Genomic DNA, 72089 nt, shown 5'->3' with positions numbered 1-72089 from the left:
TCGGTATCGAAGTCAAAATTCTGACAGCACTACTCTAACTCAGATTCAGTTCTCTGACCCCTCTCCTCTCCATAAATGCATCATCAGCCATTCTGAAGCGGAACGAGAGAAAAAGAGGGGGAAGATGGAAAAGGAGGAGTGAGAGGAAAGCGATGAAGCAGGCTGATGATTGACAGATGGTGTCACCAAGGTGTCACGATCAACATTTCACTTCCTGACTCTCCCGTCCCATAGCACTGCCCCCGATGTGACCCACCCACCCCCACACACATAGACGTGTACACACACACACACACACACACACACACACACACACACACACACACACACACACACACACACACACACACACACACACACACACACACACACACACACACACACACACACACTGTGAACCCAGTCACTCCTGTTCTTGTTCTATAACCCTGTCCCCCGTCACTTTCTATGTTCCTCTCTGTCTTTCTCATTCCCTCAGTTTTCTCTGTCTACGCTCATCAGTCCGTTGTTCTTCCTTTCCCCCACTCTCCTTCCCTCCATTCCTCCCTCTGTCTCTCCTTCCGTCCATTCCTCCCTCTGTCTCTCCTTCCTTCCCTCCATTCCTCCCTCTGTCTCACCTTCCCTCCATTCCTCCCTCTGTCTCTCCTTCCCTCCATTCCTCCCTCTGTCTCTCTCTCCCTCCATTCCTCCCTCTGTCTCTCCTTCCTCCATTCCTCCCTCTGTCTCTCCTTCCCTCCATTCCTCCCTTTGTCTCTCCTTCCTTCCCTCCATTCCTCCCTCTGTCTCTCCTTCCCTCCATTCCTCCCTCTGTCTCTCCTTCCTTCCCTCCATTCCTCCCTTTGTCTCTCCTTCCTTCCCTCCATTCCTCCCTCTGTCTCTCCTTCCCTCCATTCCTCCCTCTGTCTCTCTCTCCCTCCCTCCATTCCTCCCTCTGTCTGTCTCTCTCTCCCTCCATTCCTCCCTCTGTCTCTCCCTCCGTCCATTCCTCCCTGTCTCTCTCTTCCTCCATTCCTCACTCTGTCTCTCTCTCTCGCTAAATGCATTGTTTGAAGGCTTGATTGGCAAGTGTTAAGGAGAGGTGAAAATGGGAGCTGGTTAATTCTGAAAAAATGAAAGTACACCCCTGCCCCACTCCTCAGACCTGCTCCACTGACCCCGAGCCCCCCTAATGGGGAATGTCTCATTTCCACAGACTGACAGTTTCTCTATCTCTGTGTGTGTGTCACGTTAGACTGATTGGTTCTTTAATGGCAGTGTGGCTAATTTAAGAAGCCTTTAGACTCAAAACCCCCACTGTCCGCGCCTTCCCCTGTGTCTTTTTCCTTCCTCTCCCCATCCCTCTCTCTCTCTCCCTGTCTCTCTCTTTAAATAAAACCTGTCACACTCACCTATCAAATAAATGTACATTTTATTTGTGAACATGCAGCTGTTAAAGCAAGTGTAGCAAAATGCTTGTGCTTCTAGTTGCATTAATATCTAACAAGTAATCTAAAAAATCCACAACGACTACCTTATACACACAATGTAAGGAGATGGAATAAGAATATGGACCTATAAATATATGGATGCACGCTGGCCGTGCGGAATAGGAAAGATGCAATGGATAGTATAAAATATAGTATATACATATGAGATGAGTAATGTAGGATATGTCAACATTATTAAAGTGGAATTATTTAAAGTGACTAGTGACACCATTACTAAATCCATTTATTAAAGTGGCCAGTGATTTGAGTCTGTATGTTGGCGGCAGCCTCTCTATGTTAGTGATGGCTGTTTAAAAGTCTGATGGCCTTGAGATAGAAGCTGTTTTTCAGTCTCTCGGTTCCAGCTTTGATGCACCTGTACTGACCTCACCTTTTGGATGATAGCGGGGAAAACAGGCAGTGGCTCGGGTGGTTGTTGTCCTTGATGATCTTTTTGGCCTTCCTGTGACATTGGGTGCTGTAGGTGTACTGGAGGGCAGGTAGTTTGCCCCCAGTGATGCGTTTTGCAGACCGCACTACCCACTGGAGAGCCTTGTTGTTGAGGGTGGTGCAGTTGCTGTACCAGGTGGTGATACAGCCCGACAGGATGCTCTCGATTGTGCATCTGTAGAAGTCTTTGAGGGTTTTAGGTGACAAGCCAAATTTCTTCAGCCTCCCGAGGTTGAAGAGGCGCTGCTGCACCTTCTTCACCACGGTGTCTGTGTGGGTGGACCATTTCAGTGTATCCGTGATGTGTACGGCGAGGAACTTAAAACTTTCCACCTTCTCCACTACTCCGCCGTCGATGTAGATAGAGAGGTGCTCCCTCTGCTGTTTCCTGAAGTCCACGATCATCTCCTTTGTTTTGTTGGCGTTGAGGGAGAGGTTATTTTCCTGACACCACACTCCGAGGGCCTTCACCTCCTCCCTGTAGGCTGTCTCGTCGTTGTTGGAAATCAAGCCTACCACTGTAGTGTCGTCTACTATGGTGTTGAATGCTGAGCTGTAGTCAATGAACAGCCTTCTTACATAGATATTCCTCTTGCCCAGATGGGATAGGGCAGTGTGCAGAGTGATGGCGATTGCATCATCTGTGGACCTAATGGGGCGGTAAGCAAATTAAGGTATCAGATAGGGTGGAGGTGATATGATCGTTGACTAGTCTCTCAAAGCACTTCATGATGACAGAAGCTATGGGGCGATAGTCATTTAGTTCAGTTACCTTAGCTTTCTTGGGAACAGGAACAATGGTGGCCATCTTGAAGCATGTGGGGACAGCAGACTGGGATAGGGATTGATTGAATATATCCGTAAACACACCAGCCAGCTGGTCAGCAAATGCTCTGAGGACGCGGCTAGGGATGCCGTCTGGCCCGGCAGCCTTGCGAGGGTTAACACGTTTAAATGTTTTACTCACATTGGCCAAGTTAAAGGGGAGCCCACAGACTTTGGTAGCGGCACTGTATTGTCATCAAAGTGTGCAAATAAGTTGTTTAATTTGTCTGGGAGCAAGACGTCGATGTCCGTGACGGGGCTGGTTTTCTTTTTGTAATCTGTGATTGTCTGTAGACCCTGCCACATTTGTCTCGTATTTGAGCCGTTGAATTGCTACTCAACTTTGTCTCTATACTGATGCTTTGCTTGTTTGATTGCCTTGTGGAGGGAATAGCTACACTGTTTGTATTTGGTCATGTTTCCAGTCGCCTTGCCATGATTAAATGCGGTGGTTCACGCGTTTTGCACAAATGTAGCCATCAATCCAAAGTTTCTGGTTAGGGAAGGTTTTAAAAGACACAGTGGGTACAACATCTCAAATGCATTTCCTAATAAACTCACTCACCGAGTCAGCGTATACATCAATGTTATTGTCTGAGGCTACCCGGAACATATCCCAGTCCACGTGATCGAAGCCATCTTAAAACGTGGAATCCGATTTGTCAGACCAGCGTTGGATAAACCTAACCACGGGTGCGTCCTGTTTTTGTTTCTGTTTCTGCCTATAGGAGGGGAGCAACAAGATGGAGTCATGGTCAGATTTGCTGAAGGGAGGGCGGGGGAGGGCCTTGTATGTATCGCAGAAGTTAGAGTAGCAGTGGTCCAATGTTTTGCTCAAACGGGTACAACAATCAATGTGCTGGTAGAATTTATGCAGCCTTGTTTTCAAATTGGCGTAGTTAAAATACCCAGCTACAATAAAAGCAGCTTCAGGATATATGGTTTCCAGTTTACATAGAGTCCAGTGAAATTCTTTCAGGGCCATCGAGGTATCTGCTTGAGGGGGGACATATACACGGCTGTGACTATAATCAAAGAGAATTATCTTGGGAGACAATGCGGTCTGCATTTGATTGTAAGGAATTCTAGGTCAGGTGAACAAAAGGACTTGAGTTCTTGTATGTTGTTATGATTAAACCATGAGCCGTTAATCATGAGGCATACACCCCTGCCCTTCTTCTTACCAGAGTGATGTTTGTTTTTGTCGGTGCGACGCATGAAGAAACCCGGTGGCAATAATGCAATAAAATGCAAATTAATTACTTAAAAATCATACAATGTGATTTTCTGGATTTTTGTTTTAGATTCCGTCTCTCACGGTTGAAGTGTACCTATGATACAAATTACAGACCTCTACATGCTTTGTAAGTAGGAAAACCTGCAAAATCAGTAGTGTATCAAATACTTGTTCTCCCCACTGTATATCCAATAGTTCTTCATGGCTATATGTAATAACACTTAAGATTTTCTGAGCAAACAATGTAAGAAATAATATATTTTCAAAAACTATTACTGCATAGTTTCCTAAGGACATGAAGCGAGGCGACCATCTTTGTCGGCGCCATCTTGCATGTGACCCCATCTCCACCTCCGGCTCTGTCTGCTGTGTAAATTAAAGCAAATCATTCACTGTATCAAATCAAATCAAATGTTGCAGTTGAAGTTGGAGGTTTACATACACCTTAGCCAATTACAATTAAACTCAGTTTTCACAATTTCTGACATTTAATCCTAGTAAAAATGTTCTGTCTTAGGTCAGTTAGGATCACCACTTTATTTTAAGAATTTGAAATGCCCGAATAATAGTAGAGAGAATGATTTATTTCAGCTTTTATTTATTTCATCACATTCCCAGTGGATCAGAAGTTTACATACACTCGATTAGTATTTGTTAGCATTGCCTTTAAATTGTTTAACTAGGGTCAAACGTTTTGTGTAGCCTTCCACAGGCTTCCTACAATAAGTTGGGTGATTTTTGGCCCATTCCTCCTGACAGAGCTGGTGTAACTGAGTCAGGTTTGTAGGCCTCTTTGCTCGCACACACTTTTTCAGTTCTGCCCACAAGTTCTATAGGATTGAGGTCAGGGCTTTGTGATGGCCATTTCAATACCTTGACTTTGTTGTTCTTAAGCCATTTTGCCACAACTTTGGAAGCATGCTTGGGGTCATTGTCCATTTGAAAGACCCATTTGTGACCAAGCTTTAACTTCCTGACTGATGTCTTGAGATGTTGCTTCAATATATCAACATATTTTTTCTTTCCTCATGATGTCATCGATTTTGTGAAGTGCACCAGTCCCTCCTGCAGCAAAGCACCCCCACAACATGATGCTTCCCCCCCGTGATTCACGGTTGAGATGGTGTTCTTCAGCTTGCAAGCCTCCCCCTTCTTCCTCCAAACATAATTTGGTCATTATGGCCAAACAGTTCTATTTTTGTTTCATCAGACCAGAGGACATTTCTCCAAAAAGTATGATCTTTGTCCCCATGTGCAGTTGCAAACCGTAGTCTGGTTATTTTATGGCGGTTTTGGAGCAGAGGTTTCTTCCTTGATGAGCAGCCTTTCAGGTTCTGTCGAGATAGGACAAATTTTACTGTGGATATAGATATTTGTACCTGTTTCCTCAAGCATCTTCACAAGGTCCTTTGCTGTTGTTCTAGGATTGATTTGCACTTTTCGCACCAAAGTACGTTCATCTCTAGGAGACAGAACGCGTATCCTTCCTGAGCCCTATGACGGCTGCGTGGTCCCATGGTGTTTAAACTTGAGCGCAATTGTTTGTACAGATGAACGTGGTACCTTCAGGCGTTTATAAATTGCTCCCAAGGACGAACCAGGCTTGTGGAGGTCTACAATTTCCTTTCTGAGGTCTTGGCTGATTTCTTTTGATTTTCCCATGATGTCAAGCAAAGAGGCACTGAGTTTGAAGGTAGGCCTTAAAATACATCCATAGGTACACCGCCAATTGACTCAAATTATGTCAATTAGCTTATCAGAAGCTTCTAAAGACATGACATCATTATCTGGAGTTTTCCAAGCTGTTTAAAGGCACAGTCAACTTAGTGTATGTAAACTTCGGACCCACTGGCATTGTGATACAGTGAATTATAAATTAAATAATCTGTCTGTAAACAATTGTTTGAAAACGTACTTGTGTCATGCACAATGTAGATATCCTAACCGACTTGCCAAAACTATAGTTTGTTAACAAGACATTTGTGGAGTGGTTGAAAAACAAGTAATAATGACTCCAATTTAAGTGTATGTAAACATCCGACTTCAACTGTATGTGTGTGTGTTTGCATGTGGTAAAACTGTTGTGTCTTTAATCAAGTTGTCCATCACAGCACACAGACAAGCCAGCCCCAGTGCATGTTGGGTGCTGGTTGTAACAGTTAAAGCTAAGTGGACATGGGGGGGCCATCAACCAACGGCTCCCTAAAGCAGGCTGAGACACACCGAAAGGGCCGGTTTCACTGAAACAGATTAAGCCTAATCCGGGACTACAAAACTATTTCAATGAAGATGAAACATTGAGTATGCATTTTAGTGCAGGACTAGGCTTAATCTGTGTCCGGGAAACTGTCCCAAAGGTTACGAGTTAAATACATTTAAATGTAGATATTCTAGCTAAGTGTATTAGGGCTGACCCCAATTAGTCGACTGGTCGATTGTTTGGTCGTTGGGCTGTTGGTTGACCAAGATTGTAGCCAAGCAGCAGTGAACTAATCCATTGCTGAGGCCTAGACTAAAAGCCAATTCATGCTTGATCTAAAAATGTGGTCAGAGGTTCCATATGGAGGGTGTGAAGCAATTGCGGAGCCTCCAGAAGAACGCAGAGGCCAAATCCAGCTCTGTATCTCCATGCGCCTCCTAAATGTTGTAACAATGCAGAGGGCGCTGTATAGCTCTGCATTGACATGGTTGGTTGACAGTAGGTGGGGGCGGTACATCCTGTAGAAAACACAAACTCACTTCCTTGACAACAGCTCTGCACTGCTCCGTGATGTGCAAGAAGTATGAATGACCTGACTTCTGCTGAGACCTTATCACGTAAATGCTGCATGGCCGATGCAGATGTCGGATTGACCATGCACCCAGATGCACAATGCACTTCTCTCTCCAGAACACCCTCTCTCCTGCCAATTTGTGCACATTCATTGTTTCATAACTTCACAGTGTGAATAGTTGGCGCCTGATTGTTAGTGTCTATCAATTCCCCATTACATATATCACCAGTAGTACATCCAGTTAATTCCTATAATTTCTAATCTACAATGTTTTTTTTGTTACTGTAATGTGTGTTAATGCATTCAATATAATATAATTCCAGTATTTTACCTTTGTCATTGTCAGAGTGGACAGGTTGTTTGCAGAGCGCACAACCTATGCTACACTTGTGAGAAACCAGTTCTGGTTTATTTAATTATATTTACGAGTTTTGTCAATTTCGTCATTGTCTTTTGTTTGGAGCGCTCCTCCTCATCATTGCTTTGCACAAAAAGGGCTTCACAGGCAAGGATATTGCTGCCAGTAAGACCTAAATCAACCATTTATCGGATCATCAAGAACTTCAAGTAGAGCGGTTCAATTGTTGTGAAGAAGGCTTCAGGGCGCCCAAGAAAGTCCAGCAAGCACCGGGACCATCTCCTAAACTTGATTCAGCTGCAGGATCGGGGCACCACCAGTACAGAGCTTGTTCGGGAATGACGGCAGGCAGGTGTGAGTGCATCTGCACGCACAGTGAGGCAAAGACTTTTGGAGGATGGCCTGGTGTCAAGAAGGGCAGCAAAGAAGCCACTTCTCTCAAGGAAAAACATCAGGGACAGACTGATATTCTGAGAAAGGTACAGGGATTGGACTGCTGAGGACTGGGGTAAAGACATTTTCTCTGATGAATCCCCTTTTCTATTGTTTGGGGCATCCGGAAAAAAGCTTGTCAATGACAAGGTTAGCGCTACCATCAGTCCTGTGTCATGCCAACAGTAAAGCATCCTGAGAGCATTCATGTGTGGGGTTGCTTCTCAGCCAAGGGAGTGGGCTCACTCACAATTTGGCTCAAAAACAGAGCCATTAATAAAGAATGGTACCAACACATCCTCCGAGAGCAACTTCGCTCAACCATCCAGGAGCAGTTTGGCGACAAACAATGCCTTTTCCAGCATGATGGAGCACCTCACCATAAGGTAAAAGTGATAACTAAGTGGCTCAGGGAACAAAACATAGATATTTTGGGTCCATGGCCAGGAAACACCCCAGACCTTAATCCCATTGAGAACTTGTGGTCAATCCTCAAGAGGCGGGTGGACAAACAAAAACTCACAAATTCTGACAAACTCCAAGCATTGATTATTGCAGGAATGGGCTGCCATCAGTCAGAATGTGGCCCAGAAGTTAATTGACAGCATGCCAGGGAGAATCATTATAAGACTAAAACAATAGAATGGCATATTTTGAGTTTATGTTACTTCCAAAATTATTAAATCAATAGTTCATTATTATGTTTATTAAACAGGCAAGACACACCTACCACCGATCACAGTCAACACACATTAACATTTTTAGCCACTTGTCCTTTGGACAAGCAGTACTGATTGTTTTACGTGTCCGAAAGCGCAAGTCACCAAATAAATGCTCTGTAACACCATGGGCCAAAAGGGTGACTGAAAATGTTGTTGTATGATACAAGGAACCACCACAAAATAACCTTAATTATTATCACTGGTATTGACAATGGAAGGCTGTTGGTCTCTGATCCCATGTGTTATATTTCCAGCCGTTGTGGCAAGGCACTTAACCCCCCACAAAGTAAAATATTGCACTGACAGGCTACTGTATAATAATGGACTTATTTTATAAAGACATAAATAATATTTGGCTGTAATTGTAATGTTGCAGGGAGGCCAACACTCCTCCTGGAGAGTCGATGAGATTTACTGGGTGTGCAGGCTTTTTATCCAACCCTCCTTTATCCAAGCCTCTGTCTGGCTGTGATGCCATGGTACCAAAACCGGCTGATAGCCCAACGCGCACTGGAAGGGCGATAGGTTCGTAGAGGAGTGGCGGAGTGAGTTCTGGGCCATCTCTGCCCAGGGGATATACTTCGCCCACTCCCCTGGCCGGTCCTGGCAATACGACAGCAGAAACCTACCCACATCCTGGTTCACTCTCTCCACCTGCCCATTACTCTCGGGATGAAAACCTGAGGTAAGGCTGACCGAGACCCCCAAACGTTCCATGAACGCCTTCCACACCCTGGACGTGAACTGGGGACCCCGATCAGAAACAATGTCCTCAGGCACCCCGTAGTGCCGGAAGACGTGATTAACATGGCCTCCGCAGTCTGTAGGGCCGTAGAGAGACCAGGCAAAGGGAGGAGACGACAGGACTTAGAAAACCGATCCACAACGACCAGGATCGTGGTGTTGCCCTGTGACGGAGGCAGATCGGTCAGGAAGTCAACCGACAGGTGCGACCAAGGCCGCTGTGGAATGGGAAGGGGTTGTAACTTCCCTCTGGGCAGGTGCTTAGGAGCCTTGCACTGATCGCACACCAAGCAGGAGGACACATAAACCCTCACGTCCTTGGCTAAAGTGGACCACCAGTACCTCCCACTAAGAAATCGCACCGTCCTACCGATCCCCGGATGACCAGATCAGCCTGTCTCGAACCTCCAGCGGAACGTACACCCATCCAGCTGGACACTGTGGTGGAGTAGGCTCTACACGCGATGTAGTGTGCCCTCTACGACCACAGCTGGTACAGGAAAGGCCCCCTCCTCCGGTCGCCCTCGCTGCAGCACCTCCTAGCTCCATGGGCGTTGGAGTGGAGGAGCTGGGGGATGAAACTGACGGAACCCGATCTGGACGTCCGCGGGTCGCCAGCAAGTTGTCCAAATGAATGGACATGTCTATCAGCTGATCCAAGGAGAGGGTGGTGTCCCTACAGGCTAGCTCCCTACGGACGTCCTCGCGCAAACTGAACCTTTAGTAATCGATCAGGGCCCTGTTTTACCATCCCACGCCAGCGGCCAAGGTCCGGAACTCTAGGGCAAAGTCCTGAGCACTCCTCTTCTCCTGCCTCAGATGGAACAGCCGTTCACCTGCCGCTCGGCCCTCAGGTGGGTGATCGAACGCGGCCCAAAAGCGGCGGGTGAACTCTGGGTAGTGGTCCCTCGCCGAGTCAGGATCGTTCCATACCTTTCCATACCGCGTTGGCCCACTCCAGGGCTTTACGGTTGCCAGGTATAATAAAACCTATATAAAACACTCCTGAATCTGGAGAAGATCCCCTGGCACCCGGCCGCCGTCCCATCGTACTCCCTCGGGAGTACTGGTTGGTGTGTGGCTGATGGAGGTGTGGGAAGGCCACTTTTCTCCCATCTTTCCATCGTCGCCATCACTTGATCCATCACGGTCCCCAGCCGGTGTAACACTGCCGTGTGGTGTTGAACGCGCTCCTCCATAGACACTGGGAGCGCGTCCGCTCCTGCTGACTCCATTGAACTGGTGCGGGATTCTGTGATAAGGTATGTCTAGGTGGTAGGTGTGGGAGTCAGGCGCAGGAGAGCAGGGACGTCTGAGAAGAGTGTTTTAATAAGACAGTCCACCAACACAGGAATGGCACAATCGAAAAGTTACAACGCCCTCGACAACAGAGAACCCGTGCAAGTGTACGGAAGAACAAAGTTCCGACCCTCATACACTTACGTAACCGTGAAAATAAATAACGGTAATATCCAACCGAGCACATCACAATAAAAGACTAATCCCACACAAACTTAGGCAGGCAACAGGTTACAATTATACACACAGAAATTAACGCAAATGAAACCAGGTGTGAAAAAGAACCAAAGACAAAACAAACAGAAAAGAAAAAGGGTTCGGTGACGGCTAGTAGACCGGCGACGCCGACCGCTGAGCGCCGCCCGAACAGGGAGTGGAGCCACCTTCGATAGAAGTCGTGACAGCACGATAGAGCTTTCCCAACCCAAAAGGTGCTGAAATTATTATCTAGTGGAACACACGTGGGTAGGCTATTGCTTCAATTTTATTACAATGATTGTAAGACTTTGGGAGTTTCAGTAAGCAACAATTTTATACATGCCTTCAATTGCATGAGCCTACTTTATTCCAATATTTTCCTCACTCAGGTAAATTTATTCCCACAGTAATTCTTTATGAATCCACCCAGTTGTGCATGCTTAGTGGTGAGCTATGTGAAGAGACGGGAGAAGTGACATGCCTTGCAAAGTTTAGAACTGACAGGAGAATGGTTAACTCTCTCTCTTTCTCAAGACGGCAAGAGTGAGCTCAGGGGGAGGAAGACTGACGGAGACTGAGGGAAGGGAGGGAACAACAAAAAGAGAGCATGAGACAGAGAGAGATGAAATTAATCACAGAAGGTGGTGGAATCAGAGGGGGTCATATTAGCTTTCAGAAATCTGCATTTTCAGACCATTAAAAAAAACTGTGTTTCAAACCATTTCACCTGCATTTTTATTTTGAAAGTCAACAGTAAGGCTTTTGCTTCAAAAGAGTTATAAGGCAACTATAGTTCTCCTGGAATGTATAAGAGAATGTGGCTAGCTAGCTTCATTCCCAAATGAACTACCGGTAAACATCAGTCAGAGCACTGTCTTAAGCGCTGTTCGTGAATGCTAGAATCTTATTGCTCAAGACGACAGCAACGATTTCTCATTCGAGTGCATAAGTGCAATTACGTTCATGATCTGTAGCAAACCGTGAGTGAACCCAAGCAGCAAATAAAATAACAAGCATTTTAGATCTGCGTTTACGAAATGCAGTAAGATATTTTTTCTTTCCTTTAATGTGTGAAAAACAGAATTCTGTGTGATTGCAACCTCTTTAGTATTGATTCTAGTTTAGCTGAGAGAGCATTTTACATTCTAGAGCATGGGTGTCAAACTCTGGCCCGTGGGCCAAATTTGGCCCGCGGGGTAATTATATTTGGCCCGCAAGACAATACCAAATTACTACTAGAGCTGGCCCGCCGGTATTATACAGCGCATTCACCACTAATACTATGAATCCCATAATGCTCTGCTGTTTTCGCGCGCCAATCAGGACAGGACCCAGAAACGCTCTCTCCTCTGTGACAGTAGTCATAGCAACATAGACGCTACAACTGTCAGCGAGCTAACCCTTCCCAAAAATGGCGAAAAGAAAGGCAGAAAACAGGAGCTTTCTGGACAAGTGGGAGGCAGAATATCTGTTTACATATGTAAAAGACAAACCTGTTTGTCTTGTTTGTGGAGTCAACGTGGCTGTAAGTAAGGAGTACAACATTAGACGACACTATGAAACGAAACACCATGACAAATACAAGGACCTGGACATGACTCAAAGGAGCCAGAAAGTAGAGGAGATGAAAAGAAGTTTGGTTTCTCAACAGAATATGTTTAAAAAAGCGACATCACAAAGCGAGGCTGCTGTAAAGGCTAGTTATATAGTGGCAGCAGAGATCGCAAAATCAGCCCGGCCCTTTAATGAGGGAGAGTTCATGAAAAAGTGCATGATGAAGGTTTGTGACCTCGTATGCCCAGAGAAAAAACAAGCATTTTCAAACGTGAGCCTGAGCAGGAACACAGTAGCTGATCGCACATGTGATCTTGCCACCAATCTGTAAGACCAGCTGATGGAAAAGGGAAAAGATTTTGTTGCGTTCTCCCTCGCTGTGAATGAGAGCTGCGACGCATCTGATACTGCTCAGCTGTCAGTCTTCTTCCGTGGAGTGGACTCAAATCTGTGTGTTACGGAGGAGCTATTAGGATTCATATCAATGCATGGCACAACCACAGGAAAGGAAATCTTTGAGGAGGTTTCCAAATGTGTAACTGAAATAAAGCTGCCGTGGGATAAACTCGTTGGATTAACGACAGATGGTGCGCCAGCGATGTGCGGTAAAAAGAGTGGACTGGTGGGCATGGTTCGGGAGAAGATGCGGGAAGAGAACTGTGCAGGTGAGCTAACTGTTTACCACTGCATCATACATCAGGAAGCACTGTGTGCCAAAGCCCTAAAGATGGAACATGTTATGACCACAGTAACACAGGTAGTTAACTTTATAAGAGCCAAAGGTCTAAATCAGCCAGTTTAAATCTTTTCTGGAGGAGTGTGGTTCGGAATACGCAGACGTGCCGTATCACACAGAGGTGAGATGGCTAAGCGGAGGAAAAGTACTGAACAGATGTTTCTGAAATATGTCAATTCCTGGAAACCAAAGGGAAGGATACAGCAGAGCTCCGGGAGCAAAAGTTCCTGTGTGAGCTGGCCTTTCTCTGTGACATCTCGAGCCATCTCGATGCGCTGAACCTGCAGCTTCAGGGGCGGGGGCGCATCATCACAGACATGTACGCTGCAGTGAGGGCCTTCAAAACTAAACTGTGCCTGTGGGAGAATCAGATGCTGCAAGGAAACCCTTGCCATTTTCCCTGCTGCCAATCCATAAAAGCGCAGATCTCTACCGCCGTGTTCCCATGCGCACAGTTTGCTGAAAAACTCAGTGTTCTCGCCGCTGAGTTTAGCCGGCGATTTGCCGACTTCGATGCCCAGAAATGCAAGTTTGAACTGCTTAGTAATCCCTTCGCAGTTGATGTGGAAAATGCACCAACCAACATCCAAATGGAGCTGATTGAACTCCAGTGCAACGACACGCAAGTCAAAGTATGATGCTGTGGGCGCCGCACAGTTTCCACGGTTCATCCCTGACACAATGCCTCAGCTCCGCACCCAAGCTGCTCAGATGCTCTCCATGTTCGGCAGCACTTATCTATGCGAGCAACTTTTCTCCTCGATGAAGATGACCAAAACAACTCACAGGAGACGTCTGACTGATGAACATCTTCGCTCGATACTGAGGATTTCTTCAGCTCGGAGCTTGAGCCCAGACATTGATGAACTAGCATCCAAGAAGAGATGCCAGGTATCTGGCTTGGGCACATCAGATTAGACCAGTGTGCAATAATTAACGTTTTCTTTATGCACTTTTTCTTGCTACAAGGCATGGGCTTGAATGGTTGATTGATTTATTATCATTTTATTTGTAAAATTATTAGCCAGTGGAAAAAGTTGATTTTGGTATTTAAATCAGAAGGCTGCAAATAGAAAAGAGGCATATAATTTTTATTTAAATTTTATTTATTTAATAAATGAATGCCATTGATGTGTTTTTTCATTTGAAATTCGATTTTGCATGTCTCCACTATTAAATTATATATTGTATGGTAATAAGCGATGCTTGTTCCATATTCAATGTTAAAGCAAAACTTGTTTGGGTCCATATTAAAAGGTTAATTTGTTCAATGTTGGCCCGTGACTTTGTTCAGGCTTTACATTTTGGCCCACTGGGTATTTGAGTTTGACACCCCTGTTCTAGAGTAACTCCCTCTACTATCATGCAAAGTGGGAAGAATCTTCCTCATCTCAACATGCTGGGCTGCTGCAGAGACCAGAGAATGGGTCTATTATCCTTCTCCCTGTGGTCCCTTTAGTTTCTCTGTCTTTATGGGCCGTTCTGAAGCAGTGGGTGGAGTGGACACTCAGCGGCATCAGGCTGCCTCAATCACCATGCCAGAGCCATAGTAAATCATTCTGTAGTTGACTGGCTGCTCAAGAAGGGGCAGGAGTCGGAGAAGGAAGAGGGGCTGGTAGAAACTAGTCAGTGGATATATTTTCCCTCACACAGAAAACTACTGGTCGCTACTTACAAATTAAACCTGTATGAAATGACAGGCAAAAATGTTAACTTAACAAACATATTTTATATAAAATAGACTATTTTGGCCTTGGCCCTATGATCATGTATAGCCAACTGTATGGCAAAGTCAATATATAGGCCTAGATTGTACTAGTAAATAGACGGTACACCAATAAAACCTATATAAAACACTCCTGAAGTGCTCCAAATATAACGGATTTGTCCCCCTAATCCTCATCCATTTCAAAAGACACCAACCACAATGTGACAATGGCACACGCACAATGACACAGACCACAGAAACAGGACACAGAGAGAGCAGGAGGATAAAAACGGGGGTTGGGAGGAGGGAGAGAAGGAGTGAAGTTGGGAAAATGATAAACACAGGGATAAAAAAAAAAGAACAGACAAGGGAGAACAAGTAACAAAAAGAATTGAGGGAGATAAAGAGAGAGTGGGAGAGAGTGGAAACTAGAGGTCGACCGATTCATCGGAATGGCCAATTATTTAGGGCCGATTTCAAGTTTTCATAACAATCGGAAATCAGTATTTTTGGGCGCTGATTTTAAAATTTAAAAATTATACCTTTATTTAACTAGGCAAGTCAGTTTAAGAACACATTCTTCTTTTCAATGACAGCCTAGGAACGGTGGGTTAACTGACTTCTTCAGGGGCAGAATGACAGATTTTCACCTTTTCAGCTCGGGGGAACCAATCTTGCAACCTTACAGTTAACTAGTCCAATGCTCTAACCACCTGGACTCCACGAGGAGCCTGCCTGTTACGCGAATGCAGTAGAAGCCAAGGTAAGTGGATAGCTAGCATTAAACTTATCTTATAAAAAACAATCAATCATAATCACTAGTTATCTACACATGGTTGATATTTCTAGTTTATCTAGCGTGTCCTGTGTTGCATATAATGGATGCAACGCTGGGGGATGATAACAAAAGGGCATGTGAAAAAAAGCACAATCGTTGGACGACTGTCCCCAACCATAAACACCGACGCCTTTCTTAAGATCAATACACAGAAGTAGATATTTTTTAACCTGCATATTTAGCTAAAAGAAATCCAGGTTAGCAAGCAATATTAACCAGATGAAATTGTGTCATTTTTCTTGCGTTCATTGCACGCAGAGTCAGGGTATATGCAACAGTTTGGGCTGCCTGGCTCATTGCGAACTAATTTGCCAGAATTTTACATAATTATGACATAACATTGAAGGTTGTGCAATGTAACAGCAATATGTATTGTATATGTATGTATATGTATTCCGTATTTCACTGAAATAATAAACGTTTTGTTTTCGAAATGATAGTTTCCGGATTCGACCATATTAATGACCAAAGGATCATATTTCTGTGTGTTATTATGTTATAATTAAGTCTGATTTGATAGAGCAGTCTGACTGAGCGATGGTAGGCAGCAGCAGGCTTGTAAGCATTCATTCAAACAGCACTTTTGTGCGTTTTGCCAGCAGCTTTTGTGCGTTCTGCCAACAGCACAGCGCTGTTTATGACTTCAAGCCTATCAGCCTAATGGCTGGTGTAACCGATGTGAAATGGCTAGCTAGTTAGCGTGGTGCGCGCTAATAGCGTTTCAAACGTCACTCGCTCTGAGACTTGGAGTGGTTGTTCCCCTTGCTCTGCAAGGGCTGCGGCTTTTGTGGAGCAATGGGTAACGCTGCTTCGAATGTGGCTGTTGTCGATGTGTTCCTGGTTCGAGCCCAGGTAGGGGCGAGGAGAGGGACGGAAGCTATACTGTTACACTGGCAATACTATAGTGCCTATAAGAACATCCAATAGTCAAAGGTATATGAAATACAAATGGTATAGAGAGAAATAGTCCTATAAATACTGTATTAACTACAACCTAAAACCTCTTACCTTGGAATATTGAAGTCTCATGTTAAAAGTAACCACCAACTTTCATATGTTCTCATGTTCTGAGCAAGGACCTTAAACGTTAGCTTTTTTACATGGCACATATTGCACTTTTACTTCTCCAACACTTTTTTTTTGCATTATTTAAGCAAAAATGAACATGTTTCATTATTTAATTGAGGCTAAATAGATGTTTATTGATGTATTATATTAAGTTAAAATAAGTGTTCATTCTGTATTGTTGTAATTGTCATTATTACAAATACATTTTTAAAAATCGTCCGATTAATCGATATTGGCTTTTTTTGGTCCTCCAATTATCAGTATCAGTATCGGCATTGAAAAATCATTAATCGGTCGACCTCTAGTGGAAACTGAGCTGCACTTCCTAACCTCCTACCAAATGTATGACCATATTAGAGACACATATTTCCCTCAGAAAACAAATCCAACTATTGGGTGAAATACCACAGTGTGCAATCACAGCAGCAACATTTGTGACCTGTTGGCGCAAGAAAAGGTCAACCAGTGAAGAACAAACACCATTGTAAATACAACCCATATTTCTGTTTATTTTTCCCTTTTGTATTAGAACTATTTGCACATCATTACAACACTGTACATAGCCATAATATGACATTTGAAATGTCTTTATTCTTTTGGAACTTTTGTGAGTGTAACGTTTACTGTTAATTTTTGATTGTTTATTTCACTTTTGTTTATTATCCATTTCACTTGCTTTGGCAATGAAAATATATTTTATTTTATTTGAACATGTGTTTCCCATGCCAATAAAGCCCTTTGAATTGAATTGAGAGGGAGAAATTGAAGGAGAGATATTGAGGAGGCTGAAACGGGAGGAGCTGTTGGCTCTACTCCTCCTCTGAGGAGGCAGGAGGAGGAGGCAGGTAGAGTGAGGAGAAGGCAGGTAAGGACGAGGAGAGGGAGGAGGGAGGGGGAGAGGGAGGAGGCAGGGGGAGGAGAGGGAAGAGGCAGGGTGAGGAGAGGGAGGAGGCAGGGGGAGGGGGAGGAGGCAGGGGGAGAGGGGGGCGGCAGGGTAAGGGGGAGAAGAGGGAGGAGGAAGGGGGATAGGGAGGAGGCAGGGGGAGGAGAGGGAAGAGGCAGGGAGAGGAGAGGGAAGAAGCAGGGGGAGGAGAGGGAGGAGGCAGGGAGAGAGGGGGGAGGCAGGGTAAGGGGGAGGAGAGGGAGGGGGAAGGAGGAGAGGGAGGGGAGGGAAGAGGCAGGGGGAGGAGAGGGAAGAGGCAGGGGGAGGAGAGGGAAGAGGCAGGGAGAGGAGAGGGAAGAGGCAGGGGGAGGAGAGGGAGGAGGCAGGGGGAGAGGGGGAGGCAGGGTAAGGGGGAGGAGAGGGAGGGGGAAGGAGGAGAGGGAGGAGAGGGAAGAGGCAGGGGAGGAGAGGGAGGAGGCAGGGGGAGGAGAGGGGAAGAGAGGGAGGAGGCAGGGGGAGGAGAGGGGAGGAGAGGGAGGAGGCAGGGGGAGGAGAGGGGAGGAGAGGGAGGAGGCAGGGGGAGGAGAGGGGAGGAGAGGGAAGAGGCGGGGGAGGGAGGGGAGGAGAGGGAGGAGGCAGGGGGACAGATTGGAGGGAATAAAATTCTGCTGCAGTTTTAAAAGGGGACACATGGTGTGAGAATGGGATAGGGAGGAGGGAAGAGGAAGCGGAGAGGGGGTGGGAGGGGGATATTCAATAGGAGAGGGTAAGGGGAGGAGAGGGAGGTGGCAGGGGGAGAGGGAGGAGGCAGGGGGAGCGGGAGAAGGAAGGGTAAGGGTGAGGGAAGAGGCAGGGGGAGGAGAGGGAAGAGGCAGGGGGAGGAGAGGGGAGGAGAGGGAGGAGGCAGGGGGACAGATTGGAGGGAATAAAATTCTGCTGCAGTTTTAAAAGGGGACACATGGTGTGAGAATGGGATAGGGAGGAGGGAAGAGGAAGCGGAGAGGGGGAGGGAGGGGGATATTCAATAGGAGATGAGCAACATCTCCAATCCTTCATACATCTCCTCTCTCTTCTTCTGACACCAAGAGAACACACACTATAATCACACACACACACACACGCACGCACGCACGCACGCACGCACATACACACACACACACACACACACACACACACACACACACACACACACACACACACACACACACACACACACACACACACACACACACACACACACACACACACACACACACACACACACACACACACACACACACACTAGACGAGTGCCTGTGAACCAGTCCCAAGTGCTTTGGGCACAGTGTGTCTGCTGATAGTGCTGCCAGTAGCAAAGGAGGTACCACTCAACAGCCAGATATCAGTGCTGAAACCGTGGGACCATTCATTCACGCCCTCAATTCCATATTGCTCTGTCTTTCAATCTTCCCTTCCACTTCTTAGGCCTGCAACACACACACCCCCTCTGTACTGCAGGTCTCCCGTTCCACCCCCCGTCCCTACAATAACACACAGATTAAAGGATCTCCAAAGACAGCTTTTCATACAAACACATTTACACACTAATCCTATTACACTGAGACAAGTCTTTCTCTTCTCTCTCACCCTTTCTCCCTCCATCCCTCAATCTCCATCTGCTGACAGTCAATGCCAGTCAATATTACAGTTCAGCTCTCCATCCATCCCTCTATCAATCAATACTCCTCCATCCCTCTATCTCCCTCCATCCACTCTAGCCGTCAATGTCAGTCGATAGCCCATCTCCGCTCATGAGACTCAAATTCAAACCAGTTTTAATGCCACCATGACTGTTCAAGGTACAACAACAGACCCTGAAGCCAATTACAATTACAGGATGTCAGATTTAATTTGGCCTAAAATTAAAAGGATAACATACATTATTCTCTTGCTTTTCTATCCCTTTTCTCTCCATCCTACTCGAACTCTCTCCATCCTACTCCACTCTCTCCATCCTACTCGAACTCTCTCCATCCTACTCTAACTCTCTCCATCCTACTCTAACTTTCTCCAACCTACTCTAACTCTCTCCATCCTACTCTAACTCTCTCCATCCGACTCTAACTCTCTCCATCCTACTCTAACTCTCTCCATCCTACTCTAACTCTCTCTCCATCCTACTCTAACTCTCTCCATCCTACTCTAACTCTCTCCATCCGACTCTAACTCTCTCCATCCTACTCTAACTCTCTCCATCCTACTCTAACTCTCTCCATCCTACTCTAACTCTCTCCATCCTACTCTAACTTTCTCCAACCTACTCTAACTCTCTCCATCCTACTCTAACTCTCTCCATCCGACTCTAACTCTCTCCATCCTACTCTAACTCTCTCTCTCCATCCTACTCTAACTCTCTCCATCCTACTCTAACTCTCTCCATCCTACTCTAACTCTCTCCATCCTACTCCACTCTCTCCATCCTACACTAACTCTCTCCATCCTACTCTAACTCTCTCCATCCTACACTAACTCTCTACATCCTACTCTAACTCTCTCCATCCTACTCTAACTCTCTCTCTCCATCCTACTCTAACTCTCTCTGTCCTACTCTAACTCTCTCGATCCTACTCTAACTCTCTCCATCCTACACTAACTCTCTACATCCTACTCTAACTCTCTCCATCCTTCTCTAACTCTCTCTCTCTATCCTACTCTAACTCTCTCCATCCTACTCTAACTCTCTCCATCCTACTCTAACTCCCTCTCTCCATCCTACTCTAACTCTCTCTCTCCATCCTACTCTAAGTCTCTCCATTCTACTCTAACTCTCTCTCCATCCTACTCTAACTCTCTCCATCCTACTCTAACGCTCTCAATCCTACTCTAACTCTCTCCATCCTACTCTAACTCTCTCCATCCTACTCTAACTCTCTCCATCCTACTCTAACTCTCTCCATCCTACTCTAACGCTCTCCATCCTACTCTAACTCTCTCTATCCTACTCTAACTCTCTCCATCCTACTCTAACTCTCTCTCTCCATCCTACTCTAACTCTCTCCATCCTACTCTAACTCTCTCTATCGTACTCTAACTCTCTCCATCCTACTCTAACTCTCTCTATCCTACTCTAACTCTCTCCATCCTACTCTAACTCTCTCCATCCTACTCTAACTCTCTCCATCCTACTCTAACGCTCTCGATCCTACTCTAACTCTCTCTATCCTACTCTAATTCTCTCCATCCTACTCTAACTCTCTCCATCCTACTCTAACTCTCTCCATCCTACTCTAACGCTCTCGATCCTACTCTAACTCTCTCTATCGTACTCTAACTCTCTCCATCCTACTCTAACTCTCTCCATTCTCTAACTCTCTCACACATCTCAAGCTCATATCCTCCTCTCCTTTCCCTTTTTTCTATCCATTCCTCCATCCTCCACCCCAACCCCCGGTGTTCAGGCCGTCGACCCGTGACTGTGTGTGTGTGTGCAGGCACACAGAGGAGAAGGTTATAGCCTTAGATCAGGATAATAAGAGAGAAGGAGGAAAACAGTAGGAGAGGAGAAAGAGAGGAAGTAAAAAATACTAAATCACAGAGCAACACAGAAACACTGAGCTGAAGCCTCATATCTTACTCCAATGTCCTTGAGATGCTACAGTACCACTGCTGCCCACACACACATACACACTGTCATCGTAAGCACACACACACAAACATATAGGTTCAAACCCCCTTGTTGTTACAAATAGGTCTACACTTGAGTTGTTCAGCAGACAAGGGTTGTCGGCCTAATGGGAGAAAGACTCAAGTGTTGCCAATGGGCACGGAGAGTGCATATCACACGGCCAATAGAAGCAACTTATTTAACATAACGATAAACATATGACCCAACAAGACAATATTCATTGACTCATTAACAAGGAATAACTTGGCAGATGCCTAATATATTCATAATATAGGTTGTGTCCCAAATAGCTACACTACAGTATTAAGGTATCCTAATGTCCATGGTACAATTCACTAAAGTGGATACTGTCTAATTTGGGTATATTATATTGTGGCATAAATGCATGAATTTATACTGCACTCCCCTGCAAAGACAAATAATAGGCTGTCTTAACATAAGTGATAGGACTACACTCCATTCCTGACTGAGGCATTTCATTATCAGAGTCTGACAAATGTGACACATTTGTTGCTCTGCGTTGTAATCATTTGGCTGTGCCCTGTGATGCCGGTGTGTGGGAGTGGTTCAGCATTAGAGGCATACTTTTATCAATTTGATCATCAGAATGAAGGGGGGCACACACACACACACGCACACGCACACACACACACACACACACACACACACACACACACACACACACACACACACACACACACACACACACACACACACACAGACAGTTAAAAAGAAACAGTTCAAGGCCAAATAAGCCCTGTATGATTCAGACCACTGCTCCAAGGCACAGGATCACCAGACTCACATCACGCTACAGAGCAATTCAGGACAAGTAGGTCAACACACCAACACACAAACAGACACACACACACACACACACAAACAAACAGACACAAACGGACACACACACACACACACACACACACACACACACACACACACACACACACACACACACACACACACACACACACACACAAAAACAAACACAAACAGACACACAAACAGACACACACAAACGAACAGACACAAACAGACAGACACACACACACACACACACACAAACATTGACACTCCCCTGCACTGTGAGAAAGAGGCTACACACTGCGATACTGTACTGTCTGTGTCTGCCATGGTAATGTCCTGCTAGCCCTGCTAGCCTGGAATCCAAACGGAATTATTTTGTTTCACGTCACAGTAATGGAGCATTTCAGTTTAGATCCATGCTAAAGCACTGCAGCATCTCCACTACAATACTGCTGCTCCAAAGATTTCCCCCAGTAGCTTCAACACCACCACTCTTCTTCATGCATCCTTCCTTTATCCATCCATGTGAGTCCCATTGAAATGATAGGAATCTCTTTTTAAAAAGGAGCCATGTGGTGAAGCAAATACTCATACTGCTTCTAAAACTGTACCTTATGTAACAACATGGTTGAAAATACATAAATGCCCTATGTACCATCCCTACCCTGCCAGTGAGAAAACCCCAATCTAGAACTGTGACAGACAGACAGACAGACAGACAGACAGACAGACAGACAGACAGACAGACAGACAGACAGACAGACAGACAGACAGACAGACAAGCAGATAGGCAGACAGACAGACAAGCAGACAGACAGGCAGACAAACAGGCAGACAAGCAGATAGGCAGACAGACAGGCAGATAGGCAGACAAGCAGGCAAGCAGACAGACAGACATGCAGATAGGCAGACAGACAGACAGACAGACAGACAGACAGACAGACAGACAGACAGACAGACAGACAGACAGACAGACAGACAGACAAGCAGTTAGGCAGACAAGCAGACAGACAGGCAGACAAACAGGCAGACAAGCAGATAGGCAGACAGACAGGCAGATAGGCAGACAAGCAGGCAAGCAGACAGACAGACATGCAGATAGGCAGACAGGCATTGCGGTCCAAGAGCCCTGCCTGAACGGAGAGATATAAATATTTTACCCACTGCATGTTTTGGTGAAACACACGAGCCCTGGCGTATCGCCGCCCCACCCCGACCCTCTCCGTCTTTCTCTGCTTCACTCACTGGATCGAATGTTGGACTGCCAGGGCTGGGGTGGTGCAGAAACATAGCCTCTTGGCATATATATGATTGTGAACTGCTCAATTGGCTACTAACTGCTTGATGAATATGGTTAAATACCATGAAATATAGTGAAACCACCCAAAAAGGCCATCCATGAGTAAACGGTGCCTGGGGAGATGACTATGTAAAATGGCAGCATGCTGCATAACTACATCGAGTCGGGTTTCATGTGGGGTAGGAGAAGGAATGACAGGTGCATAGCAACCAGCGGGTTGGGATATAAAGAAGGAAGGGCAGCGACAAGAGGGAGGCATGGGGAATAGCGAGGGTCGAGGAGAGAGCGAGGGAAGAATTCAGCAGCTGTGCGTGTGCCGGTATCGATGCCAGTACACTGATGCTGCTTGCCTACTCACTCAGTCCGAAGCCAAGCCCTACCACTCCCCCACGAAAATGTACTGGCTTTCTCTTGGAAAAGGAATGTTGACAGTGACATACTGAAAACATCACAACGTGTCTTTATCTGACGGCTAAATTCAACTCCATGGCGGATGACTGTCCTCTGAAATTCCAAATGCACAATAAGCTCCAGCAGAATAGCCATCTGCAGCAATGACCCTGTCCTGCCTCTGTAAGAACTAACAGCAATTCTAAATTCACCATGAGCCTATATAGGCTCCACGACATGCCACTTAGAATAGATTCCCCTGCATGATCCGCTATGTAAGCTTACTATTCCGGTGCTGCTGCAGAGAGAGAAAATACCTTGATAAACCCCATGCCGGAATAGCCTACCGCAGCAAAATTGCAAGGGACAGCCAATTCAGCTCCTCACCAATACAAAATTACATAATCCACTCTAGATCTCCGTCCGCACACACCACTGGGCGCACACACTACCGACAATCCCACAATGTAACACCTTTCTGTCATTTCAACAGTAAAATACCATAAAAGTGTTTCCCAGAACGAGTGCTGTATTTTGCACTGCATTTTGGGTAAAATGCTGAAATCAATGCTATTTAATACCTGTTAATGGATGCTTCCTGTAAAAATTACTCTTAACATTCTGTATTTCTTTACAGTAATAGCTTATGCCTACAGTAGATTCAAATGGTCTGTTTCAGGCCCCAACCTCATGCTGTCAGGTGAGCCACATGAAGCTCAGACTATTTTTGTAAATATAGTTTTGAAGCGACGGTGAAGTAGAATAATAATTTCAGCAGCTGCTGGGTAGAAAACTTGACTTGTTTATAAGTAATCTTTATTGCTAGCCAATGTTGAATTACTGTATATTTTATTAGCTAACCTAGCTAGCTATCTACAGTTGAAGTCTGAAGTTTACATACACCTTAGCCAAATATATTTAAACTCAGTTTTTCACAATTCCTGACATTTAATCATAGTAAACATTCCCTGTCTTAGGTCAGTTAGGATCACCACTTCATTTTAAGAATGTGAAATGTCAGGAATAATAGTAGAGAGTGATTTATTTCAGCTTTTATTTCTTTCATCACATTCCCAGTGGGTCAGAAGTTTACATACACTCAATTAGCATTTGGCAGCGTTGCCTTTAAATTGTTTAACTTGGGTAAAACGTTTCAGGTAGCCTTCCACAAGCTTCCCACAATAAGTTGGGTGAATTTTGGCCCATTCCTCCTGACAGAGCTGGTGTAACTGAGTCAGGTTTGTAGGCCTCTTTGCTCACACACAATTATTCAGTTCTGCCCACACATTTTCTATAGGATTGAGATCAGGGCTTTGTGATGGCCACTCCAATATCTTGACTTTGTTGTCCTTAAGCCATTTTGCCACTACTTTGGAAGTATGCTTGGGGTCATTGTGCATTTGGAAGACCCATTTGTGACCAAGCTTTAACTTCCTGACTGATGTCTTGAGATGTTGCTACAATATATCCACATAATTTTCTTGCCTCATGATGCCATCTATTTTGTGAAGTGCACCAGTCCCTCCTGCAGCAAACACCCCACAACATGATGCTGCCACCCCCGTGCTTCACGGTTGGGATGGTGTTCTTCAGCTTACAAGCCTCCCCCTTTTTCCTCCAAACATAACAATGGTCATTATGGTCAAACAGTTCTATTTTTGTTTCATCAGACCAGAGGACGTTTCTCCAAAAAGTATGATTTTGTCCCCATGTGCAGTTACAAATTGTAGTCTGGCTTTTTTATGGGGGTTTTGGAGCAGTGGCTTCTTCCTTGCGAGCGGCCGTTGAGGTTATGTCGATATAGAACTCATTTTACTGTGAATATAGCTACTTTTGTACCTGTTTCCTCCAGCATCTCACAAGGTCATTTGATGTTGTTCTGGGGATTGATTTGCACATTTCGAACAAAAGTACGTTCATATCTAAGAGACAGAACGCATCTCCTTCCTGAGCGGTATGGTGGCTGTGTGGTCCCATGTTGTTTATACCTGCGTACTATTGTTTGTACCGATGAACGTGGTACCTTCAGGCGTTTGGAAATTGCTCTCAAGGATGAACCAGACTTGTGGAGGTCTACAATTTTTTGTCTTAGGTCTTGGCTGATTTCTTTTGATTTTCCCATGATGTCAAGCAAAGAGGCACTGGGTTTGAAGGTAGGCCTTGAAATACATCCACAGGTACACCTCCAATTGACTCAAATTATGTCAATTAGCCTATCAGAAGATTCTAAAGACATGACATAATTTTCTGGAATTTCCCAAGCTGTTTAAAGGCACAGTCAATTCAGTGTATGTAAACTTCTGACCCACTGGAATTGTGATACAATGAATTATGAGTGAAATAATGATGGAAAAATGACTTGTGAAATAATCTGTCTGTAAACGATTGTTGGAAGAATTACTTGTGTCATGCACAAAGTAGATGTCCTAACCGGCTTGCCAAAACTATAGTTTGTTAACTTCTTGGCGCCCCCATCCCGTTAGCGGGATCATTTTCGTCAACATCCGCTGAATTGCAGAGCGCCAAATTCAAATTAAATTACTAAAAATATGAATTTTCATGAAATGACAAGTGCAATATGGCTAAACACTGCTTAGCTTGTTGTTAATCCACCTGGCCTGTCAGATTTCAAAAAAGCTTTACAGCAAAAGCTATCCAAGCGTTTATGTTAGGACATCTCTCTCAGCAGACAAAGCATTACAAACAGCTTGCAGCAAAGTAGATGGTCACGATAGTCAGAAAAGCAATAAAATTAATTGCTTACCTTTGATGATCTTCGGATGTTTGCACTCACGAGACTCCCAGTTACACAATAAATGCTCCTTTTGTTCCATAAAGATTATTTTTTATATCCAAAATACCTCCATTTGGTTGGCGCGTTTTGTTCAGAAATCCACAGGCTTGAGTGGTCATGACGGGGCAGACAAGAATTCAAGAATTCCAAATAGTATCCGTAAAGTTCGTAGAAACATGTCAAACGTTTTTTATAATCAATCCTCAGGTTGTGTTTACAATAAATAATTGATAATATTTCAACTGGACCGTAGCTTTTTCAATAGGAGAGAGAGAGAAAATGTCTGCTCCAAGCTGTTGCGCATGCAAAACTCTGCTGGCACCCAACCATCCACTGACGCGATGTGACCCTTCTCGCTAATTTTTCAGAATAAAAGCCTGAAACTATGTCTAGACTGTTCACACCATGTGGAAGCCATAGGAAAAGGAATCTGGTTGATATTTAAATGGAGGGAACGCATGCAATGGAACAAGGAGATTAGTTTCTCTTAGGCATTTTCCTCAGGTTTTCACCTGCAATATCAGGTCTGTTATACTCACAGACAATATTTTGACAGTTTTGGAAACTTTAGAGTGTTTTCTATCCTAATCTGACAACTATATGCATATTCTAGATTCTGGGCCCGAGAAATAGGCAGTTTCATTTGGGTACATTTTTCATCCAAACATCAAAATACTGCACCCTACACTCAACAGGTTAACGAGACATTTGTGGAGTGGTTCAAAAACAAGTTTTAATGACACCAACCTAAGTGTATGTAAACCTCCGATTTCAACTGTATATCACAGCGTAGCCATCTAGATATCACCGTGATACAGTTTACTCAATGGGGAGAGCATGATTGAGTAAAGCCAGTTTGTCTACATTTTCGGATGACTCAACACTATATAATTTAGCTACTACATCTAGTGAATTCAGTCAACACTTAACAAAGAACTGAAGTTAGTTTCAGAATGGGTACTCATTCAAAGGATTTTCTTAATATTTACCTTTTTCAACATTGTAGAATCATGTAGTAACCAAAAAAGTGTTAAACAAATCAAAATATATTTTATATTTGAGATTCTTCAAATAGCCACCCTTTGCATTGATGACAGCTTTGCACACTCTTGGCATTCTCTCAACCAGCTCCACGAGGTAGTCGCCTGGAATGCATTTCAATTAACAGGTGTGCTCTGTTGAAAGCTAAATTTGTTGAATTTCTTTCCTTCTTAATGCTTTTGAGCCAATCAGTTGTGTTGTGTTGTGGTATATAGAAGATAGCCCTATTTGGTAAAAGACCAAGTCCATATTATGTCAAGAACAGCTCAAATAATCAAAGAGAAACAACAGTCTATCAATACTTTAAGACATGAAGGTCAGTCAATGCGGAAAACTTCAAGAACTTTGAAAGTTTCTTCAAGTGCAGTCGCAAAAATCATCAGGAACTATGATGAAACTGGCTCTTATGAGGACCGCTACAGGAATGGAAGACCCAGTTACCTCTGCTGCAGAGGATAAGTTCATTAGAATTACCAGCATTAAAAATTGCAGCCAAAAAAATCTTAACAGAGTTCATGTAACAGACACATCTGTGTGAATCAGGCCTATGGTCTGGAGTCCAAACTGGAGATTTTTGGTTCCAACCGTCGTGTCTTTGTGAGACGCGGTGTGGGTGAACGGATGATCTTTGCATGTGTATTTCCCACCGTAAAGCATGGAGGAGGAGGTGTTGGTGTGGGAGTGCTTTGCTGGTGACACTGTCTGTGATTTATTTAGAATTCAAGGCACACTTAACCAGCATGGCTACCACAGCAATCTGCAGCAATTCGCCAGCCCATCTGGTTTGGGCTTAGTGGGACTATCAATTGTTTTCAACAGGACAATGACCCAACACACCTCCAGGCTGTTTAACATTTTTTTGGTTACTTCATGACTCCATATGTGTTATTTCATAGTTTTGATGTCTTCGCTATTATTCTACAATGTAGAATATAGTATAAATAAACCCTTGAATGAGTGTGTTCTAAAACGTTTGACCGGTAGTGTAAATAACTGTTTTAATGTTACTGAACCCCAGGAAGAGTATCTGCTACCTTGGCAGCAGCTAATGCGGATCCTTAACGCAAATACAAACATATGAATGGCAACCACATCAGGATTTAGCTGTCAAAACCCTGTGTGATTGGGTTCATTTGGCTCTCAGCAGTGCAACATAAGCCATCGTTTTGCAGGCAAGGAGTGTCCATATAGCCTCTCTTCCCGAACCATTTGTTTAATTTAAACAATATTGTTCCATAATGATACCGTATTAACTAAACCCGTTCACTTTACCAGTAGTATGCAAACATCTGGTGGCACAAAAAGAAAGGAAAATGTTGTGAATCTGGTAAAGTAATCTGTGGTATTGAGTAATGCTATAGCAATGTTATATTAGTTTAGCTATGGTTTGAAGTAATGTGTATCTAGCTCAGTGGTTCTCAACTGGGTTTTATCCTCAGGACCCAAATTGAACTAATATTTGCATCGGTAAAATACAATCTGGAAAAATGTCACGTGTGCTCCTGTCTGTGCTTTGTTCGTGTTTCTTGTTTTGTTCATTTGTTTATTAAATGATGCACTCCCTGAACTTGCTTCCCGACTCCCAGCGCACACGTTACGAAAACTATTTTAATGCTATAATGATAGTACATTTAGAAATTAACATGACAAGGGAACAACATTCCCACCTCTTTCATTGTCAATAATACAATTATGCCCAATGTTAATAAACTCAGTGGTCTGAGACCCAAATAGCACTGCTAATAGCTTGAAAATTCTACAATTTAATTAAGAAAAAAAAATGAGTTTATTATCTTTTCTACGCCCTTTCTACCTGAAGTTCTTCATTGAGGTTTAGACTAGAGCATTCTTTCATAAAAATATGTAAAACACGTTTTTTTTCCTTCCTCAGACTTCTTTCAAAACAAATTTAGGTCGTGACCCACCAGTTGAGAACCACTTCTTAGACTGGCCTCATCACCATTTTAAAAGGTTTTTAATGAAGTTTTTATGAAGTTGTTATTATCTAAACCACATGTGTGGTTGGATAAAGTGCACTACTCCATTGTCATGCATAGCTATCTACTAGTTTAGGTGTTCCTGACTTTAATTGTTTGCTACAGAGTTGGTTGCTCAGGTTCAAGACAGGCATGGTGAGTTAGATCATTAGCGTGTAGTTCACTGATGCTTTCACTGATGTCTCCCTGATTAGTTCTAATCATGTTCTATTTGATGTTTCTCTGTTTTTTAAACGAATGTAAATGTTTTTGTGCAATCATGGGTCCTCCTTATTTCCATGCTGGTGGGTTAAAATTCCAAGCCCTTTTTGGAGAGACCCATAGTATTTGTTTTTGGACTGATTTTTGTAAGTCGTTGAATGGACCTGGCTGGCGTGATCTCCAAGAAGCAGACTGCGGTGGAGGTGTTGTAGGATTATCTGAGGAGCTTAGGGCAGCCTGAGCCCAATGGCGGGTGCAGAGGGTAGACCTCCAGTTGCTGCTGTGAGCCGTGGAGGAGCTGCTGTCGTGGAGGAGCTGCTGTCGTGGAGGAGCTGCTGTCGTGGCCTCATTAGTGGCGTCGTCCTGGGAAGGTGGAGGTTTCCCCAGTAGTCCAGAGGTGCCCATGTCCCAACCTGGGCTACAGCTCATAAAATCCCAGGATCTGCTTGTATTGCAGAGGCTGAGTGTATGTGTGTGTGTGACCTGAAAGTGGAAGGTGTTCCACAGTGGGACCATATGCTATGGTATTCAGCAGTTGTACATGAAGGATCAGTCTTGTGAGTGGGAGAGTCAGCAGCCATTTGTGTCAAGTTGGAACTCTAAACATTTGGGTTTTCAGTGACTGACTAATTCTCTGCAGCGCTCGCCACTGCGTTTGCAAGCTGGTGAAGGGGAGAGTAAATTGAAGATTGCAATAAAATGCCATCACTTATACCTTTTTTCAATGTGTGATTGTGTTAATTGGGACCAAAACTATTTAATTATTCAAACCATTCCATATACATGAACCATCAACTTCATTCACATTTACCATCAACTTAATTCTCAACAGTCAGTCGATTTGAGTGTTTTCAGGTGTGTTGTTTTTTTATTTTTTTATTTAACCTTTATTTAACTCGGCAAGTCAGTTAAGAACCAAATCTTATTTACAGACGGCCTACCGGGGAACAGTGGGCAGAATGACAGATCTGTACCTTTTACCTGGTCAGCCTTTCGGTTACTGGCTCTACGCTCTAACCACTAGGCTACCTGCTGCCCCAAAAAAACTTTATTGGTTTGTGTCTTGAAATGTGGTCTGTTTGAACAGTGGGAGAAGAAAATGTTTGGAAGAGTTAGTAGACATACTATATGCTCTGGAGGGATGTTCTTTGTTGTTATAACCATACGTTTTATAGCCTAATAAATATTTATTGAATTCTGACCATTTTTATCAGTCCAGTTACAGTACTCTTGTTGTATTACTCAATTGAGTTCATAAACTATATTGAATATATAGTTCATAAACTATACTGTACAGATTCCTGGTTCAAATCAACCCTGCTGTAATATAATGTTTTACAGTAAGGACAATTACTGTGAAATATATTACAGCATCTATGCTGTAAAACAAAATTACAGTATTAAGCTGGCAACTTTAGTGCCAGGATAATGATGTACATTTCGAGGTAAAAGTTGTACAGTGCATGCATACACCTCATTGACCGTGACATTAAGCTAAATTCTGCAAGCCACGGAGCAGGTCTACCTCCAGTTCACGCTGTCGGTTGCAGATGTAGAAGCAGGAGTCGAAGCCAGTGAGGTATTTTTCTCTGTTTGATAAACATGCTCGAATTTGCATTAAGTTCTATGCACTCACGATACAAATGACTGTTGTAATTTACATATGGGTGAATGACCCCTGCAACACATTTAATAGGTATAAATTATTAACTCTTGCTGAAGGAGAGATTAGGTTGGTTCGGAGCATATAACATCACTAAAAAGGCATGTGTAGTCTAAGCTATTTTCATTTGAACTCCCAAGTAAACAGGTGTTTTTACCTTTTTGGAATAGTCCATAGCTGGCTGAGCGTGGGGGCAAATAAGAGTGTTCTATGGTTCTAGATGTGGCATCCTCGGCTCGCGGGTTCCTTCTCCCTCGCAGATGGTTAGCAAGCCATCGAAATGCTGAGAGTTGGATTGCTGGCCCTGCCCAACTACCCATCATATCGGTGTACTAACCCCAGAAATGCGTAATAACACAAGTTTCACTCGCTATGGTTTCCGGTAAAGCATATCAACTACAAAACAGTGTAGGTGTTTGTGTTGCCAGGTGAGATTCAAGGCTGAGGGAAAAAACAGGTGCATTCACAGTGCTGCAAACACCCTCACAGAAACAGATGCTGCTCGTGCCGCTGGATCTTGAGTTTCACACACCGAAGGGCTGGATAGGACAAGTCCTCCAGCTACCCGGTAAAGATGGCCAACGGGAGTAACATGACCACATAAACGAATAAACTGACCGAGAGGCAGGATAGCTCAATGCCCGGTAACATTAGCTAAGAAAACACAGAAGATATCCTTTTGCCTCAGCTCAGTCCTGGCTAGGTCGCCAACGAAGAAGCATCGCTACAGAATACATTTCATTGGACACATCAGCGACGTAAGAATATAAATCGTTTCAGCCTTACTTACCGCTCTGCCATTTTACCGGTCGTTCCCAATTAAAATCCGTTAGTAATAATAATCCCCACAACGTCATCCATGTTGCCAAAATCGCTGTTTCTGCAGTCACCGAACTACTACTGTAGCTCTCTCCTCGATGGAATATGGTGCACGAACTCCTAGCACGCAATGCCCGTTTCTCCGTCACTGAGCTGACGTCACCCAGTTTCAACCAAGAGCGCCCGAACTGCGTTTCCATAGTAGCACGGAAATGCCAGGATTCCGACTCCCGAGTCTAGAAATAAGTATTAATCGTCTGATAGAATGAACCAACAACAACCCGCAACAAAATATGTGACAATAAGGTCGAGACCTCTTGTCAAAGTCCGTAATTCTCAAGGAAAACCTGTCCAAACACAAAACAGAAGTAATTCAGCCATTAATTTATGAATTCATTCAACTTTCATCCATAGGCCTGTTGCAATGACTGACTGTACTGTGTCGACTTTCCCACCGAATTTCATTTTTTTAAATACCTTATTTGGTAGTTTCTCGCAAGTTATGCTATGTATCTTCAGACATATGAATCCGCGATCGCTTTTTGCTATAGTGGGGTACATCAATCTGGTATAAACGCATTTGTTCTCAACTCGGGGAGTAAGAGACCGAGCGCTCTGAGTGGGGCTGGATTGCTGCTAATGATGGGCATCTGCTGCTCTGTGTCTGGAACCTGAAGGGTGTGAAAGCAACGCCCCCTAGTGTTCATGTGGGTTACAGACAACTCCACAGCCCTGATTGCAAAATGGCAATTTGGCATGTATTTATTCCTCTGTTCCCCGTCATGTCTTTGTGTGAAATTATTTATGTCTTATGTCTTGTACGCACTAGGCTAAGCGTTTGTTATTTTCCGTGTGTTTTCACAAAGCTTATTTGTATTGTTATACATTTATGTTGTGTGACTATTGTGCGCGCTATACACCTTGCCTTGTTGCTGGAGGAGTTTTTTTTCGTAGTCTGTATATCTCTCCTGCCGTAATGAAGTGTGAGCCTGTTCACAACTCTCTGCTCTCCTGCACCTGACATCACCTCAAGTGCGCACACGCCTGACAGTAATCCGCACATTTTAAAATGACCACCATCATTCCTTTTCACAAGAATTCTAAGGCTTCATGCCACATCTGTAACCATGAAGTGCTTTGAAAGGCTGGTTATGGCACACATCAACTCCATCATCCCAGATACCTCTTGACCCACTCCAATTTGCATACCAACCCAACAGATCCATAGATGACGCAATCTTAACTGCTCTCCCCACTGCCCTCGCCCACCTAGTTAAAATGAATACCTACAGTTGAAGTCGGAAGTTTACAAACACTTAGGTTGGAGTCATTAAACCTTTTTCAACCACTCCACAAAATTCTTGTTAACAAACTATAGTTTTGGCAAGTCAGTTAGGACATCTATTTTGTGCATGACACAAGTAATTTTTTCAAAAATTGTTTACAGGCAGATTATTTCACTGTATCACAATTCCAGTGGGTCAGAAGTATACATACACAAAGTTGACTGTGCCTTTATGTAACAGTATAATTTTAAACCGTCCCCTCGCCCATACCCGGGCGCGAACCAGGGACCTTCTGCACACATCAACAACAGTCACCCACGAAGCATCGTTACCCATCGCTCCACAAAAGCCACGGCCCTTGCAGAGCAAGGGGAACTACTACTTCAAGTTCTCAGAGCAAGTGACGTAACCGATTGAAACGCTATTTAGCGCGCACCGCTAACTAAGCTAGCCGTTTCACATCCGTTACATTTAAACAGCTTGGAAAATTCCAGGAAATTATGTCATGGCCTTAGAATCTTCTGATAGGCTAATTGACATAATTTGAGTGTACCTGTGGATGTATTTCAAGGCCTACCTACAAACTCAGTGCCTCTTTGCTTGACATCATGGGAAAATAAAAATAAATCAGCCAAGACCTCAGAAAGGAAATTGTAGACCTCCACAAGTCTGGTTCATCCTTGTAAGCAATTTTCAAATGCCTGAAGGTACCACGTTCATCTATACAAACAATAGTACGCAAGTATAAATACCATGAGATCATGCAGCAGTCATACCACTGAGGATGGAGATGCGTTCTGTCTCCGAGAGATGAACGTACTTTGGTGCAAAAAGTGCAAATCAATCCCAGAACAACAGCAAAGGACCTTGTGAAGATGCTGGAGGAAATGGGTACAAAAGTATCTATATCCACAGTAAAACGAGTCCTATATCGATATTCCTTGAAAGGCCGCTCAGCAAAGAAGAAGCCACTGCTCCAAAACCGCCATAAAAAAGCCGGACTCTCGTTTGCAACTGCACATGGGGACAAAGATCGTACTTTTGGGGGAAATGTCCTCTGGTCTGATGAAACAAAAATAGAACTTTTTGGCCATAATGACCATCGTTATGTTTGGAGGAAAAATGAGGAGGATTGCAAGCCGAAGAACACCATCCCAAACGTGAAGCACGGGGGTGGCAGCATCATGTTGTGGGGGTGCATTGCTGCAGGAGGGACTGGTGCACTTCACTTCAAATAGATGGCATCATGAGGGGGAAAAATTATGTAGATATATTGAAGCAACATCTCAAGACATCCGTCAGGAAGTTAAAGCTTGGTTGCAAATGGGTCTTCCAAATGGATATTTGTACTGACTCTACACACACGCACACCCACTCACTCACATACAATCATCATATGCGCTACTGCTACTCTGTTTATTATATACTATACATATCTACCTCTATCACTCCTGTTACGTTCCCCAGTTTCTGTGTTGTCTTTTGTGTATTTGAGTGTGTTTCAGGACATGGCGTCCTGAAATCCCCCGGCAGCTGATTGGTCGACCCCACAATTAATTGGAAAGCTGACCCCGCCCCCTCGTCAGGACGCAGCTGTCTCCAATTTCCAATGCCTTCAGAAGCTATAAAAGCCAATGTTCTGTTGTTCAGGTGAGAGATGGATTGTGATATAGATCATGGCTGAGAGAGGCGGTTCATGGCTGAGAGAGGCGGTTCATGGCTGAGAGAGGCGGTTCATGGCTGAGAGAGGCGGTTCATGGCTGAGAGAGGCGGTTCATGGCTGAGGGAGGCGGTTCATGGCTGAGGGAGGCGGTTCATGGCTGAGGGAGGCGGTTCATGGCTGAGGGAGGCGGTTCATGGCTGAGGGGTCTAGCATGTTGGTCGTTGGTATGTACTATGTTAGTAGTTGTTGGTAGCAGCTTTAGTATGTTCTGTGTTTGTTGCTTTGTCAGAGCTTCTTTAATGGCCTGAGTTTTTTTTCTCAGTTTTGTTGTGAAGTGGATTGTTTAATTTGTTCCCAGGGGGGAAGGGGAAGGCACCTAGGGTGTGCTTAGGCAAGAGGCCCGCGGGCATACATATACCCGTAGTATATTCACTGTCTAGGCACACTAGGTAAGACCTGGGCGGACCACCCCCTGTATTTTGGTTAGGTCACCAGGTAGTGGGGAGGCAGGTACGGTAGGAGAGGGGGCTTTGAGATGTACTTTCTTTGCTTTGGTTCCGTCCAGCCCCTTTTCCCCATATTACCGTGTGACGGAACAAATTCTTAGTAAGCGGTGAATTCTGCCGCACTTACAGTCCATACCTCTTTCGCTTCATGTTGAGTTGTAGCAGGGTGTTGCGTTCCCACTTCACAGAGGTGTGCGTAACACTCAAGTATCCCTGCACATTGTAAAGATGGTATTGACCGTGTATATAGTATGCTTTCTCGTGTTCTCTTTCTATTTTTTGTGTTCGTTCTACCTTATGCAATACTGAACAAAAATCAAACGCAACATCTAAAGTGTTGGTTTCATGAGCCAAGTGAAAAGATCCCAGAAATGTTCCATATGCACAAAAAGCTTGTTTCTCTCAAATTTTGTGCACAAATTTGTTTACATCCCTGTTAGTAAGCATTTATCCTTTGCCAAGATAAACCATTTACATGACAAGCGTGGCATATCAAGAAGCTGATTAAACAGCATGATCATTACACAGGTGCACCTTGTGCTGGGGACAATAAAAGGCCACTATAAAATGTGCAGTTTTGTCACAACACAATGCCACAGATGTTGGAGTGTGCAATTGGCATGCTCACTACAGGAATATCCACCAGAGCTGTTGCCAGAGAATTGAATGTTAATTTCTCTACCGTAAACTGCCTCCAACGTCATATTAGAGAATTTGGCAGTACGTCCAGCCAGCCTCACAACCATAGACCACGTGTCACCACGACAGCCCAGGTGTTCCACATCTGGCCTCTTCACCTGTGGCATTGTCTGAGACCAACCACCCAGACAGATGAAACAGGAGTATTTCTGTATGTAATAGAGCCCTTTTGTGAGGAAAAACCAACTCTGATTGGCTGGGCCTGGTTCCCAAGTGGGTGGGCCTATGCCCTCCTAGGCAAACCCATGGCTGCGCACCTGCCCAGTCATGTGAAATGCATAGATTAGGGCCTTATTTATTTAAATGGACATATTTCCTTATATAAACAGTAATTCAGTAAAATCGTTGAAATTGTTGCATGTTGTGTTTAAATTTTGTTCAGACTATTTTCAGTATAACATTGTTAATGATTACTGCATTGTGTTTACAGCTAGCAAGAAAGGCATTTCACTGTACTTGTGCATATGACATTAAAACTTGAATATTTGGGGTGTATGATACTTTTGGTGAATAAACTCCAATAATCCATTAATTTAACATAAAATGTGCCAAATCGGTGTGCATTTCAATGAAGTGGATCCTTCTCTCATCCTCTGCTTCCCTTCATCTGTATTGATCGGAAATAACTGGACAGTTGAAAGCAAATCCCTTGTAAAGATCCACCACATTGCTTTCACCTTTCCTGATCTGTTCTTCTAATTAGTGCAAATGAGGGATGAAGGCCTAACTACTGAGATGCACCAAAAATTATCTATTATATTCACAAGCGTGGGGTGGCAACTCTAACGACGGAAATACGTGTCCTCAACAAGGGGGATCGATTCATCTTGCCCGGGCACACGTGTAGGCGTGTTTTACACCTGCATAAACCAGGCACGGTGCCCCACTCTGTCCGAGGGCGAAGTCGGCTCAAAACATTAACTCATTAACTAGTCATGAGTAGGATACTGTGTTTTCACACGCAAAAGTGATCGGTTTTGATAGAAACGCTTTATATGCCTTCCCAGTGAAAACTATTTTGAAAATTAAAACATTGATTTTATGGAAAAGATAAATATGTTTCTGGATGATGCACCAGGCTGTCTTGCTGCCAAACATGACAGTGGCTCAGATTACTGTTCGATTCGCCCCAGGCCCAGACCATTCTAGCCAATGAGAGGGAAGATACGCGTCGTTATACTCAACATTGCCAGAATGCCACGTGCATCCATTTATATCAGTATATGTTTAACAGTTTAAACATTACGAAACTTATATTTAATTTTTTTTAAATCTCACGTAATTCTACTCTCATATACCTCCTTACAAAAAACGGTTTATCTCACGTAGACAGATTTTAGCAGAATAAATCCTATCGATTCGCCTGTTCCTTTCTGCATGCACTCACCCTGATTAGAAGTGTGAAACAACACCTGTAGATTTCTCAGTCCATCACACCTGCACATTTAATTATCCCAACCTGAATCTGGCCACGGCTTCTTGCCAGACTACAGTTTACCTGGAGGAGAAGACGGACCGTTGTATTTGCCCTGGGAGGGTGTTGAGATGGAAGATCTGGAACTGAGAGAGGCGCAGAGAGAATACTTGGATTTTCTGGATGACAATGTAAGTACAGAAGATAGTAGAATGTGTTACATAAAAATCAATCAAAAGTGCGGCAATTAATGTGAGGCAATGTAAGATGTGTTGCTTATTTATTTTGTAGCAAGATCAAGGAGTTTATCATGAGAGGGTCAGAAGTATGGTGTCAGAAAACCGGTGCCGCCTCATCGTGAACATCAACGACCTGAGAAGGAGGAACGAGAAGCGGGCCAAAGCGTGAGTATAGACCCTGACAAACAACAACCCAGTTGTTACTCGAGTTTTCCCACGTTGGACATGAGTGAAGAGGAAAGTCCCCCATCTTTTGGAGGCCAGTGTAAATATTTAACCTTTTTTTTTGACACAGCTAAATGTTTTTCAGCCCTTAGCCTTGATTAGGGTTTTAACCTCTCATTTTACATATCGAATCATGGTTATACCTTTACAAATTGTCAGTGCTATCCGAGATCCTTACAACGTCCATTATCTTGATATTAAATGTCAATTTCAATTAGGCGGAGAGATTAAATGTAAAGTCAAATGGGGGGAACTTCCCAAAGATGCCTAATAGCACGTATCATTTCAAAATGCCCCCCCCTATCGGTTCAGAGATCAATCACAATGTGATTCCAAGAAAACGTGCAACAACCGGTTTTTCCGTTTTCAGGGGAAATGGAAGAGCCAGTGACACAACTTCTGTGTTTGACCACTAAACCCACAGGTGCAACATTGAGACTTCCTGGAAGGCTTGAGTAACAGACCAGGTTTTGAGAAGTGAAAAATTCCTCCTTAGTAGTTAAGTTTTGCCAAATCTGAAGGCATAACCTAGATTCAAGCCAATTTCATAAGTAGTTGAACATGTTATTTATTACCCCAAACTTGTGAAAGTGACAAACTGACATGTTTTAATTTTAGGCAAAAATTACTTTTATATCAAAGGAGTGCCTTTGATTTGATGGCCTGCACGTGTAGTTTGGCTCAAGATGCTTGTTAGACCCGACAGACAATGTGTTTCTACCATGAGCTTTGCTAGCCAACTCACAATGACTACAAGTGAGATCAGGGATTTCTATTGGAAAATCTGTTTTATCCCACCATACTGTACAGCCTTTGTTAACAAGGCAACATATCTTTACTCCACATTTACTGGATTGGTTGAACAGTGCAGGAAAAAAAGTGGCCCTAAACCCATTTTTTTTTATTGAAAATTATCCCACCCCAACCATGTGAAAAAAATTGTAACAGTATTTCTGATTGTCTTAACTCTCTGTATACTTTTAATGTGGGGCTGTGACAGTTAGTTGCAAAAGAGAGACATAATGTCTTAATTCACCACTACTAATGAAATGGGTGTGCTTGATGCATGTTAAGGTTGCGCTTCTAAGTCAGGGGACGTGGTTGTTAATCTCTGCGGTCACATCCAATCTGGATCGATATTTGGTTTTAATGCAGATGATGCTTTCAAAACTACAAGGTAGAATCATGTCAATTATCTTCAGCTCGGAGCTCTAGCAAAGGGGCCCGAGATCCTGAGTTGGAATGCCCAGTTGAATGACAGTTCAAAATTATTTTTCCCAGTCGGACCCCCCCAGAGTTCCCAGTTAGTGACCCATGAATGTGTTGTCTGCAGCATTCAGTCACATGACAGCTTGTTTAGCTGTTCAATTTAATTTACCAGTATGTCAACTGAGCCAGGGATCAGTCAAATGGAAAGTAGGTCCCAAAATGGTCTTTCCTAGCATTGGAGGTGAGCAGCCATCACTCATGTGGGACGCTTACTGATGCTGTTTTCTGTTAGAAACATGCACAGCCGAGGGAAGGGGGCATGGTTCGCATTTGAAATACTCTCTCTTCAATTAAGTATTCTTTCCTCTGAATCCACTGACTCGGTCGCTCGTCTGTAGAATGTTTTTGTATTTCCCCTGCATGCTTGCGTTCAGTTCGTTCAGTTTATCAAATACACTGCCGTAAAAAAGTGCACTGAACAAAAATATAAACTCAAATGAAATAAAAGATCCCAGAAATGTTCCATATGCACAAAAAGCTTGTTTCTATAAAATTGTGTGCACCTATGTGTTTACATCTCTGTTAGAGTATTTCTTATTTGTCAAGGTAATCCATCCACCTGACAGGTATGGCATATCAAGAAGCTGAATAAACAGCATGAACATTACACAGGTTCACTTTGTGCTGGGGACAATAAAAGGCCACTCTAAAATATGCAGTTTTGTGATGCATGTCATCCAAAAAGTTAGACTTTTGAATCATCTGTCTACAGAACATTCTTCCAAGATTCTTGATGATCATCCAGGTGCTTCCAGGAGCTGTTTGGTGAACTTGAGTCAACTTTTTGGATGACATGGGTCTCATTATGCCTGGCAAAAAAAACAAACACTGCATTCAACAGTAAGAACCTCATACCAACAGTGAAGCTTGGTATTGTGATGGGTTGAGGATGCTTTGCTGCCTCAGGACCTGGAAGACTTTCCTTAATAGAAGGAACCATGAATTCTGCTCTGTATCAGAGCATTCTACAGGAGAATGTCAGGCCATCCGTCTGTGATCTGAAGCGCAGCTGGATCATGCAGCAAGACAATTATTATAAACACACAATCAAGTCTACATGAAAATGGCTAAAAGGCAACAAATTAGAAGTTTTGGAATGGCGTAGTAAAAGTCCAGACCTTATCCCAATTGAGATGTTGAGGCAGGACTTGAAACGAACGGTTCATGCTTGAAAACACACAAATGTTCCCTAGTTACAGCAGTTCTGCATGAGTGGGCCAAAATTCCTCCACAGCGACATGACTCAACTACTACATTAAGCGTTTGGTTGAAGGTGGCACAACCAGTTGAGGGTAAGGGGGCAATTACTTTCCCCACACAGAGCAATTGGGTGTTGCATTACTTTGTTTATGTCATTGTTATTTGTTCCCTATCTAATATTAGGTTTTAGTTGGAGATCTGATAACATTCAGTATCAAAAATATGCGGAAGTTAGAAAGGGGGCAAATACTTTTTCACGGCACTGTATCTCTGTTACATAGGCAAGGATACATTTTGTCATGACAGTCAACCAAGTCTGTCTTTTTTTACCTCCGTTGTGAATGACAACAGATCCCTTCTCAATGTGAAAAATCTGTCCAACACTCCTCGATAACCACCAAGTGTGAAATATATTTATATAAAATATAAATACAACCATTTGGATGACTGGATGTCAGACTATCCCGCAGGTGAAGAAGCCGGATGTGGAGGTCCTGGGCTGGTGTGGTTACACGTGGTCTGTGGTTCATTCCTGCAGTGAGCATGCCAATTGCACACTCCCTCAAAATGTGAGACATCTGTGGTGTTGTGTGACAAAACTGCACATTATAGTGGCCTTGTATTGTCCCCAGCACAATGTGCACCTGTGTAATGATCATGCTGTTTAATCAGCTTTTTGATATGCCACACCTGTCAGATGGATGTATTATCTTGGCAAAGTAAATAAACAAATGTGTGCACAAAATTTGAGAGAAATAAGCTTTTTCTGCATATGGAACATTTCTGGGAACTTATTTCAGCTCATGAAACATGGGACCAACGCTACATGTTGTGTTCATATTTTAACTGTGGATGCCAAGTGGTGGACTGTCATGTTCTGCTAACATCGCCACATAGTTTTGCCAACAGACATGCGCAATGGATGTGGTTTGATGTAGTTCTAATGCAGCAGGTAACTTCGATTGTTATCTGAGTTCTGTGCTAAGCTCTTTTGCCGCTAGTTCCTCTCGGTGTATCATACAATGCTTCCATATGGCAGAGGGAGACTCAACTAGAGTGTAGCGGTCTGCCCGCCATAGATTGATCCCTATCTGTGCAAAAGCCTACCATTCGATTCCATGGCATCTGTTTTTCGTCAATATAGCCTCGCAGCACTCTGAACATCCAATCTCCTGTGTCGTTCCATGCTCGGAAATTGTGAGAGAACGATGTGTCCTCCTGAATAGCATCCTCGGACATGTATAGCGATTTTGGTGGGGACCTATGCATGGGCGTCTCGGCCCTCAAAGCTATCGTCCATAGGGGAGTTTCTGATTGCTAGCAAAAGCATAAATTCTTACAAAGGTGTTGCTGTGAGTTTGTGCATATGCCTCCCCACACATGGTGAAAACAATATCATTAGTGGCTGGTTATCAGTCTCTGCAATAGTGTCATCGTGTAGTGTGAATGATACAAGTGCAACGGTCAAGTGTGGCCTTTTCCCATGATCTAAGGGCTCTCTCTGGTTGAATTTTACATTTGATTAATTTTCATTCAGATTAAGGTTAACCAGAATATTATGTATTTTATTTCTTTTTCAGGATTTTGGAAATTCTCACCACACCATTATCATATCAGGCGAACCCCTAGCTTGGGAACTGCTGAGTAACTGAATTTCTTGTTCACTTAATTTTTCTCATCAATTCATGCACCTTGTTGGAGAGCGAGGTAGCGGCAGTGTTCCATTCCCTTTATTGATCCTTGAGTGACAAATGCCAAGCGGTGGATAAAATGTTGTAATTGGTTTGAGGCCTGTATTCCTTATTTTGTTTAAAATAAATGAGAATTTGTTTCTAAAATATACTTTTAAATACTCTTTTCAGATTGCTGAAAGACTCCTTCAATGAACTCGTTGCTTTCCAAGGAGCTCTGAAGGACTTTGTTGCGTCCATCGACGCAACCTACGCCAAGCAGTTTGAGGAGTTCCATGTGGGGTTCGAGGGTAGCTTTGGAACCAAGCACGTGACCCCGCGAACCCTCGCGGCACGATATCTCGGGAACCTGGTTTGCGTGGAAGGAATCGTTACCAAGTGTAAGTATATAATGAATTTGAATTGCTCATTATCCAGTTGTATTCCGATTGATCAATTGACCATTCTTTACCACGCAACCTTTCTTGGTTCCTCCTTATTAGAATTACACTACTGCAATCCCATTCAACGGATAGGCTACTCAAAATAACTAACAGCCTGCATGTGTTTGTCATTGTGGTAGGTTCTCTGGTGAGGCCTAAGATCACCCGTAGTGTCCACTACTGTCCAGCCACTAAGAAAACCTTGGAGAGGAAGTACACTGACCTGACCTCCCTGGACGCTTTCCCTTCCAGCTCCATATACCCTACCAAGGTGTGTAACTGTGCAATTTTGAATGGTGCTCTATCCCTCCCCATGCTCTCCTATCTAGAACATTCCTGCCATAGATATCACACACTCCTTTGCTACCTCTCTCCTTGGTCTATAGGATGAGGAGAACAACCCCTTAGAGACAGAGTTTGGGCTATGTGTCTATAAGGACCACCAGACCCTGACCATCCAGGAGATGCCTGAGAAGGCCCCTGCCGGACAGCTCCCCCGCTCTGTGGACATAATCGCTAACGATGACCTGGTCGACAAGGTCAAACCGGGCGACCGTGTTCAGATGGTTGGGATCTACCGCTGTCTGCCGGCCAAACAAGGAGGCTTCACCTCTGGCACCTTCAGGTGGGTGGGTGTGGGAACAGGAACTATGTGTTCTGCTTCCAAATTGTTTTGAAGGGTTGGGGTAAATTTCAATTCAGGAAGTAATTTTTTAAAAATCCTATTGCTTTTCAAGTATAATTTTTATTTTAGTGAACACAACCTTCTGTTTAATGCAGGACGATTCTGCTGGCCAATCACGTGAAGCGGATGAGTAAAGAAATCGTGCCGACATTTTCTGCTGAAGATATTAATAAAATCAAGAAGTTTTGTAAAGCCCATTCTAAAGTAAGTCACTGACTCTAAAGCGTCAAGCATTGAACTCTGTTGGGAAACTCTACTACAGTATCTTGTGGTAGAGCATTTTAAATTACGATAAAGGTGTTGTATACAATCAGACGATCTGATCACTTCTTGGCATGCAAACTGTTACATCACATTTGGTATACAGTGCATTCGGAAAGTATTCAGATCCCTAGACTTTTTCCACATTGTTACATTAGACTTATTCTAAAATTGATTAAATGTTTTTCCTCAATCTACACACAACTCCATATTGACAAAGCAAAAACAGAATTTTAGACATTTTTGCAAATGTATTACAAATAAACTGAAATATCACATTTACGTAAGTATTCATATCCTTTACTCAGTACTTTGTTGATGCACCTTTGGCAGTGATTACAGCCTTGAGTCTTCTTGGGTATGATGCTACAAGCTTAGCACACCCGCATTTGGAGAGTTTTTCCCATTCTCTGCAGATCCTCTCAAGCTCTCAGGTTGGATGGGGAGCGTTGGTGCACAGCTATTTTCAGGTCTCTCCAGAGATGTTAGCTCGGGTTCCAGTCCGGGCTCTGGCTGGGCCACTCAAGGACATTCAGAGACTAGTCCTGAAGCAACTCCTGCATTGTCTTGGCTGTGTGCTTAGGGTTGTTGTCCTGTTGGGAAGTGAACCTTGGTCCCTGTCTGAGGTCCTGAGTGCTCTGGAGCAGGTTTTCATCAAGGATCGCTCTGTTCATCTTTCCCTCGATCCTGACTAGTCTCCCAGTCCCTGCCGCTGAAAAACATCCCCACTGCATGACGCTGCCACCACCATTCTTCACCGTAGGGATGGTGCCATGTTTCTTCCAGACGTGACACTTTGTATTCAGGCCACAGAGTTAAGTCTTGCTTCCATCAGACCAGAGAATCTTGTTTCTCCTAGTCTTAGTCCTTTAGGTGCCTTTTGGCAAATTCCAAGCGGGCTCTCATATGCCTTTTACTGAGGTGTAGCTTCCATCTGGCCACTACCATAAAAGCCTGATTGGTGGAATGCTGCAGAGATGGTTGCCTTTCTGGAAGGTTCTCCCATCGCCACAGAGGAACTCTAGAGCTCTGTCAGTGACCATCAGGTTTTGGTCACCTCCCTGACAATGGCCCTTCTCCCGTGATTGCTAAGTTTGGCCAGGCAGCCAGCTCTAGGAAGAGTCTTGGCGGTTCCAAACTTCTTCCATTTAAGAATGGAGGCCACTGTTATTGGGTACCTTCAATGCTGCAGACATTTTTTGGTACCCTTTCCCAGATTTGTACCTCGACACAATCCTGTCTCGAAGCTCTAGTGACAATTACTTTAACCTCATGGCTTGGTTTTTGCTCTCACTTGTACTGTCAACTGTGGGACCTTATGTAGACAAGTGTGTGCCTTTCCAAATCATGTCCAATCAATTGAATTTACCACAGGTGTACTCCCAAGTTGTAGAAACATCTCCAGGATGATTAATGGAAACAGGATGCACCTGAGCTCAATTTCGAGTCTCATAACAAAGGGGCTGAAGACTTTTATGTAAATTAATTAGCAAAAATGACCAACCTGCTGTTGCTTGTCATTATGGGGTATGTCTAGATTGAGGATTTCTATTTCATACTTTTTTGAACAAGGCTGAAAAGTAACAAAATGTGGAAAAACTCAAAGGGTCTGAATGCACTGTGTAGCAGTTGGCTCATTTGATACCAATGCTCTTCAGTCATACACATGTCAGTTTCCTGTGTCATGATTGTTTTCCAGGATGTGTTTGAGCATCTGAGCTGCTCACTGGCTCCCAGTATACATGGCCATGAGTACATAAAGAAGGCCATTCTGTGTCTCCTGCTGGGGGGCAATGAGACCAACCTGGAGAATGGGACACGTATCCGTGGAGACATCAACATACTGCTGATAGGTTAGTCGTATAGTCAACCACTACTATTGATGGGTTGGAGTAATTTCGAATACTTTGTGGTCTCGCTCTATGGTTGTCCTGATTCTTCTCTGCAAGTGTACATCTGCACACTTCACGGGTCTAACCATGGTGGGAACTCCCTCTGCCTGGTGGGAACTCCCTCTAGCTGATGCTAACACCAATCCAATGCTTTCAAATACATGACAGGAAGTGTGCAAGTGCACACTTTACACATTGTTGCACATCGGGATGTAGCTTAACATTGAACTCAATGCATGGCCTCTTCCGTTTGTTGTCTCTAACCTGGTTGGTCTCTCTGGTCAGGTGACCCGTCGACGGCGAAGTCCCAGCTGCTGCGCTACGTCCTGCACACTGCTCCACGGGCCATACCAACTACAGGACGTGGATCAACTGGCGTGGGGTTGACCGCCGCTGTCACCACAGACCAGGAGACTGGTATGGAGAACTATTTGGGGATGTCATTTTTAATGATTGTGCTCTTGTTATTTGTCTGCATCCTGTTATTCCCGCAGAGTTCCCGCAAAGAAAAATATCATTCTTGAAGCTGATACTCCTTCCTCTTCCACCTATTTACCATAATTATTATCCCACTCTGCATACCACTCACGCAATGCACACACTTCTGTTCATACCCTTTCTCGCTATGTCTCCATCCCTCTCACTTCCTCTCCAGGTGAGCGGCGGCTGGAGGCCGGGGCTATGGTGCTGGCAGACAGAGGAGTGGTGTGCATCGACGAGTTTGACAAGATGTCTGACATGGACCGCACAGCCATCCACGAGGTGATGGAACAGGGCCGTGTCACCATCGCCAAGGCTGGCATAATGGCCAGGCTCAACGCCCGCTGCAGTGTGCTAGCCGCCGCTAACCCAGTCTACGGCAGGGTGAGGCGAGCTAATGCTAACCCAGTCTGTCTTTATAATCTAAGACCATGTATAGTGCTGTGAAAAAGTATTTGCCCCCTTTCTAATAAAGTGATCTTGAGTAAACAGAAAGCATAACAATTACATATTTCATAAACAAATTTCTGCAACACCCATTGGCCCCTTACACTCGGAACTGTTGTGCCTCCTTTAGCTGCAATGACTGCAATCAAACGCTTCCTCGCGTCGCCGTGGAGGAATTTTGGCCCACTCTTTCGTGCAGAACTGCTGTAACTGGGGAACATTTGTGGGTTTTCAAGCATGAACTGCTCGTTTCAAGTCCTGCCTCAACATCTCAATTGGGATAAGGTCTGGACTTTGACTACGCCATTCCAAAACTTCTAATGTGTTGCCTTTTAGCCATTTTCATGTAGACTTGATTGTGTGTTTATAATAATTGTCTTGCTGCATGACCCAGCTGCACTTCAGATCACAGATGGATGGTCTGACATTGTCCTGTAGAATGCTCTGATACAGAGCAGAATTCATGGTTCCTTCTATTAAGGCAAGTCTTCCAGGTCCTGAGGCAGCAAAGTATCCCCACACACATTGCTGATTTTAAAGCAGTTATGCATGGAAGAGTGGGACAAAATTCCCCCACAGCGATGTGAGAAACTGATCAACTACAGGAAGCATTTGGTTGCAGTCATTGCAGCTAAAGGTGGCAAAACCAGTGAGTTTAAGGGGGCAATTACTACTTCACACAAGGAAATTATGTTTTGCGTAACTTTAATTAGATAAATAAAACAATGACTTATTCTAATATTAGGATTTGGTTGAAGATCTGATTTACATTCGGTATTATAAAGGGGCAAATACTTTTTCACGGCACTGTATAACAGGATGTCACAGCTACTTGCCAATAATCCTCCATCTCAATAACTGGAATAAATAGACTTTCCTCACAGCCGCCTTAATGCACCGTCATTGGGCTCAACCTGGACAATGCTTTGCATAGATTCGCCAATCTTGATCACATAAGTCGTTTTTTGGGATGCAAGTTAATTTGTAGGTTAGTAATTCTTTGTGCGGGTCAATCCATTTTGTACACACTGTTCATGTCTGTGACAACATATGTGTTTTCTCTTACCTTCCCTTACAGTACGACCAGTATAAGACTCCCATGGAGAACATTGGTCTGCAGGACTCTCTGTTGTCTCGGTTCGACCTTCTCTTCATTGTTCTGGACCAGATGGATGCAGACAGTGACAGGAAGGTCTCGGAGCATGTTCTACGCATGCACCGCTACAGAGCACCAGGGGAGCAGGAGGGAACAGGTGGGGTACGCTACTGACTAAATACACATGCTAATGCACCGCTACAGAGCACCAGGGGAGCAGGAGGGAACAGGTGGGGTACGCTACTGACTAAATACACATGCTAATGCACCGCTACAGAGCACCAGGGGAGCAGGAGGGAACAGGTGGGGTACGCTACTGACTAAATACACATGCTAATGCACAGCTACAGAGCACCAGGGGAGCAGGAGGGAACAGGTGGGGTACGCTACTGACTAAATACACATGCTAATGCACCGCTACAGAGCACCAGGGGAGCAGGAAGGAACAGGTGGGGTACGCTACTGACTAAATACACATGCTAATGCACCGCTACAGAGCACCAGGGGAGCAGGAGGGAACAGGTGGGGTACGCTACTGACTAAATACACATGCTAATGCACCGCTACAGAGCACCAGGGGAGCAGGAGGGAACAGGTGGGGTACGCTACTGACTAAATACACATGCTAATGCACCGCTACAGAGCAGGAGGGAACAGGTGGGATACGCTACTGACTAAATACACATGCTAATGCACTGCTACAGAGCACCAGGGGAGCAGGAGGGAACAGGTGGGGTACGCTACTGACTAAATACACATGCTAATGCACCGCTACAGAGCACCAGGGGAGCAGGAGGGAACAGGTGGGGTACGCTACTGACTAAATACACATGCTAATGCACCGCTACAGAGCACCAGGGGAGCAGGAGGGAACAGGTGGGGTACGCTACTGACTAAATACACATGCTAATGCACCGCTACAGAGCACCAGGGGAGCAGGAGGGAACAGGTGGGGTACGCTACTGACTAAATACACATGCTAATGCACCGCTTCTCATTCAAAAGAACAATTATTTTTATCAAACCAGTGGAAATTATTTCTGATTTAGTACCTGGTGTGGAATTTTGTTGCTCACTATCTGATCTGTTGATTGATGCCCCCGCACCCTGCAGCCATGCCCATGGGCAGCACTGTGGATGTGTTCGCCACGGAGGACCCCAACATCACAGAATCCGCCGAACAGGAACTCCAGATCTACGAGAAGAAGGACAATGTCCTGCACGGACACCGGAATAAAAAGTATCCAGCAAAACTTCCATTATTACACTCGTAGTACATTACACATTATGTTCTTATAGAACCCCCCTGCCTTTCTTATAGAACCCCTGCCTTTTTCTGATAATCCATGGCTTTGTGTGTTAACCCCTTTATGATGGTGTCTGTCATCCTCCAGGGAGAAAGTAGTTACCATGGAGTTTATCAGGAAGTACATCCACGTGGCTAAGCTGGTGAAGCCTGTTCTAACCCAGGAGGCCTCAAACCACATAGCAGAGGAGTACTCCAAGCTCCGCAGCCATGACCAAGTGAACGCCGAATCAGCCAGGGTCTGTAGTACTTACATACACTATATTACCAAAAGTATGTGGTGGACACCTGCTCGTTAATTAAACATCTCAATCCAAAAACATGGGCATTATATGGAGTTGTTGCCCCCCCCCCCCTCCCTGCTGCTAAAACAGCCTCTACTCTTCTGGGAGGCTTTCCCCTAGATATTGTAACATGGTTGTGGGGACTTCCTTCCATTCAGCCACGAGCATGAGTGAGGTCGGGCACTGATGTTGGGTGATTAGGCCTGGCTCGCAGTCAGCGTTCTAATTCATCCAAAGGTGTTCAATGGGGTTGAGTTCAGGGCTCTGTGCGGGCCAGTCAAGTTCTTCCACACCGATCTCTACAAACCATTTCTATATAAACTTCTCTTTGTGCAAGGGGGCATTGTCAGGTGAAAGAGGAAAGGACCTTCCATTACATTACATTTAATTACATTACATTCACCTTCCACAAAGCACAATTGTCTAAAATATCATTGTAAGCTGTAGCATTAAGATTTCCAGTCACTGGAACTATGGGGCCGATCCCGAACCATGAAAAACAACCCCAGACCATTATGCCTTCCCCACCGAACTTGACAGTTGGCACTATGCATTTGGGCAGGTAGCGTTCTCCTGGATGGGGAAGCGTGATTCATTACTCTAGAGCAGTGGTCACCAACCGGACTTGTCAATTTCCAAGGCATTTCTAGTTGATCTCCAAACATTTCTGTAAAAAACCCAACAATAAAACCTGTTCCTATTTTTTAATTAGTCTTGGGCTGTTGGTGATAAGTGCAGCCAATTCAGCTTCCCTGCGCGCCGGGTAGTCAAACTGTTGCCATTTCATGTGTCTGAAGGTACAAACGCTGCCTTTTCGGTGGACTTGGAGAGGAAATCAAGTGCACTATGCCTCTGCTGGCTAATCTGATTGCTCAGATAACAGTCTGCAGTAACGTAGCAGGCATAAAAGAAAACTACGGCAAAATTTATTTCAAAACGTTTACAACCATGACTAGAGAGAGACTGTTAACGAATACAGCAGAGCTGCTGTTTTTGAGTGAGTTCATGTTTAATTTCTTACTCTGCACGGTCAACACTTTGTATTCAACACTTTTATAACCCATAAAATGCATGTTCTTCCTATTTCCACTCAGTGCTACAACAAGCAGTGCAGCAGTAATGAACGAGTAGGAAAACGTATCTTGTTATAAGCGGCTTGGGTCTTTTTTAATATCAAGGAATATTTAACTTTCTCTGTAAATTGACGTAACAACATGAATTTGTGCATGAGGCAGAAGTAATGCGGTGTGACTCGTTTCACCATAAGCTGGAAGACTGTGTACCTTTGGTCAGTGGAGGAAAAGGAGAGCAAGCGGAGGGATGTTGAGAGACGGTCCCTCAGTCTGCTGCTCTCTCCCTCCGCTGAGGCTGACCATCAGATGTAGGCACCATCAGCCCAGTAAGATAAGTAATACAACAATGGATCTATTACCAGTGTGATCATATAGCCTGCCTCAAACTTTGAAATATAATTTTAAATGTTCCAAACAATTCATTGGCAGATAAATTCAAGCAAAGCCAGTATGTGGTGATAATGTATTGGGCCTATAGCTTAGTGCACTAACCTCATTGCTACATAACTGTTTTTAATAGGTTATTGTTGCATAGGCTTACATTTAAGTCATGGTAATAAAAAATCAGAGCGGTAGATCTCAGCATGCATTTAGACTCAAAGTGATCTTGACTCAGTTAAGGTTGACCACTGCTCTAGAGTGTTTCCACTGCACCAGTCCAATGGCAGCGAACTTTACACCACTCCAGCCGATGCTTGACATTACACATGGTGATCTTAGACTTGTGTGCGGCTGCTCTACCTATAGAAACCCTTTTAATTAAGCTTCCGACCAACAGTTCTTGTTCTGACTTTGCTTCGAGGCAGTTTGAAACTCTGTAGTGAGTGTTGCAACCGAGGACGGACAACTTTTACGTGCTTCAGCACTTGGCGATCCCGTTCTGTGAGCTTGTGTAACCTACCACTTCACTGCTGAGCTGCTGTTGCTCATAGACGGTCAACTTCAAAATAACTGCACTTAGTTGACCGGGGCAGCTCTAGAAGGGCTGAAATTTGACGAACTGACTTGTTGGAAAGGTGCCATCCTATGATGGTGCCACCTTGAAAATCACTGAGCTCCTTAGTAAGGCCAATGTTTGTCTATGGAGATTGCATGGCTGTGCTTTTTATTTTTTTAATACCTGTCCGCAACTGTTGTGGCTGAAATAGCTGAATCCACTCATTTGATGGGGTGTCCACATACTTGTGTATCTTATCCGGCACTTTACTAGAGTCTAAAAGCTGTCTAAAATACTTTTGTTATTATTGCATTGGGAATCCTTTCCTGCTTGTTATGCCCAGTTTACAATCCTGTATGTAAAATGATGATACAGGCAATCAATTAATCATGGAAACATGTACTATTGGTTTGGCAATGTCTTCAAATAGACATTGTACTTTGTGTTGATGGGTTGTCTGCCATGTAGACAATGCCGGTGACAGCCCGAGCGCTAGAGACAATGATACGATTGTCCACTGCCCACGCCAAAGCACGTATGAGCAAGACCACAGACTTGGTTGACGCGGAGGCTGCCCTGGAGCTCATGCAGTTTGCCTACTTTAAGAAGGTAACGTTGGGATAAAACAGTTTGACACTGGATACATTCCTTCATTTAATTTGGAGACAAAATGATTAACTTTATGGATAGGTTTTAATTCATGTTGCTATGTATACTGTCCTATCTACATGTAGATTCTGGAGAAGAGAAGGAAGGTTGTAGAGGACGACATGGGTGTGACTCAGAGCCAGGAAGTGGCCAGTCAGAGGACAAGCACCAGGTCTGAGCCCATATTCAAAAAGCAGCTCTGACTAAGAATGCTGGTTATAGGATCAGTTCAGCATTTTGGCTCATAATGAAAAAAATATACAATAGATTGTATATTGCTCTTTTCATTACGAGAATCTGAGGCTTCAATAAAAACAAACTAAATCAAATCTAGGGTTCTGGCAGGTCATGGACGATTTTCTTCTAGAGCGTCAGACGATGGGGATGACCGTTCTAGTACAGTGACTTGCGAAAGTATTCACCCCTCTTGGCGTTTTCCCTATTTTGTTGCCTTACAACCTGGAATTAAAATGTTTTTTTTGGGGGGGGGTGTTTATCATTTGATTTACACAACTTGCCTACCACTTTGAAGATGCAAACAACAAATAAGACAAAATAATTGAACTAGTCACCCCCCCCAAGTGAATACTTTGTAGAGCCACTTTTTTTGCAGCAATTTCAGCTGCAAGCATCTTGGGGTATGTCTCTAAGCTTGGCACATCTAGCCACTAGGATTTTTGCCCATTCTTCAAGGTAAAACTGCTCCAGCTCCTTCAAGTTGGGTGGGTTCTGCTGGTGTATAGCAATCTTTAAGTCATAACACAGATTTTCAATTGGATTGAGGTCTGGGCTTTGACTAGGCCATTCCAGGACATTTACATGTTTCCCCTTAAATCACTCGAGTGTTGCTTTTACAGTATGCTTAGGGTCATTGTCCTGCTGGAAGGTGAACCTCTGTCAGTCTCAAATCTCTGGAAGACAAACAGGTTTCCCACAAGAATTTCCCTGTATTTAGCACCATCCATCATTCCTTCAATTCTGACCAGTTTCCCAGTCCCTGTCGATGGAAAAACATCCCCACAGCATGATGCTGCCACCACCATGCTTCATTGCGGGGATGGGTTTTCTCGGTGATGAGGTGTTTGGTTTGTGCCAGACAGTGTTTTCCTTAATGGCCAAAAAGCCCAATTTCAGTATCAACTGACCAGAGTACCTTCTTCCATTTATTTGGAGAGTCTCCCACATGCCTTTTGGCGAACACCAAATGTGTTTGCTTATTTTTTTTCTTTCAGCAAAGGCTTTTTTTCTGGCCACTCTTCCTTAAAGCCCAGCTCTGTAGAGTGTATGGCTTAAAGTGGTCCTATGGACAGATACTCCAATCTTCGCTGTGGAGCTTTGCAGCTCCATCAGTGTTATATTTGGTCTCTTTGTTGCCTCTCTTATTAATGCCCTCCTTGCCTGGTCTGATAGTATTGGTGGGCGGCCCTCTCTTGGCAGGTTTGGGGTGCCATATTCTTCCATTTTTTAAAATAATGGATTTAATGGTGCTCTGTGGGATGTTCAAAGTTAGATTTTTTTTTTTGTAACCCAACCCTGTTCTCACCTTCAAATTTGTCCCTGACCTGTTTGGAGAGCTCCTTGGTCTTCATGGTGCCCCTTGCTTAGTGGTGCCCCTTGCTTAGTGGTGCCCCTTGCTTAGTGGTGCCCCTTGCTTAGTGGTGCCCCTTGCTTAGTGGTGCCCCTTGCTTAGTGGTGCCCCTTGCTTAGTGGTGCCCCTTGCTTAGTGGTGCCCCTTGCTTAGTGGTGCCCCTTGCTTAGTGGTGCCCCTTGCTTAGTGGTGTTGCAGACTCGGGCCTTTCAGAACAGGTGTGTGTGTGTATATACTGAGATCATGTGACACTTAGATTGCACACAGGTGGACTTTAACTAATTGTGACTTCTGACGGGTAATTTGTTGCACCAGATCTTATTTAGGGGCTTCATAGCAAAGGGGTGAATACATATACACACACCACTATTATTTTTAAACAAGTAATTTTTCACTTCACCAATTTGGACTATTTTTGTGTGTCCATTACATGAAATCCAAATAAAAATCAATTTAAATCACAGGTTGAAAGGCAACAAAATAGGAAAAACGCCAAGAGGGATGAGTACTTTTGCAAGGCACTGTATAGACACAAGGGAACCTGATCCCAGATGAGTGCTCTTACTGAATTTTTTTTTTAATAAAGGCTATTCTCAAGGATGTGGAAACTGGAGAGATTGGTTGCATCAAAGACTAGGTGTGAATTATCTTAAATGGCTGCCTTTGTCTCCTTTCTTTCATGACCAGGAAGCGTAAGGAAAACATGGACGTGACAGATGCTGGGGCAGAGTCTGACCCTTATGAGTTTGAGGATGAGGAACACGGTAAGGCGCGTGCACACACTGCACGTACAAGGTCTGTCTGTACCCCACCTGGTCACCAATAGAGCTCAGTTCTTAGTGTTATAAACCATTTCTCCATTTGCACCATTGTAAATACTTTATTTTGATGACTAAGAATTATCATACATTTCTAATCCCTCTCTTTCTCCCTCCTAGCCCAGTCTATTCTGAAACACAAGAATACTACCTCTCAGAGCCTGAGGACAGGACAGGACATCAGACAGGACAGGTACATCTCCGCTCTACTCCTTTTTATTTCAGTAACCTTAACTTTACTGGACCTTACTGGTCACAGAGTACTGCACCACTTTTTGGTAGGCTACACCTTGTCAGGGATTGGTACTGCTCAAACACTAAACAAAATCAACCTCTAAGCCTGTTGCAGGAAGAATGGCATGAAGAATGTAAAAAATTATTAGCCCATTTATCCGCTCTTCAGAGACGGTCAAGGTGGGATGATGTTTGTTTGTGTATTCTCAAACCCCTCCTGCCCAGGCTGAAGCTGTTTAAGGTTGCTCTGATGAAGGCCTTTCAGACTACACGTTCCCAGTCTGTAGCGGTGACGGAGCTTCTGACCCTGGTCAATAAGACCACACACGGTCAGGACGACCATGAGTTTGACGAGCAGGAGGTAGAGAAGCTGCTGGGGCGCATGCAGGCAGACAACCAGGTCATGATGTCAGAGGGTGTGGTCTTCCTAATTTAGAGCTGGGGCAGCCAATCGCAAGAGCCAGTCCCAAGAGCCAGTCCCAACCTGTCTGGTCTACTCATGGTCATCATGAACTGTCTCTAATAAATGGGTTGAGCATGAAATGTGGTCTGGAGTTTGTTCAAATGTAAATGTGGAGTTATTGAAAGGCCCTCCCTCTGTAAGTGTGGAGTTTATCCAGGAACCAGTGACTGGTAGTAGTTTTAACTGCAAACTGGAAGCAAGACTAGTTTGTTTTATTAGATCGTTTAAAAAAAAAACATAAAATGGATCAATTTCACTTACAATAACATACATTGTATCTTCCATTGTTGGTCACGGTTTCTTATGAAGAGATGGAAGGTCATTGTCAGATTTTCCTGTAAAGATATTCCATAACAAGTCTCACTTCTGGTTTGTAAAAAAAATGTGATAATTTATATCTAACATTTTCCAATCTATTGATTCTCCTCAGACAGTCAAGTGTTTGTTAGGATATATTCTAGTTTCTGTCAAGTTTCTTCAGGAGCACTTTAAACAATCTGTCGATGGAAAAGTAAAGCCATTTTAGATTGGTTGTCACTCGCAGTACTAGATGTTCTCCACAACGATCACATCCCTGTCACTCTCCGGTCTCCTCAATCTCCTGGTGTACACCGCGCTTATCATAGCAACCACGAAGATGAATGCCGCCAATCTCATCACCACTGTGGACGTGTTGGTCTCCCTGCTGGGTGATACTACGGTGCTCTTCTCAGACTGATGAACAGCAGAATGAGGAAGGGGCTGGGTCTCCAGCAGTGCAGACACATCTGAAGAGGTTGGGGTTAAGAACACTGGTTTAGAACAGAGTGAGGTCAAGGTAGTCTGGTCTCAGATCTGTTTCTCTGTCTTGCCAACTGCTATAGTCATTGTTACGCTGTAAGATGGCACAAACGGACCTGGTACTAGAGCTGAGGAACGATTGGGAATGTATGGTTAAGAGCCTTCTCCAGCGACGGGAATGTAATGTCTTACCCTCTAGACCGAGGAGGAAGATGGTGTCGTCTCCTTGGATGAAGTTCCTGCTCTTCAGCCTGCTGTTGGTGAGGTAGCTGCTGGTTCCGGTACCAGGCCCGCGGTAGAACTGGCTGCCATCAGAACAGTTTACCAGACTTCCCACCTTAAGGGGATTGTCCCAGTAGAAATCATTGCCTGGGGGAGAGAAGGGAAATCTTCAATAGAAACAATTTGACTTCAGGTTCTCCCACACCTGTCTCCCTAACTGTTTCTAGTCTAATTTGAGTCTCCTCACGCTTGTCTCAGATTGGAAGACCTTGCAGCTTCTGAAGGACAGAGAGCCAATGACATGCTATTATTTGGCATACTGTAAGCATTTTTTGTGTACGCATTCTCACCATCTGAGGACAGCTTGTTGGGGTCGGTGGTGATCATGCTGTGGTTGGACATTCTCTGTCTGATGTCCGGGTTCTGGTCCATCAGGGCCATGGTGGCCTGATGCCATGGACAGGGCCAGGTGAGGGAGTCATCTTTAGGGCCGGCGGTTAGGTGGAAGTAGATGGCCATGCTACCTGGGCTGCTACGGCCATTGATGTACACGCTCACCTAGGTAGTTCATTATTACCAGGCCAGGACATCAATGATGTTGGAACTTCCGGGTTGGAGCGAGCGGTCGCATCGGCACTTCGCTCCGCAGGTAGTATAACTTTTTCATTACATTTCATTACATTCATTATAGTACAACGGTTTGATTTGTCTAATCTCAGCAATTTCTTCTTAGCTAGCTACATAGCCGTCTTTGTATCAAAGATAATTGCATAATTATCGTATTTCGTCGTCCTAACGTAGTCTACTGCCCAGCAGCTAGCCACATAGCAAACGCCCACCGATTAGCAGCACTGTAGTAACTATTACACTCAACTGAACGACTTGATTAGTGTAGTGTTAGCGATCTACATAGCTGTCTTCGTATCCAAGATAATTGTGTAGTCTTAGAGTGATTATCTTAACTTACCGAGGTTAGCTAGCCAGCTATCTGTCGTCCTTAACGTAGGAGACTCTGCTAGCTAGCCAACAGCTAGCCAACAGCTAGCCGACAGCTAGCCAACGTCTACCGAATAGGACTCAACAACCCGGTCGCATTCACAGGTAGTATCACATTTTCATTTCATTTCATTACAGTACAACGGTTTGATTTGTTTGATCGTAGCTAGCTACACAGCTAGCTACATAGCAGTCTTTGTATCAAAGATAAGTGTGTACTCTAGAGCGATTTTCTAGGTTAGCTAGCCAGCTATTGTCGTTCTTTTAACGCAACGTAACGTAAACAACACTGCTAGCTAGCCAGCTAGCCCCCGAATAGCAGCACTGCAGAAACTATTACACTCAACGGAACGACTTGATTAGTGTAGTGTCAACAACGCAGCCACTGCCAGCTAGCCTACTTCAGCAGTACTGTATCATTTTAATAATTTTAGTCAATAAGATTCTTGCTACGTAAGCTTAACTTTCTGAACATTCGAGACGTGTAGTCCACTTGTCATTCCAATCTCCTTTGCATTAGCGTAGCCTCTTCTTTAGCCTGTCAACTATGTGTCTGTCTATCCCTTTTCTCTCCTCTCTGCACAGACCATACAAACGCTCCACACCGCGTGGGGCGCGCCACCCTAATCTGGTGGTCCCAGCGCGCACGACCCACGTGGAGTTCCAGGTCTCCGGTAGCCTCTGGAACTGCCGATCTGCGGCCAACAAGGCAGAGTTCATCTCAGCCTATGCCTCCCTCCAGTCCCTCGACTTCTTGGCACTGACGGAAACATGGATCACCACAGACAACACTGCTACTCCTACTGCTCTCTCTTCGTCCGCCCACGTGTTCTCGCACACCCCGAGAGCTTCTGGTCAGCGGGGTGGTGGCACCGGGATCCTCATCTCTCCCAAGTGGTCATTCTCTCTTTCTCCCCTTACCCATCTGTCTATCGCCTCCTTTGAATTCCATTCTGTCACAGTTACCAGCCCTTTCAAGCTTAACATCCTTATCATTTATCGCCCTCCAGGTTCCCTCGGAGAGTTCATCAATGAGCTTGATACCTTGATAAGCTCCTTTCCTGAGGACGGCTCACCATTCACAGTGCTGGGCGACTTTAACCTCCCCACGTCTACCTTTGACTCATTCCTCTCTGCCTCCTTCTTTCCACTCCTCTCCTCTTTTGACCTCACCCTCTCACCTTCCCCCTACTCACAAGGCAGGCAATACGCTCGACCTCATCTTTACTAGATGCTGTTCTTCCACTAACCTCATTGCAACTCCCCTCCAAGTCTCCGACCACTACCTTGTATCCTTTTCCCTCTCGCTCTCATCCAACACTTCCCACACTGCCCCTACTCGGATGGTATCGCGCCGTCCCAACCTTCGCTCTCTCGCCCCCGCTACTCTCTCCTCTTCCATCCTATCATCTCTTCCCTCTGCTCAAACCTTCTCCAACCTATCTCCTGATTCTGCCTCCTCAACCCTCCTCTCCTCCCTTTCTGCATCCTTTGACTCTCTATGTCCCCTATCCTCCAGGCCGGCTCGGTCCTCCCCTCCCGCTCCGTGGCTCGACGACTCATTGCGAGCTCACAGAACAGGGCTCCGGGCAGCCGAGCGGAAATGGAGGAAAACTCGCCTCCCTGCGGACCTGGCATCCTTTCACTCCCTCCTCTCTACATTTTCCTCCTCTGTCTCTGCTGCTAAAGCCACTTTCTACCACTCTAAATTCCAAGCATCTGCCTCTAACCCTAGGAAGCTCTTTGCCACCTTCTCTTCCCTCCTGAATCCTCCTCCCCCTCCTCCCTCTCTGCAGATGACTTCATCAACCATTTTGAAAAGAAGGTCGACGACATCCGATCCTCGTTTGCTAAGTCAAACGACACCGCTGGTTCTGCTCACTCTGCCCTACCCTATGCTCTGACCTCTTTCTCCCCTCTCTCTCCAGATGAAATCTCGCGTCATGTGACGGCCGGCCGCCCAACAACCTGCCCGCTTGACCCTATCCCCTCCTCTCTTCTCCAGACCATTTCCGGAGACCTTCTCCCTTACCTCACCTCGCTAATCAACTCATCCCTGACCGCTGGCTACGTCCCTTCCGTCTTCAAGAGAGCGAGAGTTGCACCCCTTCTGAAAAAACCTACACTCGATCCCTCCGATGTCAACAACTACAGACCAGTATCCCTTCTTTCTTTTCTCTCAAACTCTTGAACGTGCCGTCCTTGGCCAGCTCTCCCGCTATCTCTCTCAGAATGACCTTCTTGATCCAAATCAGTCAGGTTTCAAGACTAGTCATTCAACTGAGACTGCTCTTCTCTGTATCACGGAGGCGCTCCGCACTGCTAAAGCTAACTCTCTCGCCTCTGCTCTCATCCTTCTAGACCTATCGGCTGCCTTCGATACTGTGAACCATCAGATCCTCCTCTCCACCCTCTCCGAGTTGGGCATCTCCGGCGCGGCCCACGCTTGGATTGCGTCCTACCTGACAGGTCGCTCCTACCAGGTGGCGTGGCGAGAATCTGCCTCCTCACCATGCGCTCTCACCACTGGTGTCCCCCAGGGCTCTGTTCTAGGCCCTCTCCTATTCTCGCTATACACCAAGTCACTTGGCTCTGTCATAACCTCACATGGTCTCTCCTATCATTGCTATGCAGACGACACACAATTAATCTTCTCCTTTCCCCCTTCTGATGACCAGGTGGCGAATCGCATCCCTGCATGTCTGGCAGACATATCAGTGTGGATGACGGATCACCACCTCAAGCTGAACCTCGGCAAGACGGAGCTGCTCTTCCTCCCGGGGGAAGGACTGCCCGTTCCATGATCTCGCCATCACGGTTGACAACTCCATTGTGTCCTCCTCCCAGAGCGCTAAGAACCTTGGCGTGATCCTGGACAACACCCTGTCGTTCTCAACTAACATCAAGGCGGTGGCCCGTTCCTGTAGGTTCATGCTCTACAACATCCGCAGAGTACGACCCTGCCTCACACAGGAAGCGGCGCAGGTCCTAATCCAGGCACTTGTCATCTCCCGTCTGGATTACTGCAACTCGCTGTTGGCTGGGCTCCCTGCCTGTGCCATTAAACCCCTACAACTCATCCAGAACGCCGCAGCCCGTCTGGTGTTCAACCTTCCCAAGTTCTCTCACGTCACCCCGCTCCTCCGCTCTCTCCACTGGCTTCCAGTTGAAGCTCGCATCCGCTACAAGACCATGGTGCTTGCCTACGGAGCTGTGAGAGGAACGGCACCTCAGTACCTCCAGGCTCTGATCAGGCCCTACACCCAAACAAGGGCACTGCGTTCATCCACCTCTGGCCTGCTCGCCTCCCTACCACTGAGGAAGTACAGTTCCCGCTCAGCCCAGTCAAAACTGTTCGCTGCTCTGGCCCCCCAATGGTGGAACAAACTCCCTCACGACGCCAGGACAGCGGAGTCAATCACCACCTTCCGGAGACACCTGAAACCCCACCTCTTTAAGGAATACCTAGGATAGGATAAGTAATCCTTCTCACCCCCCACCTTTAAGATTTAGATGCACTATTGTAAAGTGACTGCTCTACTGGATGTCATAAGGTGAATGCACCAATTTGTAAGTCGCTCTGGATAAGAGCGTCTGCTAAATGACTTAAATGTAAATGTATTCAAATGCAGAAAGGGAAAGCGGATGCATTCAACTGAAATGTGTCTTCCGCATTTAACCCTTTATCGATGTTCACGTCATCGGTGCCCGGGGAGCAGTTAACTGCCTTGCTCAACGGCAGAATGGTATATTTTTCCAATTTGCCAGCTCAGGGATTCAAACCAGCAACCTTTCGGTTACTAGTACCAACGCTCTTAACCGCTAGTCTACCTGCCACCCTGAAGGACAGCTTCCCAAAATAAACAAATTCATGGCACCAGCATCATTGCTAGGATTGCTGGTCCCTTTGTTGAATTCTACCACATTTATGCAAAGAGTTATGGGATATTAGAAAATTCACATCTCAACCTTGTTGCTATTTTGACCTTGACACTCACCATGAAGGAGTAGCCACTGGGGGACAGGAAGCGTGGGCTTTAGATGTTCACACCTGTCGGTGTGGTTTCTAAGAGACCGGCGAAGTCACGGATGTGCTGCGGGCAGGTTGTCTCTGATAGGTTGATGTCATCCAATGAGAGCCCTCCGGTGGATGCCCCTGTGCCCTTCGAGCCTTCAAACTTAACCCGGAACTTCATCTTCACATCCAGGGTCACATGGTACAGTTCCCAGGAGTCTCTGATGCCACTTGTAGGACCGAAGGAAACAGACATCCACACAAACCCTATAAACGTACATGCTGAGCAGACCGCACGCATGTTGATTTTGTCCCCCCACACCTGACTCGATCAGGACACGCAAGGTGAAATATCAAAATTAACTCTCAACCAACTATATTCATTTGGGGACAGGTTGATAAGCAAACATTTATGGCAATTTTGCAAGTTCGCTTGCTGCTGTTAGCTAATTTGACCTGGGATATAAACATTGGGTTGTTATTTTACCTGAAATGCACAAGGTGATCTACTCTGACAATTAATCCACAGATAAAAGGGTAAACCAAGTTAGTTTCTAATCTCTCCTCCTTCAGGCTTCTTCTTCTTTGGACTGTATATGGCAATTAGCAAACAACTTTAAGGTGCATTACCACCATCAATTGGACTGGAGTGTGGACCTCAAGTTCATCTTTCAATCACCAATGTGAGTATAGGCTCCTAAAAACCAATGAGATGGCACCTGGGTATATGCTCCTAAAAACCAATGAGGAGATGGGACTTGCAGCGCGTCAAGCGTCACAAATAGAACCAAGTTCTGTTTTAGTGCCCGGTTACGCAGACGCGCATGAGCAGTGTGGGTGCAATGATTGAATAACATGTATGTGTACATTTATTTTGCAATGCGAGCGGTGTGGTCAGCATATACCCCTCAAATTAAAATCTGGAGCTCAAAGCCATCTCTGCTTTTTACAATTCTTCCCCTTTGTAATCAGGGACTGATTTAGACCTAGTACACCAGGTGGGTGCAATTAACTATCAGGAAGAACAGAAAACCAGCAGTATTCCAGACCTCATAGGGTAAGATTTGAATACCCCTGCTCTATACTGTTGTACAACATTGTTTTGTATGAGCTGAGATGTGATGTCAAACCTGTGATATTGATTTTCTGGATGAGCCTCAGTTTTCCTTTGGGGTTAGCGTCGTCATACTCCCGCACCCACACGTTCAGTCGATCATCAGCACCACCGCTGTTGTGGAGGTAGAACTGCAAGCACTGGGAACTTGTCTTGGGGTAGAAGTGACGACTCTCCAGGTTGGCCTGGTCACCATGGTTACCCTTAACCGTACTGAAGTGCATGAAATAACCTTTTCCTGGAAACAGAAAAACATTTGAGTGAGACAGTGATCATGGATCAAAAAATATGCATATTCTGTAATGGGAGAAAATGTTTAATCTTCTATAAAATCAATTAGGATGTTAATGATATCGACCTCAAATAGATGTTATCATTATGGTGCTACAGGGTACTTCAATGTTGTGATCCTCTGAAAACTAATCAACCAAAGTCCCTCCACTGAATCTTAAGAGACAAACAAAGAAACATGTTGGAGGGCATTGACCTTCCTGGCCATTCTCTATCTCTTTAGGAGAACAGCAGATAAGTAGATGTGCCGTTATAGTGGCATGATTATCATGTTACACTAGGACTATTGTCTCTGGGCCTTGCTTCAGAGTAAAGTGTGTGCGCATGCATAAGCTTCTGTGTGCATGCGTGTATGTATATCTTACCATCACACTGGCCCATGTTAGTGTAGTCGGTGTTGGGTCCCCCAGCCACAATGTATCTGTGTTCCCACTGAGCTTTCCCAACAGGACCCTGGATCATCCCACAGATATTCTCCTTCTGAAAGCTGCATGAGTCCAGGAACGTTGAAGAAGTTGCTGTGGAGAGAAGGAGATGGGGTGACAGAGAGGGAAGGTCAGCATTAGTCTATGAAAGTAAGAATCAAGAGACCAATAAAAACAGCTTTATGTAACTCTTCTGTAGATAATCTACTCCCTGTCTGGACAATCCTTATGTAATCACCTTCATTACCTAGATATTTATTACATATTGATGAAGTAAAAGCATTAACTAAAGTTCAGTCTAATGAATTCCTGAGTTACAGTACATTATTGGCTGATTGATAGATTTTTGATCTGACTTTTGATTGATATTGATTGACAGGTGAGGACTCACTGCAGTTGTAGAGCCTGTTGAGCTTCAGCAGGTCACTGTCGCTGAACTCCATGCGTTGACCAATCACGTCCATGAAGCTCTGACCCGATGTTGAAGGCTGTTTTACTGTAGTGCATCACAGAGCCGTAGTCATAGGACACGTTCATAGCACCCGACACTGACTCACCGTGGATCAGGAAGTTATGGTCTTTTCCTAAAAAGGGAAATAATGCAATGTTCAGTCAATGAAATGCATATGTATAAAGTACATTTAGTTGGTGACACACCAGCAGATTGATAGACAACTACAGACAGTGAGGCTATATATAAATAATCCCTAACATACTATTAACTAAAACATGGCGGTCATCTTATATTATTAATACAGATTTATTGATTGCTACCTTCTTGGATGCGGTCCCACATGATGTTGACATAGTCATCGCAGTCAGCTCTGGACTGCTCGTGCCAGAAACCCAGAGCATACAGAAACTCATGCTCAACCGTTGCCAGACGGTCACAGTTACGACCAATAGACAACCTCTGCTTCCCCACCTGCCTGTTACCTACTGAGGAGTAGCACCTAAAGAGAGGAGAGAGACCCACAAAGAATTAGAAAACAAATAAACTCTCATCTACTGGGTGAAATACCACAGTGTGCAATCCCAATATTTGTGACGTGTTGCCACAAGAAAAGGTCAACCAGTGAAGAACAAACACCATTGTAAATATAACATATGTTTATTTATATTACCTTTTGTACATGAACTATTTGCACATTGTTACAACACTGTATATATATACAATATGATATTTGAAATATCTTTATTCTTTTGGAACTTTTGTGACATTTTGTTTGTTAATTTATTTGTTTATTTCACTTTTGTTTCTTATCTATTTCACTTGCTTTGGCAATGTAAATATATGTTTCCCATGCCAATAAAGCCCTTAAATAGAAATGTTATTAGAGATAGAGAGAGAGAAAGATATGGAAAATAGAGTGGAAGAATAGAATTATAATTTATAATTGTTCAAAAATGTATTGGCTTCTGACATTGTGGTGTGTGTGTGTGTGTGTGTGTGTGCATGCGTGTGCGCTTTGAACACAGATATATAGTTATTCTCTCCCTTCCATGGCACAAAGTTGATGCAGGTCTTCAGTCTGTACTGCTCGAAGGCCTTCAGAATCACCCCCTTAGCATTTATGTCTATACACACACACACACACACAGAAATATATATTTCAAAATTGTATAGAATTTCCTTGCACTGATTTAAATGTATTTTTGTATTGAATTTTGTCACACTGATTTAAATGTATTTTTGTGTTGAATTTTGACACACTGTGTAATGCTCCGGGTGTCGTGGGTGTGGAGTCAAATGCAGGAGACAGAGTTCAATGCTGTGCGTCTTTTAATAGCACCAACGCACCACAGGGTGCTCACAAAAGTTACGTTCCCAACCACACGGAATCAAAAAATACAATGGGAAAAAAATCACGACCAAGCACTAATACGTACATCTACAACAGAGTCGAAGGTTACATTGAAATAATCCCGCACAACAACCAGGCGGGCCGGCTGTCTAATATAACATGAACAGGTGCTACCACTAAACATACAAGGAGGGGGAGGAAAAACAATCAGTGGCAGCTAATAGGCCGGTGACGACGACCGCAGAGCTCCACCCGCCCGGGAAGGGGAAACGTCGGACTTGTGACACACTGATTTAAATGTATTTTTGTATTGAAATTTCACACACTGATTTAAATGTATTTTTGTGTTGAATTTTGTCACACTGATTTAAATGGATTTTACCAAAGCTATGTTTGAAGTATTGAAGTGTAGTATTTCTCACCCAGGCTGTCGTTCAGATAGTAGGGTACAGTCTGAGGCCAGCGATACTGCTCCACAAGAATAGTGTTTCTGCTGTCAGTCTAAACAGAGAGAACCACACACTCTCAATCAGTGCAATCAGACACAACACCCTCATGGTGATCAGTGATGACCAGATATTATTGGCAGGCTATGAGAAATCCATATCATTATTCAAGTAAAGGAAAATATGAGCTGTCAAACTCACCTCATCTATTACAATATCACCCTCCAGCAGGTCCAATCCTGCCTCTGCAAATGAACACACTAGAGTTAGACAATCAGCACACAGAGATACTATCTATACATACAGTCATGTTATAAAGTTATTTTCTTATATACCTTTATTGATGTCAAAGATGTCCCAGTCGTGTCCGTGTCCCTCATCCACATCAGTCTCTGCAGGTAAGAGAATGTCTAAGTCAACCACAGCACACAATTGCTTGACATTATTTCTACCACCACTATGAGACATAGTTATGAACAACAACGATAAGAGGTTTCACTCACCTGTTTCACCTGTGAGCCGGGATGCTGCTGACTACAGCAGGCAATAAACAAACAAGAAAACAGATAAACAAGGAAAAGAAAACAGTGCAATGCAACAGGTCTGCACTAAAATGTAACAAGATTAGAAATTTGATCACACAAAACTGAGAAAAAAAGAAAGCAAAATTGTTACACAATTATGACAAATACAGTAACTGTATCAGGCACCACAATAATACAGTTGGTCAGAGCAATGTAATGTAATTTAGGTAATATAGTGTTTTACATGAAATTACATTAGTGATGGAATAGGAAAAGTACCAAGCACCAGAGCATACTGAAGACCAGAACAATCCATTTAGAAGCCATGGCACTAAGACTGCCGGTAATCACAAGCACAAGAAGAGAGAAGGGGTCAAAGACCACCGATATGCAGCAGTCCAAGCCTTAGTCTGGGTGGAGTGTGTGTTTGCTAGGTTTTATACAGAAGCTGAACAAATTGCAAGGCTTGCAGGATTGTGCAGATTGCGTAAAATGTATGGTTTAAGATAAAATATCTTCAATTGCTGTCAAATTTATTATTATTGATTGTTTAATTGTCCCCCATTAGCTTATGTAAGTGTTACAGGAACACAAATGTATGTGCACGCATGCACACGTACAAACACAGACACACACACACACATACATAATGTTGTTTTGTAGACTTCAAGGATCAGTGCCTAATATAATCCTCCAGGACACACGATAGGTTTGATTTAAATTTTCTTTATTATAGTTATTCAATGTCAAGAATATACAAGGATATTAAATATACAGTACCAGTCAAAAGTTTGGACACATCTACTAATTCAAGAGTTTTTCTTTATTTGAACTGTTTTCTACATTGTAGAATAATAGTGAAGACATCAAAACTATGAAATAACACATATGGAATCATGTAGTAACCAGAAAAGTGTTAAACAAAGAAAAAATAGATTTGAGATTCTAAGAAGTAGCCACCCTTTGCCTTGTTGACAGCTTTGCACACTCTTGGCATTCTCTCAACCAGCTTCATGACGTGGTCATCTGGAATGAATTTCAATTAACAGGTGTGCCTTGTTAAAAGTTAATTTGTGGAATTTCTTTCCTTCTTAATGCGTTTGAGCCAATCAGTTGTGTTGTGACAAGGTAGGGGTGGAATACAGAAGATAGCCCTTTTAGGTAAAATACCAAGTCCATATTATGGCAAAACAGCTCAAATAAGCAAAGAGAAATTACAGTCCATCATTTCTTTAAGACATAAAGGTCAGTCCATCCGGAAAATTGTGCAGTTGGAAAAACCATCAAGCGCTATGATGAAACTGGCTCTCATGAGGACCGCTACAGGAAAATAAGACCCAGAGTTACCTCTGCTGTAGAGGACAAGTTCATCAGAATTAGCAGCCCAAATAAATGCTTCACAGAGCTCAAGTAACAGACACCTCTCTACATCAACTGTTCAGAGGAGACTGTGTGAATCAGGCCTTCGTGGTCGAATTGCTGCAATGAAACCACTACTAAAGGACACCAATAATAAGAAGAGACTTGCTTGGGACAAGAAACACGAGCAATGGACATTAGAAGGTGGAAATCTATCCAAATTTGAGATTTCTGGTTCCAAACGCAGTGTCTTAAAAAAGTAGGTGAACGGATGATTCCCACCGTGAAGCATGGAGTAGGAGGTGTGATGGTGTGGGGGTGCTTTGCTGGTAACACTGTCAGTGATTTATTTAGAATTCAAGGCAAACTTAACCAGCATGGCTATCACAGCATTTTGCAGCGATACGCCATCCCATCTGGTTTGTGCTTAGTGGGACTATCATTTGTTTTCAACAGGACAATGACCCAACACACCTCCAGGTTGTGTAAGGGCTATTTTGCCGAGAAGGAGAGTGATGGAGTGCTGCATCAGATGACCTGGCCTCCACAATCACCCAACCTCAACCCAATTGAGATGGTTTGGGATAAGTTGGACCGCAGAGTGAAGGAAAAGTAGCCAATAAGTGCTCAGCAGATGTGGGAAATACTTCAACATTGTTGGAAAAGCATTCCAAGTGAAGCTGGTTGAGAGAATGCCAAGAGTGTGCAAAGCTGTCATCAAGGCAAAGGGTGGCTACTTTAACACTTTTTTTTCTTCTTACTACATGATTCCATATGTGTTATTTCATAGTTTTGATGTCTTCACTATTATTCTACAATGTAGAAAATAGTAAAAATAAAGAAAACCCATGAATGAGTAGGTGTGTCCAAACTTTTGACTGGTACTGTACGAAAAAGTATATCAAAGCTGATATTGAAAATGTCCATTAAAGTTGATACATTCGATAGATGCAGTAAACAGGGCATGATTTAATACATTCAAAAGAAAGAAAAGAACAGCTGCAACAATCAACGTTCGACAACATTGCCATTTTTACAAACGATTCTGTGAGCAGCTTTAGCATGAAAATATACAAAACATGATGAGTGTGTTATTGCTAAATTACTAGATTACTGATGTTGTGGCTGATATCGATAAAGATCATCTGGGATTCAGGTTGGTATCCTGGAGAGACTCATTAATGCCATCTTGCAAGTTCAACATGTCGGTTTGATGGGTGTTCTGTGGACCAAAGAAACATCTTATTAGTGTGTGTGTGTGTGTGTGTGTGTGTGTGTGTGTGTGTGTGTGTGTGTGTGTGTGTGTGTGTGTGTGTGTGTGTGTGTGTGTGTGTGTGTGTGTGTGTGTGTGTGTGCGTGTGTGTGTGTGTGTGTAGCCAACCGTGTATTTCTCGGCATAGTAGCAGTGTCTCAGGTTCAGATGCATGATGAAGTTCCTGCTAATTTGGTGTGGATTACCATGAGGCAGAGAGACGCACACCGGACACACCTAGAGAATGCCAGAGAGCAACAATCACTCAGAGCAACAAAGTTTGATCCCAATTGGCCAACAACTTCCTCGGAGTAGAGACTATGGACGAGGAATCCCTGGATGCAGTGACAAGTGTTACGAAGTGGATTATTTTGGTTAAATAAAATTGAAATAAAATTAAATAAACTCATATTTGAGACCCAGTGATTGAGAGCAACTGACGATGCAACTGACAGCTTTATAGTAATTCATAACAAATATATCACTGACCACGGGCCTGTTGTCATAGTAATGCTTGCCATTGCAGTGAATCCACAGATCCCTCGCATCCAGGCAACTCTCCTGGCAGAACGGACAGACAAACGTCATCCTCACCACAGAACTGAGAGAGAGAGAGAGAGAGAGAGAGAGAGGGAGAACCGACAGACAGAGAGAGAAAAATAGAAAGAGTGAGAACAGACAGACAGAGAGAGAATGAGTGAGTGAGTGAGTGAATGAGTGAGTACAGACAGAGAGAGATAGAGGTAGGGAAGACAGACAGACAGACAGACAGACAGACAGACAGACAGACAGACAGACAGACAGACAGACAGACAGACAGACAGACAGACAGAAACAGAGAGTGAGAAAAGACAGACAGACAGACAGACAGACAGACAGACAGACAGACAGACAGACAGACAGGTAGAAACAGAGTGAGCGTTGGAGAGAAAAATATAAAACATGTAATACTGTAGACAAGGGTAAATATTCACTCTTAACCAACACAGTCTTACCTCACTAACTGGCCTTGCAAGCCCAGCAAGTTTTCATACAAGTCACTGAAAAGAGACATATGATCAGGTTACATTTCTCATGATGAGTCTGCAGTAGTCAACAATGAGCAGCAAATATGCAGTACAACAATCAAAATAACTCTAAACACCACACAAGCACACTTATGCAAACATACAAACCAATGGTGACTTTGACTTACCCATCATCCGTGAAGGAGAGGGATGGAGGAGCAGCCAGTACTGGGGGAGCAGGGTTAGAGGTAGAGGGCATGGAGTTGGGTCTTTGCGCTGCGGAAGGTGTGCGCTGAGGGATGGCCAAAGGCTGTCGTCCTGGGGCGGAGAGAGCCCTGGTGCGGGGTGTGGGGGTGGGTTTAGATGTGATGGTAGGCGTCAGTGTGATGGCAGGTATGGTAGTTGTGGTTGTAGGTGCTGGTGTAGTTGTGGCACCTGTTAGAGTGACTGTGGGGGCCGGTGTTTGAGCCATAGTCATGTATAAACCATTGGTTGTGGCAGGACAAGTAATTGTAGGTGGGGTGGTAGATCGGATGGTAGGTGGGGTGGCAAGTTGGCTGGTAGGTGCAGTAGTGCCAGCTGTTGGGGTGAGTGTTGGGGCGGGTCTACGAGTCATAGACATATATAGGTCTACATCATTGGTTGGGGCAGGAGGAGTAATGGAGAAAGAGAGTGGTCTGTGGAGGTGTCTTGGAGTGGGAAGGGGAGGGGCTGTGGTGACAGCTGAGGTCTGATTGGCCAGGCTCCTTCCTTCTATCTGAGTGCCCATTTGCAGCAGTCTGATATAGCTAAAAAAGAGACATTAAGTGTTCAATTGGTCAACCTTAAGGTCATTATTGAGACTGTCAATGTATGAATTGTAAACCTCTGAATTGAATGCTAAAATCCGTCATGCACACTCTGTGTTTGGCTGTGTGTGTTTGGCTGTGTGTGTTTGGCTGTGTGTTTGGCTGTGTGTGTTTGGCTGTGTGTGTTTGGCTGTATCTGGACCAGTCAGTCATTCACCTCTGGACGTCACCTGCCACAGATCTTGTTGCTGGGGTGGAAAGCCCCGACAAGCCAGGTAGAGGTTGACCCAACCTGACGACCATGGTCCCCGTCTTGACTCTGACAGGCCTGATGTCATCAACCTGCGCCTCAGCTCTGCACACAGGGCAGTGGGGTAACCACATTAGAGAATAGGTCAGACATGGGCGGCAGAACCTGGAACACACACACACACAAAACATAAGATTGAGTTTTACAGTGATTAATTCAATGAAATGCATAAGCAACATGCACAGCTGTGGTTATTGTCCATTGATAAAGTGGCACATTCTTCAGTCATGAAGTAAACACTTACAGGAAGAACCAAACCTGTTCTGTGAGAAGCTGCTATTGACTAACACTGCAGCTATGTAATAATTCCAGACTACACTAGTCGTAAGAATGGAAGGGAATAGTTAAAGAACTCTCATCCTCATTCTAATAGGCTACTTCTGATTGACATTAAGAACAGAGTTTAACATAGTGGTGAGAGTGGTAAATTGAGCCAAAGAGGTAAATTGAGCCACCCTTGTTTCCGGCAAAATGAAAGACAATATAGCTGAGATATGTAAAAAGTGACTGTGATTGTGTTAAATTGTGTTTGGGAAATAAAGATAGACATGGTTTTAAAACGGTAGTGGTAATGTTTCATTCAGTACAGAAATTTGTAGGCGGCTTAACTTATCCAGTCCCGCGGCTCAATTTACCCCATACGCGCGGGAAGTTGTGCCAAGAGACCAGAAGCTATGTTTTTAAAACTGTAATGTTTATATTAATTCTGATTATTACCAGGGATACACAACATCCTGAAATATATGTAGATATCTTTGGTAGAAAGAATACTATATTTCCCTTGACGGAGTAATGCTGAATGTAACATTTTTTAAAATTACCCCACTCTCCCCTATAAGTAAAGTATTTGCTAGAGACAGGTATTTTTTGTGATGTGAGGGGAAATTCCCCTGTGTTACTTAACCAGAATATGTGGTGGAAGTAAATCATCTGTTTATTACTTAGAGTATGAAGGCATTGGACAAATCATAGCATATAATATTTGACAATCTGACATGCCTAAACTAAACTTTAGTCTCTTTTAAAATAATCTGAGCTCATCTCAGTAGTTTATCATTTTTCGCAAGTGATATTGAAAAGCACTGTGAAGGAGAAACATAAATGTTGAGTTTGTACACCGAGGCTGTTCTTTGCACTGTGCTGATGGTCTTTATTCATAGAAATGGAGAGAACTAATAGAACATGTATTTGAGGGAGTTCCTTACACTGAAATCATTTCATGAGACTGATTGACCTATTTGGACCTATTTGGGGTTAGAGATATAAACCAACCATCATCTCTGGGAGTTTACAGCTACAGAGTAGCTTCTGTGTGAAATTGAATCTACTTTACATTCACTAAATTTGAACAGAGAGACCTGGATACAAATTAAGTTACAGATTAGGCTTCACACTGCAGTATAACACCAGAGAATATGACAATAAAAAGAGGTGACTCACACATGAGAACAGGCAGCAGGGTGATGTGGGTCCGTTGGGGTGCTCCTACAGATGGGACATTCATCCTCAGATGCTGTCTGTAGGCCTGCTGCAGAGTGGGCCATACTTGGGCTGGGACAGTTTTCTCTGTCAGACAGCCCGAGACAGAATACATGAGTGTTTCTGAGGGAAACTCCGATCACACAGCTGACTGTGTTTTTTACGATCAGCCCAGAGACTTTTTGGACTGGATTTACTTCCTTTACTGAATTGACTCAATAATTCCGGGAGTGTGGTGTGTGTGTGTGTGTGTGTGTGTGTGTGTGTGTGTGTGTGTGTGTGTGTGTGTGTGTGTGTGTGTGTGTGTGTGTGTGTGTGTGTGTGTGTGTGTCACACTCACAACCAGGTTCTAGGATAGGGCATGGGATGGAAGGCAGGCCACACAGTAGTCCAAAAATGTAACATATTTTATTAAACAATGAGTATAAAAATGTTACACGAGCTGACAGAACACAATAGTTATCTTGCTGTCTGTCTCCAAG

The 72089-nt window shown here is 44.2% G+C and overlaps 4 protein-coding genes across 5 annotated transcripts in view; 1 reads left to right on the top strand and 3 right to left on the bottom strand.

Moving 5' to 3' along the window:
• The window catches only part of arhgap39 (Rho GTPase activating protein 39), a 197321-nt gene extending 165027 nt beyond the window's left edge, over positions 1–32294 (bottom strand). Inside the window, exon 1 of one of the 2 annotated variants that reach the window (XM_052461380.1) lies at positions 31940–32294. In XM_052461380.1, coding sequence (XP_052317340.1) covers positions 31940–31950 — 11 coding nt within the window. In that variant the 5' untranslated portion in view covers positions 31951–32294. The remainder of the gene's footprint in view (positions 1–31939) is intronic. The other variant, XM_052461382.1, reaches the window with a different exon arrangement.
• Positions 32295–37432: 5138 nt separating this feature from the next.
• Positions 37433–54874, top strand: mcm3l (MCM3 minichromosome maintenance deficient 3 (S. cerevisiae), like). The gene is made up of 17 exons (XM_035790012.2): positions 37433–37727; positions 37828–37940; positions 42332–42540; positions 42723–42853; positions 42969–43207; positions 43363–43471; positions 45228–45381; positions 45706–45837; positions 46076–46284; positions 47426–47600; positions 48557–48683; positions 48838–48988; positions 51512–51652; positions 51778–51863; positions 53967–54043; positions 54218–54290; positions 54557–54874. Exons 1-17 carry the CDS (start codon positions 37668–37670, stop codon positions 54765–54767), a joined length of 2397 nt encoding a protein of 798 aa, XP_035645905.2. The 5' UTR covers positions 37433–37667; the 3' UTR covers positions 54768–54874.
• A 285-nt stretch (positions 54875–55159) lies between these two features.
• On the bottom strand, positions 55160–65739 carry mep1ba (meprin A subunit beta a). Its single transcript, XM_035771038.2, is given in 15 exon segments — positions 55160–55561; positions 55767–55943; positions 56147–56354; positions 60791–61043; positions 61949–62159; positions 62578–62730; positions 63029–63105; positions 63107–63221; positions 63412–63590; positions 64098–64215; positions 64865–64943; positions 65090–65133; positions 65224–65280; positions 65392–65422; positions 65692–65739. Coding segments are annotated over 15 exon segments (1971 nt in total). The 3' UTR covers positions 55160–55340.
• Positions 65740–66165: 426 nt separating this feature from the next.
• Positions 66166–71776, bottom strand: LOC118395912 (mucin-2). The gene is made up of 7 exons (XM_035789999.2): positions 71569–71776; positions 70036–70233; positions 69219–69818; positions 69019–69063; positions 68513–68624; positions 68153–68260; positions 66166–67993 (listed from the first exon to the last, which is right to left on the bottom strand). The coding sequence occupies exons 1-7, from the start codon at positions 71670–71672 to the stop codon at positions 67913–67915; spliced, it is 1248 nt and encodes a 415-aa protein (XP_035645892.2). The 5' UTR covers positions 71673–71776; the 3' UTR covers positions 66166–67912.
• Between the last annotated feature and the right edge of the window lie 313 nt (positions 71777–72089).

This window comes from Oncorhynchus keta, chromosome 1 (genome assembly GCF_023373465.1).
Source record: "Oncorhynchus keta strain PuntledgeMale-10-30-2019 chromosome 1, Oket_V2, whole genome shotgun sequence".
Lineage (NCBI taxonomy): Eukaryota > Metazoa > Chordata > Actinopteri > Salmoniformes > Salmonidae > Oncorhynchus > Oncorhynchus keta.
Note: the sequence above shows the minus strand (reverse complement) of the source record. Positions and strands in the feature narration are given on the sequence as shown.

Bases quoted from the DNA above. Each gene is read 5' to 3' on its own strand.
- mcm3l (XM_035790012.2), top strand. From the start codon at position 37,668: ATGGAAGATCTGGAACTGAGAGAGGCGCAGAGAGAATACTTGGATTTT. The intron at 37,728-37,827 runs GTAAGTACAGAA...TTTATTTTGTAG, and splicing joins TGGATTTTCTGGATGACAAT to CAAGATCAAGGAGTTTATCA. The intron at 46,285-47,425 runs GTGAGGCGAGCT...CTTCCCTTACAG, and splicing joins CTAACCCAGTCTACGGCAGG to TACGACCAGTATAAGACTCC.
- LOC118395912 (XM_035789999.2), bottom strand. From the start codon at position 71,672: ATGGCCCACTCTGCAGCAGGCCTACAGACAGCATCTGAGGATGAATGT. The intron at 70,234-71,568 runs GTGAGTCACCTC...TGTGTGTTCCAG, and splicing joins CCTGCTGCCTGTTCTCATGT to GTTCTGCCGCCCATGTCTGA. The intron at 68,625-69,018 runs GTAAGACTGTGT...TCTCTCTCTCAG, and splicing joins TTGCAAGGCCAGTTAGTGAG to TTCTGTGGTGAGGATGACGT.